Source organism: Spermophilus citellus, assembly GCF_964194105.1.
Source record: "Spermophilus citellus genome assembly, chromosome: 17".
Taxonomy (NCBI): Eukaryota; Metazoa; Chordata; class Mammalia; order Rodentia; family Sciuridae; genus Spermophilus; species Spermophilus citellus.
In genome coordinates, this window is record NC_138199.1 from 57,334,937 (window position 1) to 57,404,780 (window position 69,844).

At 38.8% G+C, this 69,844-nt stretch overlaps 2 protein-coding genes across 2 annotated transcripts; one reads left to right on the forward strand and one right to left on the reverse strand.

The window, feature by feature from the left end:
- Positions 1-20,243: 20,243 nt before the first annotated feature.
- MEIOC (meiosis specific with coiled-coil domain) lies at positions 20,244-39,007 on the forward strand (the record flags this gene model as incomplete). Its single annotated transcript, XM_081271344.1, has 8 exons — positions 20,244-20,309; positions 20,900-21,034; positions 26,032-26,189; positions 29,231-29,335; positions 32,179-34,054; positions 35,078-35,212; positions 37,701-37,881; positions 38,778-39,007. 8 exons carry the CDS (start codon positions 20,244-20,246, stop codon positions 39,005-39,007), a joined length of 2,886 nt encoding a protein of 961 aa, XP_081127470.1.
- A 2,959-nt stretch (positions 39,008-41,966) lies between these two features.
- CCDC43 (coiled-coil domain containing 43) lies at positions 41,967-58,045 on the reverse strand. The gene is made up of 5 exons (XM_081271426.1): positions 57,810-58,045; positions 49,953-50,040; positions 48,571-48,726; positions 46,660-46,710; positions 41,967-43,765 (listed from the first exon to the last, which is right to left on the reverse strand). Exons 1-5 carry the CDS (start codon positions 58,011-58,013, stop codon positions 43,578-43,580), a joined length of 687 nt encoding a protein of 228 aa, XP_081127552.1. The 5' UTR covers positions 58,014-58,045; the 3' UTR covers positions 41,967-43,577.
- Positions 58,046-69,844: the final 11,799 nt, after the last annotated feature.

Here is a 69,844-nt window from a genome sequence, read left to right on the forward strand (position 1 = left end):
AAACAACAATTAGCGGAAGGACATATACAACCTTCTGTATCTCCCCATAATACTCCCATTTTTGTCATCAAAAAGAAATCTGGTAAATGGAGATTATTGCAAGACTTAAGAGCCATTAATAATGAAATGGTCATTATGGGACCTGCTCAATTGGGGATTCCTCAATTGTCTGCTTTGCCAAAAACTTGGTATGTTTTAGTTATAGATATTAAAGATTGTTTTTTTCAATTCCAATTCATCCTGAGGATAGTCCACGTTTTGCATTTACTATCCCTGCACTAAATCATGAAGGTCCTGATCAAAGATATGAATGGAAAGTACTCCCTCAGGGGATGGCTAACAGCCCAACTATGTGTCAAATTTATGTTAACAAAGTAATCCAGCCACTTAGAAATCAAAATCCTGAACTAAAAATATTTCACTATATGGATGATGTGTTATTGGCACACAAAGATAAAAACACATTGCTAGAATGTTATGCCACACTTACAAACTTATTAAAAAATTATAATCTAGAGATAGCAATAAAGTACAATTAAATTTTCCAATTAATTATTTAGGAGTTCTATTATCCTCAACCATGGTCCGTCCACCGAAAATTCAAATACAAGTAGATCAACTCAAATCACTTAATGACTTTCAGAAGTTATTAGGAGACATAAACTGGATAAGGCCTTATCTAGGTATTCCAACAGGAGAATTGGGACCTTTATTTGATATCTTAAAAGGTCCATCAGATCCAAATTCACCCCGAATGTTAACGCCTGAAGCAAGAAAGGCATTAAAAATCATTGAAACATATATGGAAAATATGCATTTGGATAGAATTGATATAAGTTTGCCTGTATTATTTATTGTACTACCAACAAAAAATATTCCTACAGGAGTATTTTGGAAAGAAGGTCCATTATTATGGATACATTTATCTTATTCTCCTAACACTATTCTTACTAGGTATCCTGAGGCTGTAGGACAATTAATACTCAAAGGAATAAAAACAGCAAAGGGAGTATTTGGAATTTCTCCCAATAAAATTATTACTCCATACTATGAATCAAATTGATGAATTAGCTAATGAGTTAAATACTTGGGCAATAATCATGTGCAAATCTAATGTTTCATTTGATAACCACTTACCATCTAATCCTTTATTGTCTTTTTGGTCATTGCATCCTGTAATTTTTCCAAAAATGACAAGAAAAACACCTATCATGAATGCTCCAAATATATTCACTGATGGGTCAAATAATGGTACAGCAGCAATAGTTACACCTGATCAAACTTTTACATTTTTAGTACCCAAACAATCAGCTCAAAAGGTAGAGCTTAATGCAGTATTACAAGCTTTTGTGATGTTTAAAGATTCTGTATTTAATTTATTTTCTGATAGTCAGTATATAGTTAACGCTATAATATCCCTTGAAGATGCTGGTAGGATTTCCCCTTCTTCTAATGTTTTCTCTTTGTTTTCCACTATACAAAGTTTAATCTGGGACAGAAAAGATCCATTCTTTATAGGACATATCAGGGCACATACAGGAATGCCTGGAGCCCTTAGTTTGGGCAATGATTTAGCAGATAAAACTACACATGACATACATATTTTCTCTACACTAGAAGAAGCTATAAATTTTCATAAAAGGTTCCATGTCAATGCTAATACTTTACAAAAGCGTTTTAAAATAACTAAGGAACAAGCTAGACAAATAATAAAACAATGTCAAAATTGTGTGACCTTTTTACCACAAGTTAATCTTGGAGTCAATCCTAGAGGATTGATACCTAACCATATTTGGCAGATGGACGTCACACACTTGCCAGAATTTGGAAAATTAAAATATTTGCATGTTACAGTTGATACTTCTTCCGGATTTTTGATGGGCTCCCTTCATGCCGGAGAAAAAACTAAAGATGTTATAGCTCATTGCTTACAAAATTTTGCCACTGTGGGCATTCCAATACAGTTAAAAACAGATAATGCCCCTGGTTATACTTCTACCTCTTTTAAACAATTTTGCTCATCATTTGGCATTACTCATATAACAGGAATCCCATACAATCCACAGGGACAAGGCATAGTTGAAAGAGCTCATCAAACTATTAAAATGTACTTATTAAAGCAAAAAGACGGAATTGGGAAGGGGTATATATTCCCCAAAGATAAACTTAAAATAACCCTTTTTACTCTAAACTTTTTAAATTTGGATTCATCAGGACTTAGTGCTGCAGAAAGGCATATGTGTCCAAAAAATGTACATAAGCCCAAGGTACTTTGGAAAGATATTCTAACAGGACAATGGAAAGGTCCTGACCCAGTAATTGTCTGGAGTCGGGGGTCTGTTTGTGTGTTTCCACAGGAAGAACAGCAGCCGATTTGGATTCCGGAGAGATTAACTAAGGTCCTGACCCAGTGATTGTCTGGAGTCGGGGGCCTATTTGTGTATTTCCACAGGGAAAACAACAGCCGATTTGGATTCCAAAGAGATTAACTAAAGCGATTTCTACAGACCAAAAAGAAGATGATTTGGCTCAAATCCATAACAGCTGATATCCAAAACTCCAATGTGACTATCCTTACATCTGCGACAGAACCAGGATGCTTTTTTCAATATCTATTTTATTATTGCCCTTTCCCATATCATGAAGTTCTATTTTGTTTTTTGAGCTCATACAGACCTAGGTTAATGTTTTGCTGATCAGTTCTATTTTTTTTTTTTTTTTGACTATAGAGTTTTTAAACATTGCAATGGAGATTTCACCTGTAAAAAGTTATAAGGCCTTTACTATTATGTTATGTGTTGTATGTATTATATTATGTGTGCACACTTGTGTTTTGTGTTATATGTTTGAATGTACGTATGTCCATATATCATATATGATGAGCGCTCATGGAAAAATGGATCCAAATATTTTTTTTTTATTCACGTGATTTAAATGGTTTAATTTAAATTGGGTAAATAACTATTAAGAATTGTTTTAATATGTAAACAAAAAAGAAGGTTAACAGATCTGTTTGTTTACTTTCACCTTTCCTTTTCATTATATTTAATAATTCTCTTCAAGATAATGTAAATTGTTAAGAAAATTGTTTTCTTTTCTCTTCAAGATAATGTAAATTGTTAAGAAAATTGTTTTCTTTTAGTGCCTTCTGGAATGTTACATAATTTTTTCTTTAGCCATTATCGCTAGAATTCCTATCTTCATCCCAGTGCTGGTGAAGACAAAGATAAAACTAATCTACAGTTTCGGCAATAGCCATCACTGAACTGCTTACAGAACTTGCCTAAACTATGTGTCACTTGTATGCATTGTGAACTCACTTGTATGCATTGTGAACTATCTGTTGGTGCAGCGACTTGTGGTAGTGTTGGAGTATTTATACTGATGATGTCATCGGTTGTACAATTTTTCCAACAAGAGCCGTCAATTGCCTTGGTGTATCTTCCTCCCTTCTGCTTGTCATGACAAAGACCTCTCCACAGGTGTGGCTGTATACTGGACCGGTAGTCAATGACGGGTAAGATCCAATTACAATGGTACCAACCTAAGACAGGAGGCTGACGCCCTGAGGTCAGCTCATCCGAAGACGGGTAAGGACCATATGTAGTATTGGACAACCTAAGGCAGGCACGGTCCCCAAGCCACATGCTTGTTGTTTAAACAGAGAGGGGGAGATGTTGAGAGCCACAGCCAAAGGGGCCCCAGCAAACTTCCAGCTGCCAGCAACTAGCTGCCAGCTGATGATTGGCTCACAGCGGCCCCAGCAACATCTAGCTGATTGGCTCCTCTGCGGTGATGTTCATTGGGCTGTTTCCCTGCCCTTCAGACTGCCAGCTGATGATTGGTTCACATCGGCCCCAGCAACATCTAGCTGATTGGCTCCTCCACGGAGCTGCTCATTGGGGGACTTCTTTGGCTCCGCCCACACGACCCAGCCAATCAGCCTCAAGAACAGGAGGATTGTGGGAGGTGGTGAGGGTTGTGTGGGGGTGAGAGGTTTTTGGGAAGCCGGTGGTGGCAGTTGGGCTCTGAGGGGTTTTCCCTGAGGAGCTGTTTTGTTTGGCGGTTGTAGTTCTAAAAATAAAGTTAGTTTCTTTTGACAAGTGGCTCCTGAATTGTGCCCAGCCAGAGTGCGGCATTTGGTGGCTCGCACGGGGAGCGACTGAGGGTAAGTAAACTGCTCGCCCCTGAGGGCAGGGCGAGAGGATGGATAGCCATTCTAAGTTTCCTCTTTTGTTTTGCTTCATTTTTGTTTTAACTTGCCTGTCCCTGGAGATGAGTGAGGCGGAAGAAAAACCGCTCACATCTGAGGAAAAACTATTTGCGTCTGAGGAAAAACTATTTGCGTCTGAGGAAAAACTATTTGCGTCTGAGGAACAGATAGGGAGAAAGGACGGATGCATATGTCAGGAGGATAGAAAGGCTGTCATAATGATTTTGTGTGGTTCCATTTTTATTTCATTCTGTCTCAGTTTTGTTTGGGGTTATCTTGTTGGGTTGTATTATAGTAGAAATACGGGATCAGCAATTAGTAAAAAACAAACCGAAAGACTGTTAAGTAAATTGTTAGAGGAAGGAGGCATCGCAGTAAAATCAAGAACAGTCAGGGCATACGTTGATACAATACAACAATGTAGCCCATGGCTTTTTAAGGAGGAGTTGTTAGATATATCACAATGGAACCATCATGGTGAAGATTTAAAAAGAATAGAAAAGAACAACCCAGGGACTCTGCCAGTTGGCACATTGCCATTGTGGACGTTCGTATCTGGTTTACTTAGTCCAAAGCCTTCAGTTCAGACAAAGGTAGAGGAAGGAGAAGACATAAAGATTCAAGTAAAAGAGAAGGTCTTTCGAGCTAGTGAGACAGAGGAAGGAAGTTTAGAGCAGAAAAAGCCATCAGGGGAAAAGTTACAACAGGAGACTGCTAATAACACCTTTCTATCAGAGAGCGTAAGTGTCCAACCATCAGCACCACCTCTACAGGAGACTGCTACTAACAGCATTCTATCACCAGAGGACATATCAACAGCACCACCTCCATATGCTAGGAGACTCCCAACCCCCGCAGTTGATAGTTGGGATCCTGAGACAGGATCTCAAGTATGCCCTGTATTTGAGGTAGGAGGGCAGCGAATTTACCAGGGTTTAAATTTCAAAACAGTGAAGGAGCTAAAAGAGGCTGTAACAACCTATGGTCCTCAAGCACCCTTCACTGTAAGCTTAGTCGAATCCATTACCAACTTAAGCATGACGCCAGCAGATTGGGCTAATATGTGTAAAGCTGTGCTAAATGGAGGACAATACCTGTTATGGAAGGTTGCCAATGAGGAATTTTGCAAGGAGATGGCTAGGCGAAATGCAGCAGCTGGTTATTCTCAGAGAAATCTAGATATGTTGTTAGGAAAGGGACCTTATGAGGATCGGCAGCAACAAATTGCATATGATCCTGGCGTATACTCACAAATTGCTGTAGATGCAGTTAAGGCATGGAAGACTTTACAAGGACATGGAGGTTTACAAGGTCAATTATCTAAGATAATACAAGGAGCCAATGAACCTTACGCTGAATTTGTAGATAGGCTTATTCAAACAGCTACCAGAGTTTTTGGGAATACAGAACAAGCAATGCCATTAATAAAACAATTGGCTTATGACCAAGCGAATCGTTGGTGCAGAGATATCATGAGACCATGGAAACAGGAAGATTTAAACACATATATTAAATTATGTAGAGACATTAATGAACAAGAGCAAGTCATGGCAGCTGCAGTAAAACAGGCTTTAGATGCCAGAGACATTAATGAACAAGGGCAAATTGTGGCAGCTGCAGTAAAACAGGCTTTATATACCAGGCCAAGAACATGCTACAATTGTCAACAAACAGGACATTTTAAAAGGAATTGCCCCATAGGAGGAGGGTTTAACAAAACTAGGTATCAAAGGAGTAGAATACCGGGTATTTGCCCACGATGCCGTAGGGGGAGACATTGGGCTAATGAATGCCGTTCTCAAACCACCATAGAGGGTACTCCATTACATTGGGCTAATGAATGCTGTTCTCAAACCACCATAGAGGGTACTCCATTAAAAAACGAACAAGGACAAGGTGTTTATCCACAATATCGTGGACAAAGGCATCGGGCTCCGTTGCCAAAAAATGGACAGGAGGCCCCAATGCTCCGGGGCCCCAAACCACAAATATACGGAGCACTGGAGGAACCCAGCAACCCCATCAGGGTAGTGCCCAGGACACATTGTCCATCAGATCCCTCATCAGACAAACCAGAGGGAGCGCAGGGTTGGACATCTGCGCCTCCACCAGATCAGTACTAATTCCAGAGATGGGAGTTCAAATTATTCCCACAGGGGTAAAAGGACCTCTTCCCAAAGGAACAGTAGGCTTATTATTGGGACGCAGCTCTTCTACTCTAAAAGGACTTTTGATAAGTCCTGGGGTAATTGATCCCGATTATGAAGGTGAAATAAAAATTATAGCCAGTTCTCCAAAGGGTATATCAGTAATTTCACCAGGAGATAGAATAGCACAGTAACTAATAATACCAAGCCTACATGATAAATTTTCCAGTCATGCTGTAGAAAGAGGTTCCAAGGGATTAGGCTCCACAGGTGTAGATTGGGCTATGCTTTCTTTAAATTTAGATTCTCGCCCCATGCTAAAACTAAATATTCAAGGACATGAATTTAATGGGCTACTGGATACAGGTGCAGACCTTAGCATCATCTCTCGCCAAGAATGGCCAAAACATTGGCCATTACAACAAGCCACTCAAACGCTTCGAGGCCTAGGAGTGGCGACTAATCCCGATAGAAGCGCAATGGTATTAGATTGGAAGGATCCTGAAGGATGTGAAGGAACTATACAGCCATATGTATTGGATCATCTTCCCGTAAATTTATGGGGACGAGATGTCTTAGATCAATTAGGTTTGACATTAACAAATAACATCAATCAAAATGCACCCACTATTATGGCTAGACAAGGTTTTAGGAAAGGAAAAAGATTAGAAAAACAAGAACAAGGTATAGCAGCACCAATACAAATAGATCAAGGAACAGACAGACATGGGTTGGATTTTCACAAAGGGCCACTGAGACAATAAAAATTACATGGAAATCAGAAAGACCAGTATGGGTTCCTCAGTGGCCCTTGACTAAAGAAAAGATACAAGTAGCCCATGATCTGGTCAAACAACAATTAGCGGAAGGACATATACAACCTTCTGTATCTCCCCATAATACTCCCATTTTTGTCATCAAAAAGAAATCTGGTAAATGGAGATTATTGCAAGACTTAAGAGCCATTAATAATGAAATGGTCATTATGGGACCTGCTCAATTGGGGATTCCTCAATTGTCTGCTTTGCCAAAAACTTGGTATGTTTTAGTTATAGATATTAAAGATTGTTTTTTTCAATTCCAATTCATCCTGAGGATAGTCCACGTTTTGCATTTACTATCCCTGCACTAAATCATGAAGGTCCTGATCAAAGATATGAATGGAAAGTACTCCCTCAGGGGATGGCTAACAGCCCAACTATGTGTCAAATTTATGTTAACAAAGTAATCCAGCCACTTAGAAATCAAAATCCTGAACTAAAAATATTTCACTATATGGATGATGTGTTATTGGCACACAAAGATAAAAACACATTGCTAGAATGTTATGCCACACTTACAAACTTATTAAAAAATTATAATCTAGAGATAGCAATAAAGTACAATTAAATTTTCCAATTAATTATTTAGGAGTTCTATTATCCTCAACCATGGTCCGTCCACCGAAAATTCAAATACAAGTAGATCAACTCAAATCACTTAATGACTTTCAGAAGTTATTAGGAGACATAAACTGGATAAGGCCTTATCTAGGTATTCCAACAGGAGAATTGGGACCTTTATTTGATATCTTAAAAGGTCCATCAGATCCAAATTCACCCCGAATGTTAACGCCTGAAGCAAGAAAGGCATTAAAAATCATTGAAACATATATGGAAAATATGCATTTGGATAGAATTGATATAAGTTTGCCTGTATTATTTATTGTACTACCAACAAAAAATATTCCTACAGGAGTATTTTGGAAAGAAGGTCCATTATTATGGATACATTTATCTTATTCTCCTAACACTATTCTTACTAGGTATCCTGAGGCTGTAGGACAATTAATACTCAAAGGAATAAAAACAGCAAAGGGAGTATTTGGAATTTCTCCCAATAAAATTATTACTCCATACTATGAATCAAATTGATGAATTAGCTAATGAGTTAAATACTTGGGCAATAATCATGTGCAAATCTAATGTTTCATTTGATAACCACTTACCATCTAATCCTTTATTGTCTTTTTGGTCATTGCATCCTGTAATTTTTCCAAAAATGACAAGAAAAACACCTATCATGAATGCTCCAAATATATTCACTGATGGGTCAAATAATGGTACAGCAGCAATAGTTACACCTGATCAAACTTTTACATTTTTAGTACCCAAACAATCAGCTCAAAAGGTAGAGCTTAATGCAGTATTACAAGCTTTTGTGATGTTTAAAGATTCTGTATTTAATTTATTTTCTGATAGTCAGTATATAGTTAACGCTATAATATCCCTTGAAGATGCTGGTAGGATTTCCCCTTCTTCTAATGTTTTCTCTTTGTTTTCCACTATACAAAGTTTAATCTGGGACAGAAAAGATCCATTCTTTATAGGACATATCAGGGCACATACAGGAATGCCTGGAGCCCTTAGTTTGGGCAATGATTTAGCAGATAAAACTACACATGACATACATATTTTCTCTACACTAGAAGAAGCTATAAATTTTCATAAAAGGTTCCATGTCAATGCTAATACTTTACAAAAGCGTTTTAAAATAACTAAGGAACAAGCTAGACAAATAATAAAACAATGTCAAAATTGTGTGACCTTTTTACCACAAGTTAATCTTGGAGTCAATCCTAGAGGATTGATACCTAACCATATTTGGCAGATGGACGTCACACACTTGCCAGAATTTGGAAAATTAAAATATTTGCATGTTACAGTTGATACTTCTTCCGGATTTTTGATGGGCTCCCTTCATGCCGGAGAAAAAACTAAAGATGTTATAGCTCATTGCTTACAAAATTTTGCCACTGTGGGCATTCCAATACAGTTAAAAACAGATAATGCCCCTGGTTATACTTCTACCTCTTTTAAACAATTTTGCTCATCATTTGGCATTACTCATATAACAGGAATCCCATACAATCCACAGGGACAAGGCATAGTTGAAAGAGCTCATCAAACTATTAAAATGTACTTATTAAAGCAAAAAGACGGAATTGGGAAGGGGTATATATTCCCCAAAGATAAACTTAAAATAACCCTTTTTACTCTAAACTTTTTAAATTTGGATTCATCAGGACTTAGTGCTGCAGAAAGGCATATGTGTCCAAAAAATGTACATAAGCCCAAGGTACTTTGGAAAGATATTCTAACAGGACAATGGAAAGGTCCTGACCCAGTAATTGTCTGGAGTCGGGGGTCTGTTTGTGTGTTTCCACAGGAAGAACAGCAGCCGATTTGGATTCCGGAGAGATTAACTAAGGTCCTGACCCAGTGATTGTCTGGAGTCGGGGGCCTATTTGTGTATTTCCACAGGGAAAACAACAGCCGATTTGGATTCCAAAGAGATTAACTAAAGCGATTTCTACAGACCAAAAAGAAGATGATTTGGCTCAAATCCATAACAGCTGATATCCAAAACTCCAATGTGACTATCCTTACATCTGCGACAGAACCAGGATGCTTTTTTCAATATCTATTTTATTATTGCCCTTTCCCATATCATGAAGTTCTATTTTGTTTTTTGAGCTCATACAGACCTAGGTTAATGTTTTGCTGATCAGTTCTATTTTTTTTTTTTTTTGACTATAGAGTTTTTAAACATTGCAATGGAGATTTCACCTGTAAAAAGTTATAAGGCCTTTACTATTATGTTATGTGTTGTATGTATTATATTATGTGTGCACACTTGTGTTTTGTGTTATATGTTTGAATGTACGTATGTCCATATATCATATATGATGAGCGCTCATGGAAAAATGGATCCAAATATTTTTTTTTTATTCACGTGATTTAAATGGTTTAATTTAAATTGGGTAAATAACTATTAAGAATTGTTTTAATATGTAAACAAAAAAGAAGGTTAACAGATCTGTTTGTTTACTTTCACCTTTCCTTTTCATTATATTTAATAATTCTCTTCAAGATAATGTAAATTGTTAAGAAAATTGTTTTCTTTTCTCTTCAAGATAATGTAAATTGTTAAGAAAATTGTTTTCTTTTAGTGCCTTCTGGAATGTTACATAATTTTTTCTTTAGCCATTATCGCTAGAATTCCTATCTTCATCCCAGTGCTGGTGAAGACAAAGATAAAACTAATCTACAGTTTCGGCAATAGCCATCACTGAACTGCTTACAGAACTTGCCTAAACTATGTGTCACTTGTATGCATTGTGAACTCACTTGTATGCATTGTGAACTATCTGTTGGTGCAGCGACTTGTGGTAGTGTTGGAGTATTTATACTGATGATGTCATCGGTTGTACAATTTTTCCAACAAGAGCCGTCAATTGCCTTGGTGTATCTTCCTCCCTTCTGCTTGTCATGACAAAGACCTCTCCACAGGTGTGGCTGTATACTGGACCGGTAGTCAATGACGGGTAAGATCCAATTACAATGGTACCAACCTAAGACAGGAGGCTGACGCCCTGAGGTCAGCTCATCCGAAGACGGGTAAGGACCATATGTAGTATTGGACAACCTAAGGCAGGCACGGTCCCCAAGCCACATGCTTGTTGTTTAAACAGAGAGGGGGAGATGTTGAGAGCCACAGCCAAAGGGGCCCCAGCAAACTTCCAGCTGCCAGCAACCAGCTGCCAGCTGATGATTGGCTCACAGCAGCCCCAGCAACATCTAGCTGATTGGCTCCTCTGCGGTGATGTTCATTGGGCTGTTTCCCTGCCCTTCAGACTGCCAGCTGATGATTGGCTCACAGCGGCCCCAGCAAACTTCCAGCTGCCAGCAAACTTCCAGCTGCCGGCTGATGATTGGCTCACAGCAGCCCCAGCAACATCTAGCTGATTGGCTCCTCTGCGGAGCTGCTCATTGGGGAACTTCTTTGGCTCCGCCCACACAACCCAGCCAATCAGCCTCAAGAGCAGGAGGATTGTGGGAGGTGGTGAGGCTTGTGTGGGGGGAGAGGCTTGTGGGAAGCCGGTGGTGGCAGTTGGGCTCTGAGGGTTTTTTCCTGAGGAGCTGTTTTGTTTGGCATTTGTAGTTCTAAAAATAAAGTAAGTTTCTTTTGACAAGTGGCTCCTGAATTGTGCTCGACCCCTTGGCCCTTTTTAAATTTTTTTGAGACAGGGTCTTTCTAAGTTGCTCAGGCTGCTCTCAACTTTGCAATCCTCTTATCTCAATCTCCTGAGTAGCTGGGATTTCAGGCGTGTGTGCAACCACACCCATATAGGTAAAATTAATTTTAACAATTTATTTAACTCAATATATCAAAAATATTATCATTTCAGTATGTAACCAATATCAAAGTTATTAATGAGGTGGTTTTCTTTCACACTAATTCTTTGGTATCTGGGGTATATTTCACACTTATAGCACATGTCAATTCATATATATATATATATATATATATATATATATATATATATATATGAACTCAATAGCCATGCATGGCTAGAGGTTATCATGCTAGACACTGCAGATCTAGAATAGTGTTACCAAACTTTAGCATACATCAGAATACCCAGAAAACTGTTTAAAGTACACATTGCTGGGCCCCATCCTCAGAGTTTCTCATTCATTAGCTGTTAGTGGAGATTAAAGTCCCTGTAGTTCTACCAAGTTCCCAAATGCTGCCAATGCTGTTGATCTAAGCATCACACTTTGAGAACCACTTGTGGAGAAATTGGAGCAGTAGGAAAAACAAGAGCAGCAATTAGGGAGTCAGCAGTATGTCAAAGCAAAAGGTGAAAAAAAAAAAAAAACCCAAAATGAACACTAAGCAACAAGATATGACTACACATCTAATGGAATAGCTAAAACACAAAATCCAGTGTCAAATGCTGGTGAGGATATAGAACATGAATTCTCATTCATTGCTGGAGAGAATGCAAAACAGTACAGCCACTTTGGAAGACAGTTTAATAATTTCTTACCAAAAACCCCATAAGTTGGGCTGAGGTTGTGGCTCAGTGGTAAAGCACTCTCCTAGCACATGCAAGGCCCTGAGTTCGATCCTCAGCACCACATAAAAATAAATAAATAAAGATATTGAGTCTAAATACAACTAAAAAAATATTTTTAAAAAACCCATAAGTTTCTCATCTTAATCCAGCATTTGAGTTTCTTGTATTTACCCAAATGAGTTGAATACTTAAGTTCACACAAAAACATGCACACAGATGTTTATGGTAGCTTTATTCATAGTTACAAAACTTAGAAGCAATCAACATGTCCTTTAATAGATGAATTGGTAAATAAGTAGTGGTACATCTAGAATTATTATTCAGTGCTAAAAGAAATGAGCTGGGATTGTGGCTCAGAGATAGAGCGCTTGCCTAGCACTGGGTTCAATCCTCAGCACCACATAAAAATAAAAGTATTGTGTCCATCCACAACTAAAAAATAATTTTAAAAAAATGAAGAAATGAGCTATAAAGCCATGAAAAGCCATGGAACAAATTTAAATGCATATTACTTAGGGAAAGAAGCCAGTATGAAAAGGTATATACTGTATGATTCCAACTATATGACATTCTAGAAAAAGCAGAACTATGGATATGGATATAGTGAAAAGATCAGTGATTACCAGGGCTGGGAGAGGGAAGGGATGAGTAGGTGGAGCACAAAGGACTTTTAATGAAAGGAAAGTGACCATGACACTCGAGCGACCAAGAGATCTTTATTACAGTGGTGTCTGATTGACAGGGAAGGAAAAGAAAAGAGAGAGAGAGAGAGAAAGTGGGGGAGTGTATTCATTAACAATACAACATGTCAGCATTTTAAGGTGTTCTGTTTTTGGACCATCTTGCTTGTACAAAAATGCTATGCTTGGTGCTGGGGATGTGGCTCAAGCCATAGCGCGCTTGCCTGGCATGCGTGGGGCACTGGGTTGGATCCTCAGCACCACATAAAAAAAATAAAATAAAATAAAGATGTTGTGTCCACCGAAAAATAAAAAATATTTAAAAATTCTCTCTCTCTCTTTCTCTCTCTCTCTCTCTCTAAAAAAAAAATGCTATGCTAATCAATGAAGGACATTTGTCAAAATTCCAGGTCATTACTATATGAATTTTTAGAAAATAAGTCAGAGTCTGCAGGAGAACTTTCCCATGGCCTTTACATCTATGACATCACATGCCATTTTAGAAGTTCAACACTGGAATCTAAAAAGGAGTTTATTTACTTCAAGCAACAAGGAGACATACCCTCAATATTAGAAATTATAGACAACAATAAAAGAAATGTATAGTATTAGGAGCCCTTTCAGTGTGCTTAGATCTCAAGTGGAGGTGCTTTTAAGTGTACCTTTAAATACAAATAGTAATGCTTGGAAAATAGAAAAGTTAGTGGTTCTAGGGAGAATATTAGAAAAATATATCTCAGAGGAGGGTGGGTTCCCCAGCTGCAGGAGACTCTCAAACAATCCTGCCGCCCTTAAGCAGTCAATCAATTATAACAATGAGAAATGGGGCTTCACGACAAAACTGATCTGCCACTGAGGCCAAGTGACCACAAGCAGGACGGCCACGTGGCACTCAAGAGATTGTCTTGCGCTGGTGTCTTTCACTTGGGTTTCCAAGGGAGGAGATCAGGCTTAGCGCAGGACCAACATCTCCCTGCTCAGCACCAACAATCAGGAAGGGGCTTTGACAAGAAAGCATCCAGGGGCTGGGGATGTGGCTCAAGCGGTAGCGCGCTCGCCTGGCATGCGTGCGGCCCGGGTTCGATCCTCAGCACCACATACAAACGAAGATGTTGTGTCGCCGAGAACTAAGAAAAAATAAATATTAAAATTCTCAAAAAAAAAAAAAAAAAAAAAAGCATCCAGCTGGTTCTGAGCAGCTCAACCACGCCTTCCAGGTGTAGGTCTCAAAGCGTGCACGGTGCGGCGCAAGCACTTGGCGCCCTCTCTTGCCAAGTGGCTCCAATCACTCTAGTTGCATGCAGATGCCTCTCCTGGTCAATTAGTCAGGTATGAAAACAAGCCATTCACTCCTGGGCCCAGAGTTAACAGCCGCCAAAGCCTCAATAAATTACTTTAGGAATGATGCCTGTTTTCAGTGGAGTCTACCTCATCTTTCTGGTTTTGTCAAAGATAACTATTCCAAGACAAACCTTCCTTTACCTATGGCCAACGGGAGGCTGAGAGGGCACAGGAGCGAGTCTGGGGCAGGGGTGAGATAATAAGATGAACACAGTAGATACAGATTTAGCAAGCAAAACAGGTTGGGTTTTTTTTTTTTTTTTTTTTTTTTTTGTGTGTGTGTGTGTGTGTGTGTGTTTTAAGAGAGAGAGAATTTCAATATTTATTTTTTAGTTTTTTGGCGAACACAACATTTGTTGGTATGTGGTGCTGAGGATCCAACCCGGCCCCCACGCATGCCAGGCCAGCGCGCTGCCGGTTGAGCCACATCCCCAGCCCCCCCCCCCCCCCCGGCCTTTTTTTATTCAGACGCGATTTCATGATTAATATTTACAAGGAGAGGATCTATCCACATTTGCTGCTGCTTATAATACTTTTTCCATTCAAATTCCTTGGTCTTGATGCACCTAGTTTAGCAGGTAACACCCCCTCCTTATAATGTAATGATAATATTTTCCACTGAAAAATAAGAGCCGAGATTATTGGAAATCCTAGAAGATGTTCCATGTCTTTGTCTATAGGAGGCTTCTGTCATTTCACCCCAACCCTCAAATTCCCTGTTGATGAGCGGTCCACTTGGGGTAGCCCAGGATGCACCAGGTCCAGAGATCTGAGAAACCTGAATGACAGACTTCTATGAAACTCCACAGCCAACAGGAGGGCTCTGCTTCTCTTTCTTCAAAGCCACCTTTCCAGCACATGTCCAGAGTTTCTCCAAGCTTATATCTTTCCTAAATGACGTTCTTCATCATGAATTTCCCTTCCGACTTCTCCACTGTGTTAGCCAGCATCTCCTGCAGGGCCTGCACTGAGAGGGACTGCTCCAGCACAAAGATGCTGATGGACAGGTCCGGGGGCACATTCTATTCTTGGAATTGGAAGTAGACTCTAAGAAACAAAGTCTGTTGCCAAATCCTTCTGCTGCCAAACATAGTTTCTGTTGTTCTTTGTGGATGGTTGCGGTACACTGCAGAACCACTTCATCCTCCCCATCCAACATTCTGAAGTTGTTTTCTGTCACGTCCTATTAGAAATAAGCTCAGTAAGCCAAGAATCTTCATCCCCTGAGCATGGTGGCTGCAGCCCCTCAGGTGACAGATCATTCTGATGCTGTGCTGTCAGGGGCCTCCTGCCACGTGGGACTTCGGAGCACCGGAGGTGTGGTGAGTGCCAGTGAGGGGCTGTTGTGGTTTAGATGTGGTGTCTCCCAAAAGCTCGTGTGAGAGACAGTGTAAGAGGTGAAACAATTGGGATGCAGGAGAGAGTTTTTATAGCCAAAATCTAATGGAGTCTCTGTGTCTGCAAGCTGCCTTGTTGGCATACAGTGATTGGATCATATAGTAGTTGCTAAAGGTGTCATTTTCTGCCTTCAGGCAGACCCAGTAGGGGCTAGATGTGGGTTTTCATCACACCAGTCTGATAGGGGTTGAGTGTTCATCCTTGAGTGGGGTTGTGTGTTCAGTCTTGAGTGGGGTTGAGTGTTCAGCCTTGAATGGGGTTGAGTGTTCAGCCTTGAATGGGGTTGAGTGTTCAGCCTTGAATGGGGTTGAGTGTTCAGTCTTGAGTGGGGTTGAGTGTTCAGCCTTGAGGCAAACAAACAATAAGGAACCAGATGGGTGAGGGTGAGGGTCAAGTGTTCAGCCTACCCTGCAGCTAACATTTGTTCAGTCTGCTCCCCAGCTAACATTTAGGGTGGTAAAGCTATTTTGTACACTTTAATGAAGAACACCTATCATTATACATTTATCCAAAACTGTAGAATGTACAACACCAAGAGTGAACCCTAATGTAAGCTGTGGACTTTGATGATATGTCAATGTAGCGTCACTAATTGTAACAAATGTACCACTTTGGCACAGGATGCTGATATTGGGGAAGCTGTATAAGTGTAGGATCAGGGGTTATTAGGGTTCTCTAGAAGAACAGATCCAACAGGATATATATGCAGATATGATTATAAAAAGAGGGTTTATTAGATTGATTTACAATACCAAAAACTAGATAGTCCCACAGAGGTCTTCAGGCTAGAGAGTTGGAAGAACTAGTAGCAGAACAAGAGGGATCAATGATGTAGCTCCAATCTGGGACAGAAGACCAGGAAACTCCCTTGAAAATAGCTGATCAGTCTGATTCATAAGAGTGAAGGGGCTGGAGTCTTATGTCCTCAGGCAATGGCAGCAGCAATCATAAGCACCTGTTCAAGAACTGAACTTGTCAGGCTGGGGATGTGGCTCAAGTGGTAGCGCGCTCACCTGGCATACGTGCAGCCCAGGTTCGATCCTCAGCACCACATACAAATGGAGATGTTGTGTCCGCTGAAAAATAAATATTAAAAAAAAAAAATTGAACTTGTGTCTGCTCCCGCTTCCTTGTTGTTCCAAGTTTTTGTTCTATCCAGGCTTCCAATCTATTGGACTGTGCTGTTAACTTTTAGGGTGGGTTTAATTAATTAATTTTTATGTGGTATTGAGGATTGAACCCAGGGCCTCACACATGCTAGGCAAGTGCTCTACCATTGAACTACAACCCCAGCCCCTGTACACCTTTAATTTTCAAAACTAAATATGTGAACTCAAAGTTTTCTTATTAATGAAAACCTTATTAATGAAATGTTATTTAAAACATTACTAGGAGGTAGAATGACTTCTTTAAAAAATGAAACCCCAGATTTGTTTTGTTACAAAAGGAAATGTTTAAGTATTAGTAAAAATATTAAATGGGTCTCATTAATGTATCTAAAGAATACCACATTGTACACTGTCTTCCAGAGGTAGGGGGGAAATCTACATTCTACACTAACTTTTTCAGATGGAATGGGTTTAAGTTGTTCTCAGTTCTATCAAAAAATGCTCTTAAATATCTTTTGAAAAATTCAATTGGGGGCCGAGTTTGTAGCTTGCATGAGGCACTGGTTTGATTCTCAGCACAGCATATAAATGGATAAATAAATAAATGTCCATAAATTTAAAAAATTTTTAAAAATTTCAATTGTACCAGGGCATAATGTAATCCCTGCAACTTGGGAGACTGAGGCAGTAGAACTGCAAATTTGAGATCAGGTTTGGAACTTGGCCAGTCCCTGTCTCAGAAAAAAGTAAAGAAGGCTGGGGATGTAGCTCATTGGTAGAGCACCAATCCCCAGTACCTGAAATTTTTTTTCAGTTGTAAATTCTGATTCTCTTAAGTATCCCCAAATAGTAAGTGGTAAACAATGAGTTTGTTACTTGGGGCACTATCTTTCTGAAGTGGATCAAAGTTACTAAAATGTAATTAATTTTATTACATAAAATGTCTTTCATTGTTGCTCCTTTGTAGATACATTTAATAGATGGAGAAAGGTCATCATCCCCCACCCCACCCCCCAAAAAAAGCCCAAAAAACTTAAAATTCAGATGAAGGCAGAAAAAAATACAAAACAAGTGTTTTGAGTATTTCTCTCATTTTAACCTGAACTTTGTGTATATCTCTGGGTTTGACTGTGGAATCAATACTACCTCACCCCTAAATACACATGTTCAAAATGAGACCTTCCAAAAAAAGAATATAAGAGCTGAAAGAAAAAACTACATATTAAATATTTGCTCTGCTACATAACCAAAATGTTTCCTTTTCTAATGTATTCACTTGAGTTCAAAGGAATGTTAAAATTTCCTATGATTTTTATTCCTAAAACACAACATACTAATACTGAGCAAGGTAGTATCATCACAAAGAAATGATCAAAGGACTTCAATTGACAGTCCTCAAAGATGCAATACAAATGACTAATAATGCTCAACATTATTAGTCTTAGAAAAACATAAATCAAAGTCACAATGAGATCACTTCATACTCTCTAGGATATGGCTACTTTAAAAAAAAAGGAATATAAATGTTGGTGAGAATATAGATATTGGAACCCTTGAGCATTGCTTGTGGGAATGTAAAATGGTGCAGTTTCTGCAGAAAATAGAGTGGCTCAGAACATTAAACAGAATTACCAAATGACCCAGCTATTCCACTCCTGCCTAAATACTCCCCACAAAATTGGAAAAAATTAATCAGATACTTGTACACTAATGTTCATCAAAAAGTAAAAAGTTGGAAAACAACCCAAGTGTACAGTAACATATGAATGGATAAATACAATGTGGTATAGCCATATAATGGAATATTATTCATCCATAAAAAGGAATGAAGTTCCCATACTGCTGCACAACATAGACGAACTTTGCCAGCATTCTGCTTAGTAAAGTAAGCCAGTCACTAAAGGACAAATATTGTATGATTCCACTTATATGAGGTAGCTAGAGTAGTCAAATTCAAAGTCAGAAAATAAAATGGTGGTTGCCAAGGACTGGAGGTGTGAGGAATGGAGTGATTGTTTATTGAGTAGTTTCTGTTGGAGATTAATTAGAAAGTTCTAGAAACAGTAGCGATGGTTGCACAACTTTATGAATTTACAGAAGGCCTTTGAATCATATACTTCAAAATGGCTAAAAGGACCAATCTGATGTGTATTTTTGCCAAGAAAAATACATACGGGGAGTCACAATTTTTAGAAATTCTGGGGTGCATGGAAGAGGACAAAAAACACACTGTCAATGCAATGCACCGGTGATGTAAGGGTGCGGCAGAGACGGGTAGTTTGTTCAACCTGGTCAGCCGGCAGCTTTCTGACTTCAAAGCTGCGTCGACTTGAAATATCAAGAGCTAATAAGTTGCCGCCCTACCCGATTTCCGTTTGTGACCAAGAATATCTTTCCCTTGAGAGTTTCTCAAGTTTTGCTTTTAAATATATTCTAAAGGTGCTCATTGTATTTACTTCTATCATCTTTCATATTTCAACTCGAACATCTTTCTGTCCCCAGCACTGTCGGGGGACAAAAACAAAAACAAAAACAAAAAAAAACACCACCCCTCGCATTTCTGAGACATCACACCCCCAGTCGCACTGCGGGTGTGAACCGGCTCGTAGGTGCCAGGAATGGCTTCTTGTTTCTCGGGTGAAGTAAAGGTCAGGGTGAATTTTGTTCACGAGTCACATTAACGCCCAAACATCGTCACCGCCACTAAAACCTGGGCCTAGGACAGAGGGCGGCTCTCAGAAGCAGGTCTCCCAACACCCAACTCCACAAGTAGGGTTCCTCACCCCCTGAAACGGATACAAGGTCTGTTAAGTCTCTGGGCCGCTCCAAAGGATTCTGGGAACTAGGGGAGGGACCAAGGAGCACAAACGCAAATGTTGGCATAGGGCGTGCAGCGGATAGCTGTAGGATTATCAGCCAGTTGCTGCGCACCTTCTCAAATCTTCCGAGCACCATCACCACTTCTCCAACAGTAGGCCCGCTCCCGGCTCTGCCTTGTCAGCCAATCATCGGGCTGGTGCTTGTCCATACCGGCCAATCCGGAACACGTTTACTTTGAGCGGGAAAAGCTCAGAAGCTGCAGGAAAGCGAGGTCGGCTAACCGCCCCTTCTTAACCCTGTCTCCGGCGGGTAACAGCCCCTGGAGGCGGGTGCCCATTGGCTGGGCAGCGGGCCAATGAGGGGTGCAGGGCGAGAAGTGAGCCTCACAGGAGGGGGCGGGGCGCGGCCGGCCGGTGCGGGGTCGCGTGCCGGGTCGCGAGCCGGGGCAGGCAATGTAACGGCCTCTTCCCCGCCCCACCCTCCCGGCTCCGGCCCCCCCCACAGACCGGCTCCAGGCAGCGCCCCGGGCGGCAGCGGTGGGGTGCAGGCTGAGGGAGCCGGGCCTCGACGCCCTCCCTCACCCCGTACCCCAGGAGCCGTACCTAGTCCAGGAGGGGCTGGGGGGTCCCCATGGAGGTGAGAGACGGAGACACCTGCCCTCCCCCTCACCCCCAAGGCCTGAGGGAGGGATTTGAGGTGGTGACGGGCCGGGCTCCCAGGGATGTGGGGGCGGCCAGGCTTGGAGGATGGCGACGGCAGGAGAAGCTGACGGGCTGGCGCGTCCCCAAGTGTGGTTCTTTAAGGAGGCAGGGACCACCGGGAGAGGGTGGGTCGCTTGTGAGGAGCACCTACGGGGCGCCGGGTCTGTGCCGGCGAGCGGGCGGGGGGGGGGGGGGGGGGTCCCGGCGACAGGGTTGGCCGCGGCGAGGAGTCCCTGCGCGGGCTGAGTGGACTGGCAGACTGGGTCCGGGGTCGCTACGATGCCCTGGCGGGGCCCTGGTGGTGACCTAGCGCTGACGCCTTGAACCCGTCGGGTGGCACAGACGCTGGGGCAGGCTGGCGTCGTGGGCCTGTGAGGGTTGTCGGTGCGGCGCAGCGGGACTGGCACACGCGGGGCGGGAGGGTGAGGGGGAATCCCGGGGACAGAGCTGGGGCACCGAATTGGTGTTCCTTGAGAGCGTTTGGAATTGAGTTAGTTGAAGAATCCAGATGGAACAGTCATCTGGCCGTTTAGGCCTGGCTTTGCGCTGCGTGATGACTTTCTCCCATGTCCTTGTTTTCTGCAGCCTAAAGTAGCGTTCCGTGGAGGTGCGAATCGCTGCTGGAACCTCACTGTCGACACCAGCAGCAGATTATCTGATGTATTCAACAGCGTGATGTTGACTGGCTCCACTTCCTTCTATGATTGCTACAAATCGCAGGTCCATTAATAACCCCAACCCTTGGTTAGACAATTCATTCTAAATCAAATTCATGCACCCAGGATGATTCATGGGTGTTTAAATGGCTCCACAGTTAGGACCAGAAAGCCGGTTACAACATTTTAAATATGCAAGAATACATACTTAGGTGTCTATTTTTTATTTTTATTTTTTAAGCAGGGATTGAACCCAAGGGCATTTTGCCACAGAGACACATCCTAGCCAGTTTTATTTTTTCTTGCTAAATTGCTTAGGGCCTCTGAGCTGGCTTTGATTTTGCGATCTCCTGCCTCAGCCTCCTAAGCTGTTGGGGTTTCAGGCAGGCACCACCGTGCCCAGTTCCTACTTAACTTTGAAAATAAGGTCAGGAATAAGATTTTTTATTGACTCTTGTTTCCATCTTGTCTTCAGTATAACATGACATCAGAAATGAGTTCATACTTACTAAGACCAAAGTATACATTTTTAATTTCAAAGAATTTATTGCAGGGCTAGGGTTGTGGCTCAGTGATAGAATGCTCGCCTAGCACACGTCAAGCATTGGGTTCGAGCCTCAGCCCCATATAAAAATGAAATAAAGATATTGTGTGTCCACCAACAATAAAAATAATGTATTGCAAATATATTTCTCATTTCAAACATAGTTTTAATCATTTAAAGGTGAATTTTTCTTTATTCTTTGGTTTTGACAGTGTCCTTAGTTAAATGCTATGACATTTATTTTTGTTAATGTATTAAATAAGGCTTAATATAAGTCATGTTCATTTGAAATTATTTAACTGGGACATCAATGTTGGTATTGTTATACTTTGAATTATAACAATATATCAAAATTATTTAACCCACATTACAACCTTATATAGTATTATGCCCACTGTACAGATTGAGAAACTGAGGCACAGAGACTTTTGTCCTAAATGACAAACCCCAAGTGGAACCTAGCTCCAACTTCTGCTGCTCTCTGTAAAGTTTACAATTCTATTAAATTTTACTAGGATTTAATTTCAATGAACTATTTGAAGTATATCAGTGATATAAAGTGATACATTTTACAGTTATCCTAATATGTCCACCCCAAATATTTACATATTTTCAGTAAATATTTTAACTGAAAAGGATTCAGATATTTCAAATAGAATTATGTTTAAATCCACATTATCTTATTTGCTTGTTTTATCCAAGAATACAAAAATTAAATATTCTTTTAAAAGGATTTAACTTTTCTTTTTTTTTTTTAAATATTTTTTAGTTTTCGGCAGACACACAATATCTTTGTATGTGGTGCTGAGGATTGAACCCGGGCCGCACACATGCCAGGCGAGCGCTCTACTGCTTGAGCCACATCCCCAGCCCCAAGGATTTAACTTTTCTAACTTTCAGAACTTATATACTCCTCTCCCCTCCCCCATTTTTTGGAGGTGTTGGGCTCCAACCCAGAGCCTTGTGTGTGTTAAGCACACGCTTTACCACTGAACCAAATCCCCAGCCCCAGAATGTTTAACAATATAAAATGTACTTGAAGGAATACTTACAAAATATATTTAATTCCATACAGCTAAAATATGTTAAGGAATTAACTCAAGGCCAATCAGAAGATAAGTACACATAAGTGTAGCTATCATTATTATTGTTATCATTGCCATATTTATAAGCCCACTTTAACAAAACTTCATTTCTGCTAATATATATATATATATATACATATATATATATATATATATATAAATAAAATAAAGAGTGTTTGGAAATATATATATATATATATATATATATATATATATATATATATATATATATATTTTGGAAATACATATATTTCCAAACACTTTTTATCTTATTTGCTATTACACAAACTGAAGATGCTCCATTTGTTTAAACAACTATTCATATTTACTTGTTTGTCTTTTTTTTGTTCATTCATTCATTCATTTGCAGAACTGCAGATTGAACCCAGGGGAGCACTCTACCACTTCTTGGCCCTCCCCGCTTTTTTTTGATGCAGGTTCTTGCTCACTTGGTGAGACTCGCCTCTTACTTTTGGTACTCCTGCCTCAGCATCACTAGGGATTACAAGTGTGCACCTGTACCTGACCCATTTTTAAGTTAAAAAACATTTTTTTAAAAGATGTATGTAAGAAGAACCCAAGGCCTTGCTCATGCTAGGCTAAGCAAGCACTCTACCAGGGAGCTACTTCCCTAACACTTAAGTAACTGTTTCAAAATGATAAGCAAGTATTTATGTCACTTTTGACAAATAACCACTAAAAAAGATTCCAAGTAGGCCTATGATAAAGAGATAAAGGAGTTTAGTTGTAGATGGACACAATATCTTTAGTTTTATTTATTTATTTATTTTTAATATTTATTTCTTAGTTGTAGTTGGACATGGTACCTTTTTTAAAAAATATTTTTTAGTTGTAGTTGGACACAATACCTTTATTTCACTTATTTATTTTTAATGTGGTGCTGAGGATCGAACCCAGGGTCTCGAATGTGCAAGGCAATTGCTTTACCACTGAGCCACAACCCCAGCCCCACAATACCTTTTTTTTTTTTTTAAAGAGAGAGAATTTTAATATATATATATATATATATTTTTTTTTTAGTTTTCGGCAGACACAACATCTTTGTATGTGGTGCTGAGGATCGAACCCAGGCTGCACACGTGCCAGGCGAGCGTGCTATGCTTGAGCCACATCCCCAGCCCCCGACAATACCTTTTGTATTTTATTTATTTATTTTTTATGTGGTGCTGACAACCAAACCCAGGTCCTTGCACAGGCTATAGGTGAGCACTCTACTACTGTGCCACAACCCCAGCCCCGCAAAATTTAAAATACCTTGATTAATAAATGTGTCTTTTCTCCTTGTATAAATTTTGATTAGACTAAAAACAACTTAAAATATTTTTAACCACATGCAGTGGTATGTTCTTGTAATCCCAGCTATTCAAGAGGTAGAGAAGGAGGCTCACATGAGCCCTGGAGTTCAAGGCCGACCTGGACAACACCTCTTAGAAAAAATAAAGTAACATATAGTGGCTGGGAACTCAGTGGCAAAGTGTGTACAAAGGCCTCACCTTCAGTCCCTAGTACCCAAAACACCCCTGCATCACATCAACACATTTTTAGCCAGAATTATATTACTTCTGAATAAGAAAATACTGTTTCCATCTTGTTTATGTCAGGATGTAGATATTACATCTCAAGTTTTACTATTCCCTTGTTTAAGGAGTTAAAAATTATAAATCTGGGGCCAGGTTGTGGCTCAGTAGTAAAGTACTTGCCTAGAATGCGTGAGGCACTGGGTTAGATCCCTGGCACCACATAAAAATAAACAAGTATTGTGTCAATCTACAACTAAAAAAAAATATTTAAAAAAATTGTGAATCTGTTCTTTCAGACTTTTTTTTTTTCCTCCTTTCCTTTTTTTGCAGCACTGGGGATTAAACCCAATACCTTGCCCATGCTAGGTAGGTAGGCAAGTGCTGTACACTGGGCTGCATCCCCAGTCTACTTTCAGTTTTTTCCTCCCCTGTACTAGGGATTGAACCACTGAGCCATATCCCCAGACCTTTTTAATTTTTTTATTATTTTTTTTTTTCTTTTTGGGATAGGGTCTAAGTTTTAGGGCCTCAGTAAGTTGCTGAGGCTGGCCTCAAACTTAAGATCCTTTCGCCTCAGCCTCTTAAATCATTGAGTTTATAGGCATGTGCCACTGTGCCTGCCCAGCCAAACTTTTGTAATGAAGCAGGTTTTTTTTGCTTGTTGCCTGTTAAATTCATTGAATTTTAAATTATTTTCACAGCACTTAATACCTTTTGGAAGGAGGCAGAATTTTAAATAATTTATTAGACTTTTAAAATCCAAACTTTTTATCTTCTTACTCAGTTGACTGGAAAAAGAAAAATGAGTTTGTAGAGAATTTTTCTTCTAATTGAGCATTAAAATTTCTGTAGAAATCATGACATTTTATTTACGACTTCATTTTTACAATATCTCTTGGATATAAAAAGTAAGCCAAAAAGTAAAGATAGCTATATAAAAGATCCTTGACTGAAAGTAAGAAGAATTAGAGTTTTGGTTTATTTTTATCCTATATTGGTTGAATAACTTGTTGCCATAGTTTCCTTGTTTTTGAAATAGAAATAATACTAATGTCACAAGGTTGACTAAATATAATAGTGTATGTATAATTTCTTTGAAACTCAAAAAATTCTCTATAAATGTACATCTTTCACAGATTGGAAGCATTGAGATAAAATTTGTATGGTTTATTTAAAATAATATGGTATCATCTACAGATCTGACCAGTACACATTTCTATAAAGTTTTATTGCAACTATATATTTGCTAATATATAGTCTGTGCTAGAATAACGAAGTTAATGAATTTCAACTGAAATCTTACCAGCAAATCCAGAATTATTACTCTTTTGGCCTTTTACAGAAAAAGTTCACCAATGTCTGGTATAAAGTAAGGTTAAGGGCTGGGATTGTGGCTCAGCGCAGGTGGGACCCAGGTTCGATCCTCAGCACCACATAAAAAAATAAATAAATAAAGGCATTGTATTGTGTCCATCTACACCTAAAAAATATTTTAAAAAATACTTTTAAAGTAAGGTTAAGTAGCTAGGTCTAGATTTGAAAGTAATTCTCCAGACTCTTAACCTGTGTTATTCTAAATTCTTCTATAATAAACAATGTTGGGGCTTTTTCTTTCTTTCTTTCCTTTTTTTTTTTTTGGTTATTGTTGTAGTACTTGGGATTAGGGATTAAACCCATAGTCTCATATATGCTAGGCAAATGCTGTACTACTGAGCACATTCCCAGTCCTTTTAGTGTTTTTTTTGAAACGGGGTCTTGCTAAATTGCCCAGGCCAATCTCCAACTTGCAATCATCCTGCCTCATCCCAGGTAGCTGAGAATGCACCATCATACAAGGCTATAAACAAAGTTTTGATGTGTCTAATATACAAACTTTTCTTTAAAATTTCAGAATGAAGACAATATAGACCTAAGGCAGACCTACACTCCACTTTCTTCATCCACAGAATATGCAAGTTCTATAGATTCTTCACTTTTCTATGCACCATGGTCTACTTATGGAGATGATATTAAACAATCTTCTAATTCCCAGATCAATGTAAAGAACAGGTAAATTAATAAGTTAGATTTCTCAAGCTAAATGTGTTGTTTCTTTTTATTACACAGGAACAAAGGTGTAATTAGCTTTCTGTTCCATACATAATAAGCATTTTAATGTTGAGACATTATACTTTTATGTTTATCAAACTTTTAGGAAAGTCTAAAATTAGCCTTGTATTTATTTATGTTTTAGTTTATCACTTGTAAAGTTTATTAGAGAGAATCTTTAGTAAATAAATTTTAAACTCCTTTTTCTAAAGATGAGTTAAGCCAAATTCAGCAATGGCAAGATGCTAAGCAACTCGTGAGACCCTGACTCTAAATAAAATACAAAATAGGGCTGGGGATATGGCTCAGTGGTTGAGTGCCCCTGAGTTCAATCCCCAGTACCAAAAAAAAAATAAAGAGTTAAAAGTTTTAGATTTTTGTTATTCACTTCTACATTTTCAGTAATTTTTTTCCTTCACTAATGTACAACAAACAGGGTTTTACCAAACAAAATTTTAAGATTGTTTTTTGATTATATTCTATAAATAATAAGGAACTAAGAGCTCTATGTGACAGAGTCTTCTACTGGGGATACTAGAATTAACATGGCAAGTATTTTACCTGAGTTTATAATATTACAATCATAATGATAATGACGTGACATACTAGTCACTGCTAGTATAGTGAGGGTTAAAAAAAGAGGGTGGATGGGAGCCTGTTGAAAAGAGAAATTTAAGGGAATGACATTCAACTTTATTTAATTATAAGGCAGCTGTTATAATTTAACAAATAAGAGTTACTTTTGAATCTTATTAATTAAAAAATGTTAAAATTTAAAATTTATGATAAATTCTCTGATGATTTTATTAGAAAGCATATATAATAATTAATTCTCCATATGTATACAGATATATAATATATACTTTTTTTTTTTTTTTTTTTTTTTTGGTACTGAGGCTTTAACCCAGGGATACTTTACCGCTGAACCACATCCCCTGTCCTTTTTATTTTTATCTATTTAAATTTTTTTGTTCTTGCCAATGAATTTTTTAAAATATTTTAATATTTATTTTTTAGTTTTCGGCAGACACAACATCTTTGTTTGTATGTGGTGCTGAGGATAGAACCCGGGCCGCATGCATGCCAGGCGAGCATGCTACCGCTTGAGCCACATCCCCAGCCCAGCCAATGAATTTTTTACTTTGGGGCTGGGGATGTGGCTCAAGCGGTAGCGCGCTCGCCTGGCATGCGTGCGGCCTGGGTTGGATCCTCAGCACCACATACCAACAAAGATGTTGTGTCTGCCGAGAACAAAAAATAAATATTAAAAATTCCCTCTCTCTCTCTCTCTCTCTCTCTCTCTCTCTCCTCTCTCACTCTCTCTTAAAAAAAATGAATTTTTTACTTTGTTTATTTTTATGTGGTGTTGAGGATCTAACCCAGGGCCTCACACATGCCAGGCAAGAGTTCTACCATTGAGCCACAACCCCAGTGCCCCTTTTTATTTTTTATTTTGAGACAGGGTCTCACTAAATTGCTTAGGGTCTCTTATAATCGTTCTGCCTCATTCTCCCAAGTTGCTGAGATTACAAGTGTGCATCAACAATGCCCAGCTCCAAAAATATTTTTGCTTAGGGCTTTGCTAAATTGCTGAGGCTGGCCTCGAACTTGTAATACTTCTGCCTCATCTCCCAAGTTGCTGGGATTACAGGTATGCATCACAATACCCAGCTCCAAAAATATTTTTAGGTTGATACATGCTATTGAGGAATTCAAACTTTACAGAAATATATATCAGGAAAAGTGAAAGTTCACCTTAATCCTATCCTCACCCCAATAACACTTTTTTAACAGTTTGATACGTATAGCATTGAATATTTTCCTAGATATGTCCTAATACATTATTATTCAAAAAAGCTTTTATGTTGAATTTTTGTGAAATAACAGTTTATTAGGAAAAAAAGTATTAGACTTGATGGCAGACAGTTTGTTTAGCAAGTGTATAGTTTGGCAAGTAATAGAGCCTTGCAAAAATCAGGTTTCTTAATATCTTCTAATGATCATCCATTCAAACAGTAATAATTGAATGATTACTAATGCCTACATTTTTTATTTTTAAAAATTTTTTTGTAGTTGTAGATGGACAGAATGCCTTTATTATTATTTTTTTAAATGTGGTGCTGAGGATCAAACCCAGTGCCTCACACGTTAGACAAGCACTCTGCCACTGACCTACAGCCCCAGCCCTATTACCTACCCTTCTGATGTTATGAAGATCAATTAAATATTTGAGTGTTAGGCAAAAATAAGGTGTTTTTATTTCTAAAATATCCCAATACTTTGAAATGTTGGAAATAAATCACAAAAAGCAAGAAGTAACATTTTAAAACAAAGTATTATTTCAAGGAAAGAATTATCCAAAAACCATAAGAAGTTAAATATACCAGTTTTCTATGACCTTATGGTTTTTATATTTTGAATTAGAATATTGATTACTGGTGGGATTTCAAGGGACATAGGACTCCAACTACTTTGGCAAAGATTTAAGGATAATCCTAAAATCTGTTATACATAAGGGTCAGCTGCAAAATCACCCTGGAATCTAGGATGATCATATCACATCTCACTTTTTTGTCCAATATAAAGAATCACAAAAATAGAGCAGCAGGTTAATATGATTTTTCAAATCACAAACTAAGAAACTAAGCAAATGTTGACGGAATGATGTATAAGAGGACTAGACATGCTTTCAGGAGCAGCTGTGGTACTATGTCTACAATACTATAAGTCAGAGAATTGTATGTTTATGGAGAAATAAGAGGTAAGCATACATTGTGAACTAGATGTAGAATTTGAAATGAAGGAGAAATATTTATGTAGGATAGACACCATGCCAAAGTAGAATATATTCTTGAGCTCTGTTCCCCCCTTATTTGAAATAATGATATAGAGTCAGACCAAATATCTTATAAAAATTATGATAGAATATGTCTGGAAGGAGAAATCAACATGCTGTATTTTAACATGAATAAAATAGTTTACATATGATTATTTATTTTTAGGATTCAAACTGAAAGAAATGACTATGGCAGTGAAACAGACTTATATGGACTTGTGTCTAACATTTTGGAAGAACAAGATAAGTCACAGCCATATTTTGCTGAAGGGTTAGTATGTTATATACCTTTGTATTGTACAATAATTTTTAAATTCACATATACTAGGTTACTCTATTATTAACTTTAATATTTATTTAATAATCCTCTGACTGTAGACTTCTTTTTTAAAAATATTTTTTAATTTGTATATGGACACAGTGCCTTTATTTATTCATTTTTATGTGGTGCTGAGATTGAACCCAGTGCCTCACACATGCTAGACAAGCCCTCTACCACTGAGCTATAACTCCAGCCCCTGACTGTAGACTTCTTAATTCAAATATTTGTTTCTAGAAGGCTTGATTTTGCTAAAATACTTGCCATACAATTGAAAATTCAGTCTTAGGTTCAATTTGCTTAAGAACTTTCACTTGAAAAAATTATTCTTATATAATTCAGAGCTATTTCCCTTGAATTCATGAGCAAAAGTTTGGCTTAAAGAATATAAATTCCATGGGGCTGGGGATGTGGCTCAAGTGGTAGCGCGCTCGCCTGGCATGCGTGCGGCCCGGGTTCGATCCTCAGCACCACATACAAACAAAGATGTTGTGTCCGCTGAGAACTAAAAAATAAAAATTAAAATTCTCTCTCTCTCTCTCTCTCTCTCTCTCTCTCTCTCTCTCTCTCTCTCTCTCTAAAAAAAAAAGAATATAAATTCCAGCTGGGTATAGTGGTACACACCTGTAATCCCAGTGGGCTTGGGAGGCTGAGGCAGAAGAATCACAAGTTCAAGTCCAGTCTCAGCAATTTAGCAAGGCCCTAAGCAACTTAGTGAGACCTTGTCTCAAAATAACAAATTAAGGGCTGGAGTTGTAGCTAGGACGTAGAGTGCTTGCATAGCATGTGTGAGGCCCTGGGTTCGATTCTCAGCACCACATATAAATAAATTAAATAAAGGTCTATTGACAATTAAAAAAATATTAAAAGAAAAAAATTTTAAAAACAAAATAACAAAAAGGCTAGGGATGTGGCTCAGTGGTTAAACAAGTGCCCCTCAATCTCAACCCTAGTACCAAAAAAAGACGTGTGTGTGTATGTGTACTGTAAAGACATACTAAGATTAAAATGTATACAGTCACATGTTGCTTATGTGTGTGTGTGTATAATATATGTATATATCACAAAGAATAAAACTCATTACTCATTGAAGAAATACATGAGTTTTATTCATGTGGTAGAAGCCTTTTAAGTATGTTATAATTGTTTTATTTGAGTGTGGAAGCCATATTGTCCAATTTATTCATAAATAGGGAAATATCCTTCACATATGTAATCAACTAAAAAAATTTTTTTTCTGTGGTGCTGGGGATTGAACCCAGGACCTTGTGCATGCAAGGTCAACTAAATTTTTTTTTAGTTGGACACAATATCTTTATTTATTTTTATGTGGTGCTGAGGGTCGAACCCAGTGCATCATGCGTGCTAGGCAAGCACTCTTACCACTGAGCTACAATCCCAGCCCAACTAAATTGTTTTAATTTCAAAAATAATTACAGCAAAACACATCTGTTTTCATTACAAAATACTAGATTACCATAGATAAATAGTTCATCTAAGACATTGAAGTTGCCAGCAGTAGGCCTCTTGGGAAATTACAGTGAAGACATACTAAGATTAAAATGAGGGGCTGGGGATATAGCTCAGTTGGTAGAGTGCTTACCTCGCATGCACAAGGCCCTGGGTTCAATCCCCAGCACCAAAAAAAAAAAAAAAAGGTTAAAATGTGCTGAGCATGGTGGCGCACAACTGTAATCCCAGTGACTTGGGAGGCTGAGATAGGAGAATCGAGAGTTCAAAGCCAACCTCAGGAAAAGTGAGGTGCTATGCAACTCAGTGAGACCCTATCTCTAAATAAAATACAAAATAGGGGTGGAGCGGTGGCTTAGGAGTTGAGTGCCCCCCTGAGTTCAATCCCTGGTACCAAAAAAAAAAAAAAAAAAAAAAAAGATTAAAATGCATCCGAGCAGCTCAGGAGGCTGAAGCAGGAGGATTGCAAGTTTGAAGCCTGCCTCAGCAACTTAGTGAAGCATTTAGTAACTCAGCAAAACCCTGTCTCTAAATAAAATATAAAAAAAGGGCTGGGGATGTGGCTCAGTGGTTGAGCATCCCTGGGTTCAATCCTCAGTACCAAAACAACAACAACAACAACAAAAGATTAAAATGCATACAGTCACGTGTTGCTTAAGGATGAGGACAGGTTCTGAGAAATATGTTGCTATATCACCTTCGTGTAAATAATCATAGAGTGTGCCTACACACCCTCTAGATGGTATAGGTTACTCACTCAACATGGCCTATGCAATCAATAGACATTGTAACCACAAGATATAGAGGCTGCTTGTGGTATAACACTCTAAATAACAATAAAAGACAATAAAAGGCATAGAAGAATGAACACACAAACCAGTCAAAGACACCATCACTGTCTAGTTTTATAATGTGCATGATAAATGCACTGTGCTTTTATGTGACTGGTGGTGGTACAGTTGGTTTGTTTATAGCAATGCCACAAATATGTGAGTAATGTCTTGTGCTATGGGGATGTTATAATGGTTCTGACATGTCACTAAGCAGTAGGAACTTTTTAGCTCTATTATAATCTTAATCTCTGACATATGTGGTCTGTCGTTGATATAACTTTATTTGGAGCATGAATATTTATAGAGCATATAGCGTATTTCACATGTTAATTATTTGGAGTTAATGGCAGCTTTTAAGGCAGGGTTGGAAAATATTTGAAAATGGTGAGGGTAGGGGGAAGATAAATGTTTATGAGAGTTTTTCCTGCCTTTTTCCCTGAGAAAATAGTCTTTAAAACTTAAGTTGTAATTAAATATATTTACTTGTTCTAGGACCTGCTCGACCAACTTAAAGTCAGTTTGGCCAATGAACACAAGCAGATTTGTAGATCACCATGATCTCTTGACAGAAACCAAAAGGCCAATAGATACAGCTATCTCTCAGCAAGCCTTTTATAGTGGTGAATCTGTGTCAGCAGTGGAAAAGCAATACTTGCATAATAGTAATCTCACACCACAACAAAAAATAGATGAACTTTATCATGGATTTACTGGATTAGACCTTGAAGAACAATGGATATACCCCTCAAGAAGTGATCATTCTAACTGTTACAATATTCAGACAAATGATACAGCTAAGGCAACATTCCAAGAATATCCATTTATCAAAAACTGTTTTACACCACAAACTGGTCTGTCTGATATCATGAAAGAATCAGGAATTGATACTTACCCTTATGGAAGAGAGAAAATATGTGCTAAAGGTCTTGAAGCACCATTACAACAAAAAAGAGCAGAGATATTTCTTTCCCAATTTAATAGATACAATGAAAATGCAGATTATTGTAGATACCCAGAATATGCTCATCCTAACAAGGCTAAGCTTAGTAAATGTTCAAATTTTAGTGTCCAGGATGGTAAAAAATTAGCCAATGGCACACCGGAAACACCAACTGTAGAAGCAGATGCCTATACAAAGTTATTTCAGGTTAAACCAGCAAATCAGAAAAAAATGGAGGAGACAATGCCTGACCAGCAGAATTTCACATTTCCAAAAACCACACCACATTTAACTGAAAAACAGTTTGCAAAGGAAGCAGCAGCATTCACAGCTGATTTTGGCTTAAAATCAGAGTATGGACTAAAACCTCACACAGCTTGTCCAGCTAATAATGATTTTGCTAATGTCACAGAAAAGCAACAATTTGCTAAGCCTGATCCCCCAAATTCTGAGTATTTTAAATCAGTGAATTTATTATCAAACTCAGCAACATCTTCAGGAGGTATCAATTTAAACAGACCAACTTGGATGAATATTCAAACAAAAAATAACACTCCTGTTCCTTATAGAAATCAAGGTAACTTGATGAAATTAAATAGTCATTTAAGTGCAGCTTCAAAAGGTTCTAACCATTCTTCAGATTTCCCCCAGCTATCATCCACAAATTTAACCCCAAATAGCAATTTATTTCAGAAGTATTGCCAAGAAAACCCTTCAGCATTTTCTAGTTTTGATTTCAGTTACAATGGTGCAGAAAGAATTCAATCTGTCAATCACATGGAAGGACTGACAAAGACTGGAGAAGAAAATCTCTTTGAATCGGTTACAGATAAAAAAATAAAGCAGCCAAATGGATTTTGTGATAATTATTCAGCTCAGCAGTATGGGATCATTGAAAATGTAAACAAACATAATTTTCAAGCCAAGCCCCAGAGTGGACATTATGATCCTGAGGAAGGTCCAAAGCATTTAGATGGCTTATCTCAAAACACATATCAAGATCTATTGGAGTCACAGGGTCATTTTAATAGCCACCGACAAGGAAGTGGAGACAGCAATATTAATAGCCGTGTGAATCGCACACAGGCATCATGCTTTTCTAATAATTATATGATGGGAGATTTAAGGCATAATCAGGGTTTTCAACAACTTGGTTCAAATGGGTTTCCCCTAAGATCCACCCACCCATTTGGCCATTCAGTTGTTCCACTGTTGGATTCCTATGATTTGTTTTCTTATGATGACTTAAGCCATTTATACCCTTATTTTAATGATATGATGTATGGTGATAATTCCTTTTCTGGTTTCGTGCCAACTTTTGGATTTCAAAGACCAATTAAAACTCGAAGTGGACCAGCCAGTGAACTTCATATTCGTCTAGAAGAGTGCTATGAACAATGGAGAGCATTAGAAAAGGAGAGAAAAAAGGTAACAGAGTTATCCATTTAGGAGTAATTTAGTATATTTCCTCTGCCAATTTTTACTTTACCTTGGTGTAGTTCAAAAATATTTGCCTTGCCAGGTGTGATGGCACATGTTTATAATCGCAGTGACTCTGAAGGTTGAGACAGGAGGATCTCAATGAGGCCAGTCTCAGCAACTTGGTGAGAACCAGTTTCAAAATAAAAAAGGGCTGGGGATATGGCTCAGTAGTTAAAGTACCTGGGTTCATTTTCCAGTAACAAGAAAAAAGTACTTACCTTTTTTTTTTTAAGCTGAATTCTTCTATAATGTACAGTATTTAGGTTCACAACTATAAAGAATTATCTAGGTTATTTAAAGACTAAAGGTTGAGTTTTAAAAATAACTGTTATCCATATTCTAATTTTAAAAATTTGTCTCTGGGGGCTGGGGTTGTGGCTCAGTGGTAGAGTGCTTGCCTGGAATGTGTGAAGCACGGGTTCATCCTCAGCACCACATAAAAATAAATAAAATAAAGGTATTGTGTCCATCGAAAACTAAAAAGTACATTTGTAAAAAAAATTGTCTCTGAAGTATATTTGTTTCTCTTATTGGGTTAAGTTTCTTTGAATTCTATTTCTTTTTTTTTTTTGTACCGGGGTTGAATCCATGGGTGCTTTACTATTGAGCCATATCCCCAGCCCTTTTTGTTTTTTTATTTAGGGCCTCACTAAGTTGCTGAGGCTGGTTTTGAACTTGTGACCCTTGTGCTTCAGCCTTCCAAATTGCTGGGATTATGGACGTGTACTACCACGCCTGTATGAATTCTATCAATATTAAATTGTTGGAGTATTCAATTATTTTATATGTATTGGAACAGAAAGATACTGTCGTACTGTGGTTTATATTTACTGCCTTTTAATACCAAATCAGATTTTTATTTAAAGGAGTAATTTTCCATTTATTTCTTAGGACTATGAAAAATATTATTCACAGTTGAATTATATTTAGGAAATTCAGCATCTAATGATTATATACATTTTTTTACAGACTGAATTAGCTCTTGCCAAGAATTATCCAGGGAAAAAAGTATCCAGTACTAACAATACTCCAATTCCAAGGCTGACCTCCAACCCATCTAGAGTTGATCGCTTAATTGTGGATGAACTTCGAGAACAAGCCAGAGTAAGCTATAAAAACTTACAATAGTGGAGTTTTAAATTGCTTGTTAAAATTTTAAAACTTTTCAGCACGTAAAGTTCTGAAGGATTTTTTTTTTTTAGAATTTAATTTTTGTTGTTTATTTATTTATTTATTTTAGTGTGGTACTGAGGATCAAACCCAGGGCCTCACCCATCCTAGGCAAGCACTCTACCACTGAACTACAACCCCAGCCCCTGAAGCATTTTAAATTAATAATAGTATGTTAACTCTGAAATATTCTTTTCTGTTTGGTTCTAGAAAGAACTCTGATTAATATTCAGGAAAAGGAAAATTTTAAAGTAATTTGTGTAATTTAATTGGTTCCTCTTCAAACTCACTTTTTTCCTTATTTTGGCAATGAAACTAACTCTCACAGAATTTTTATTTTTTATTTTTCCAAGGTACCAGGGACTGAACTCAGAGACACTCGACCACTGAGCTACATCCCCAGCCCTTCTTATTTTCCATTTTGAGGCAGGGTCTCACTAAATTTTCCAAGCTGGCCTTGAATTTATGATCATCCTGCCTCAGCTTCCAGAGATGCTGGGATTATAGGCTTGTGCCCCCATAACTAGCAGAAAGTATGTTTTTAAAAGTAAAATCCAGCTTGGTATGGTGGCACATGCCTGTAATCCCAGCATCTTGGAAAACTGAGGCAGGAGGATTAAAGGTTTGTAGGATAGCCTTATTAGCAACTTATGGAGGCCCTAAGCAACTTAGCAAGACTCTATCTCAAAATGAAAAATAAAAAGGGCTGGGGATATAGCATAGTAGTTCAATTCCTGGTATCACAAAAATAAAAAAATTAAATATATATGTACATATATATTTGTTTTCTAATTTAGTGATGATAATAAGAGGGAATTGCCATATTTGATTTTCATTTTCAATTTTTAATTTTTATTCCATTTTCTTTTTTTTTTTTTTTTAAAGAGAGAGTGGGAGAGAAAGAGAGAGAGAGAGAGAGAGAGAGAGAGAGAGAATTTTTAATATTTATTTATTTTTTCTTAGTTCTCGGCGGACACAACATCTTTGTTGGTATGTGGTGCTGAGGATCGAACCCGGGCCGCACGCACGCCAGGCGAGCGCGCTACCACTTGAGCCACATCCCCAGCCCTATTCCATTTTCTTAATCCTGCATTCTTGAGTTATTCAACACACATTAACTGTATCCATTAAGGGGCAGGGGTTGTGGCTCAGTGGTGGAGTGCTTGCTTAGTATGTGTGGGGCACTGGGTTCAACCCTTGGCATCACTAACAAATAAAATACAGGTATTGTGTCCATCTATAACTTAAAAATTTTTTTAAAGTATATCCATCAATGTATTAAATACTGATAAGCTAGATAAGTAGGTATAGATAATTTTACAAAATACCTTTGTTTTGGAAGAGTACTGTCACTTCAAACAAATATAAAGAATCCTGGGCTGGGGTTGTGCAGAGTGCTTGCTTAGCACACATGAGGCACTAGGTTTGATCCTCAGTACCACAAAAAAAATAAATAAAATATATTGTGTCCATCTACAAATAAAAAAATACTAAATATTAAAAAAAGAATCCTGATGTTAAGTCACATTGTAATTTAATGAGCAATGTTCCTATTATTTTTAATTTCAGAATTTTCTAAGCAACTTAGAGTAGCTATCCTTTTTTCCTTTTTCCACCTTGCTCTTTTTAAAAATAAAATTTGACAAAAGGTACGAGAAGGGAAAAACATGCCATAACTATAACTGAATAAATACCTTTTTAGGGATTAGGAAAATAAATGTAATAAAGTCTGTTATTATTGAGTATCCATTTCTTTCTTTTACCATGAATTCTTATTTAGAAATACATAATTAGTAATTCCCTGGAGTTTGCTTTGTTTTTTGGTACTCCCTTTGTATTTTTTGCTACCCACTTTTAATTCAAATTCTTTTCCTTTACATAATACCCTCTAACAATGCTATTAGTGTTCTTATTTGCAGGCTGTTATCTTATATGCCAAAAACAGTATCAGATTTTATATTTGCATTCTTAATGATGTGGACATTTTTTAATATTTGACTCTTAGTAATCAACTTCGAAAGTTTTTAGAATTAACATATACAACTAAGTATAACTTTTCCATTTTTTGTTTCTCCCATCATGGTCCTAGGATACAGTAAACATTCATTTATTTATTGAATGACTTTTTTTGCTCTTACCTCTATTATGCTTCACTGAAGTTTTTTTTTTTTTTTTTTGGGGGGGGGGGTAACCAGGGATTGAACTCAGGGGTCACTCAACCACTGAGCCACATCCCCAGCTCTATTTTATATTTTATTTAGAGACAGGGTCTCACTGAGTTGCTTAGTGCCTTGCTGTTGCTGAGGCTGGCTTTGAACTCGTGATTCTCGTGTCTCAGCCTCCCGATGAAGATTTGTTTTTATTTAAGTTGGTCAGGTCAAGTGGTTACATGCCTTATCAAAATTTAAAATGTTTCCCTCAGGTTGTGACTTTACTAGGCAAAATGGAACGTCTTCGAAGCTCTCCCCTTCATGCCAATATCTCTACTGCTCTTGATAGACACTTGGAATCCATTCACATTGTACAGTCACGTAGAAAGGATGAAATTGTTAATGCTTCAAATCGGCAAAGGCAAGGAGTGCCTAGATGCCAAGATGAAAGAGGTACAAATATTAATGCAGATTCTTTTTACAAGGCTATGTGATAATTTCAATGTTAATAAAACCAGATTCTGGGATTAAAAGGTTGGATTTCTAAAATTAACACTTATCTAAAGAACAAATTAGGGCTGGGCTCAATGGCACACATTTGTTATTCCAGCTACTTGGAAGGCTAAGACAGGAGGATTGCAAGTTCAAGACCAGACTCAGCAATTTTGTGAAACCTTATCTCAAAAAAAGGAATGAAAAGGGCCAAGGATGTAATTCAGCCCCTGGGTTCCATTACTGAAAGAAAAGGGGAATGATAAATGACCTCCACACTTATTTATTCCAAAAGTAGTTTCTTCTAGTATAATTTTACCCATTGAATTGTAATACCTGTCTTCAGATAATCTGTTTTACCCAGAGCATAGTCATTGTAGCACAAGCCAGAAAGAAATTTAATAATACTTTTTAATATTTTAAAAACGGAGTGCTTTAGTTAGCACAATTAATAGCCATCCTTCTTTTTATAAAAGTAATGCTTGAAGCCTGGCATAGTGGCACATACCTGTAATCCCAGGGACCTGGGAGGCTAAGGCAGGAGAATGGTAGGCTCAAGACCAGTCTCAGCAATTTAGTAAGGCCCTGAGCAACTTAGTGAGACCCTGTCCTCCAAAAATAACTCCGGCAAGGAGCCTGGGGCCCCGCCATAGCAGAGAGGTGACGTCACCGGAGTTCAGCCAAGGGAATTCCTTCCCAGCGGAATCCAAAAATAAAAAGGGCTGGGGATGTAGCTCAGTGGTAGAGTGCCCCTGGATTCAATTTCCAGTACCGTTAAAAAAAAAAAAAAAAAAAAAAAAAAGAGTTAAGGGATATTTAAATGCTATCTAATATGAAATGACTCTTTTCTTTTACAGATGTTTTTGCCCTTGCTTCAGCAATTAAAGAGATGTGTGTGGCTACTCGGAAAGCACGCACTACTCTATGGTGCGCACTGCAGATGACCTTGCCAAAAACAGCAAGTACGGCTGGTCAAGCAGATGTGGAAAAGGCTTTCCAAGATATAGTAAACTGTGAAGAAAAAGTTCATGAAAGCATAAATAGTAGCAATCCAATGAACCAGAGAGGTGAAACAAACAAACATTAAGGAAATGCCAGCAGAAGGAAGAATTAAAAAGCTGATAAGTAAATGTATCAAGACATGCTAAAATTTTTAATGAACTTGTCAAACTTTCAGTACGTTAATTTTCTTTCAGATTTAAAGTTAATACCTTAATGAAGTCTAACTTCTATTTAAAAAACTACTTGGAATGAATGAGAATACAGTTTAAGGAAAATTCAAAGGTAAAGTTGACTACTCTAGGAGTTCTGAGCAGTCAAAGATAACAAGTTTATTTAAGTAAATTATTTCCTAACAGCTAAAGTATTGCTTAATCCCATTCTGCAGTGCAGTAAATGCAAATATGAAATTCTTCTAGGAGATAAGTTTCATTTAGTTCTGCCTTAGTTAGTATAATTCCAAATAATGAATCTTTAAATGACTGTAACCCAATTAAGGATACAGTCTAGTAACCAAGACAAGTTTTGATTGTGATATAAAAGTGTTTTCCTTACAAAACTGGATAATACCTAGGAAACAAAGGAAAACAGGGACAAACCCAATATTCATGTAAATTTAAAATAACTACCATATTTATAAATTTGAAATCTTAGTGTCTATATGGAGGGAAATGCATCTGAGATTCTCCTAAATTAGTGATAAAAGTGCCAGTGTAAAAACCATGCAAGTTACTGAATATAAAACCTGTTCAAATCATTTGTGTATATTCTTTAAAATTTAATTTTACTATCAATTATTAAATATTTCCAATTTTAAAGTATTTAAATTGAATCAAAACAAAACATTTCCTTTATCTGGATCTTTTAGACTTGATGCACAGTAACTAAAATAATGACTATTGTTTTAATACCCTTAGTTTGCTGTCTTTTATGAGGGTATCACGAAGTTCTAAAATGTATTTTTTTAAGGTTAATCTTTAACTAGTTTAGTTTGCAATTGGTTAGTGTATATTTTGTGTAGTTGTGTTCTTTAGTTTGCTTCTGTATTTTTTTAAAAAAGAGCACTTGAAAGGTTGGCTTTTTCTGTTTCTCATCACTTAATATCTTTATATGGAACCCAAGTAATTTATTCATTAATATGAATTGTTGGTATTATGTGACTCAGGAGATCTTGGGTTTTAACATTTCTACATGAGTTAAACTATAATATAATGTACTAATGAAATTTAATTGAAATATCCTTGACTAGAAACACTGATGTTTTAAATGTTGGTGTTTTCCTTAGTTTTAGAAATCCTGATATTTTAAAAAAAAAAGAGTGTAATCACACCACATAAATTTTCTTTAGATGATGTGCGGAAGAAACTGATTGAGAATGCAGGAGTAACTATAGGGAGAAACATTTTGATCACTGATATGCCTTAGAACTACCCAAATCAATTACATTGAAGGCAGTAAAATAAAACAGATCACCCCACCACAGTCACTGCACAGAAAGTGGTTAAGTTTGGACATTAAGACATGTTGGATGTTCTGAAAACAAATATTGTACTGAATTTAGTCTCTCAGGAAGAAATAAATTACTTTGTTGAAAATATTTGGTTTCTTTTTTTTTACATTTGTATTAGTTATTAACCTTAAGAGTTGCTTATGTTGCTAGGCCCAGTGGCTCACTCCAGTATTCCCAGCAGCTCAGGAGACTGAGACAGGAGGATTGCAAGTTTGATACTAACCTCAGTGATTTATGGAGGCCCTACAGATGTAGTGAGACCCTGTCTTGAAATTAAAAAAAGGGCTTGGAATGTGGCTTAGTGGTTAAGTGACCCTGAGTTCGATTACCAGTACTAAAAAAAAGTTACTCATGCCAAATTGAGCACAGTGGCACACACCTATAATCCCAACTGTCCAGGAGGCCAAAGCAGGAAAATAACAAGGTTAACAATTTAAACTCTTGTCTCAAAATAAAATTTGAAGGGCTGTGGATGTAACTCAGTAGTAAAGGGCCCCAGGTTCAATTAACATACCACACATACACAGTTATTCATGTCAGAAAACAACTGAATTTCATTTAACTGATAAGAACTTAAGTTCTTATTTAACAAGTATGTAATAATGTTGGTAGATTACTCCCACTCATGTAGTTGGATCTCACCTGACCCTTCAAATATAAACTTTTACTCTGCCCATTAATCCAGGCAAACCAGAATAAAAATGACAGTGGTCAGAGAAATGTACCCCGGTCCATTACAAAACACTTGAAAAGTATTTCTTTGAAATTTTGCTAAATCATAAGTCACCTAGTAGGTAATTCTTATATTGTCCCTTTCAATTGTATACCCTCTAATGGATGGTTCTTATTCATTGCATTTCTAAATATCAATTACAAAATTTGAAGTGATCTGTAAAGATGATATTCCCACCATTTATAAGCCAAAGGAATTTGGTATACTTATTTTTTAATGGAAGAAGTTTATATAAAGGAATTAGGGGCTGGGATTGGGCTCAGTGGTAGAGCGCTCGCCTAGCATGTGTGAGGCACTGGGTTCAATTCTTAGCACTGCATATAAATGAATGAATAAAATAAAGGTCCATCAACAAAAAAAAAAAAAGAATTTTTTTAAAAAAGGAATATGAAATTACCTTCAATTATTGTATCAGTATTCTTCCTGCTTGAATAATTTGCTACTATAAAATTTTGGAGGGTTAGGAATGTTATGACTAAAATCCCAAATGTGACCTAAAATTCAATTTTACCCTAAAAGATATGGTTGTTTAAAATTTCCCTTTGTGATATCAATCATTTTAGATTTAGATGTAAAGAATTTATTAGCACCCAAGTTAAGTGGATAACATTTCTCAAAACCTACTGAACTAATTTTTTTTTTCCGGTTTTAAGCATTAGAATGTACACTTAACTGTGACATACATAAGAGTCCCAGAAGAAAGAACTATTAAATTAAAACAAGTACCCTTCACGAATCCATGGATAAAATGACAGACTTCATTTCCATGGGTAGCTGGAAAGAATCAGAATAAGACAGAAGATGGTGACTTAAATAAAGTTTATTTTTTTTTAAAATGTCGTTATTTTTGCAATGCCATGGTTAGAGGACTTTATGAAGAGGTAACATAATTTCCTTTTCCTTAACCATGCTTTTTATTTTCAACCTTCTGCACAAAGATAAAAGTTTTTTTTAATCTCATAGTTAATGATATAAAAACAAAGGTCAGCAAACTTTCTTGAAAGGGCTAGACAGTAAATAATTCAGGTTTTATCATGTGTTCTTTATCTTATAGCCTCTTGAAAATGTAAAAACCATTTTTAGTTTGTACCATACAAAAAAAAGATGGCCAAATTTGCCCTGTAGTTGGTAGTTTGCTAACTCGTGGTATAAAATATCTACTTTGTCTTATGAGAGAAAAATGCTCTTTAGGCTTCTGGACGGTCTACTACTGCCTGAAGTCAAATAGAGAAGAGCCTTATTTATAATTGAATGTGGCTTGTGAAAAAGGTAGAAATGGAGAGTTCTTGCTCACTTTTGACTCTCCCAGGCAATTTTCCCATTCATTCATTCAATAAATTTGTTAAGCACCTACTATGTACACTCTTTAAGTATTTTTTATATTAGCAAGATTTCCAGTGTTTCTTTAAAAGGGCAATTCCTCCAGTTTCTCTAATCAGGAGTTACCAGGTCTTAATAGTCATGTTTTAGGGAAAATTGGGGTTAAAATTTCTACTGGCATTCAAGAGAATTCATGATTATAAAAAAAATGAATCTAGCTTAACAATGATAATGTTGCACTCAATATTGACACATCCTTCTTAATGTCACAGCCTATATGAAGAAAAATATTTAACTATCTTAAAGATACTTTTTTATCCCATCAGTTGAAATTTTCTTTAAAAAAGATCTCAGATTTTAAACACACTCCAAATAATTTCTTCCGACTTTCTTAGTTTTCTGTCATGTAACATAAAATCCAATCCAAGTAGGGTTTTTCATTAGTTTTTCTTTTTGGCAGCACTGGGGATTGAAGCCAGCAGTGAGTCTCTAGGCCTTTTTTTTTTTTTGAGACTGGTCTCACTAATTTGCCCAAACTGGCCTCAAACTTGTAATCCTCCTGCCTCAGCCTCCCCAGGAGCTGGAATTACAGGTGTGTACCACACCACCAAGCTTCCTGATTAGCTTTATATATCAGCCATAAAACTATACTACACTTAGGAGTAAATATTACCTCTGAAGTAATTTATACTTGCACTGTTCATCGCAGAGGAACGGTCATGTTTCTTCTCCCAGAAGAAAAACCCTGTTAGCTTTCTGAATCCTATTTATTCAAGGAAAATTAGGTGAGGGAAGACATTTTATAAAAAAGGAGCCAAAAGGAGCACAGAACTTCAGTATTAAAATATAAAGATTGCCCCAATTGCAGCTCTTTGGTACAGACATTAATTATCTGATAATCCACATCAGCAAAACTTGGCACATTTTTGTAATTAAAAGTGATTGTGATTTTCCTTTTGACCATGTAAACAAAAGGGAAATGCCTTGGGAAAGAACTATGCAATGTTTTCTCATTTCTCTTAAATACACATTTGCAAAGCCAGTTTTCCTTTTCATCAAGTTCTTGAAGCAGGGAAAGAATTGAACAGGCCAGGGTTATCGCTTTCGCTCCCCTCTCTGTGTCCTTTTCTTTTCCTTTTCCTTGCGCTCCTGCTTGGCTAGTTTGTCTCTCTCCCTCTGCAGCTTGTCCTGTTCCTTCTTTCTTTGGGACTCATCCCGAAGTGAGTCTCTCTCCAATTTCCGAGCATTGAGGACATCTTCTACATTGGTGTTTCGAAACAGAGCTACAGGTGAGTTAAGGGATAAAGGTACAGGTCACAACTACAACTTTCCTCATTCTTGCTGAGTCCTGAATGCCTTTATCTATTCCTAGTCTTAAAAAACCACCCTTGTGTGTCGCATGGTGATGCACTCCTGGAGTCCCATCGATTAGGGAGGCTGAGATGGCAGGATTGTGAGTTCAAAGCCAGCCTCAGCGATGGTGAGGGACTAAATAAATTACAAATTAGGGCTGGGGATGTGTTTCAGTGGTTGAGTGCCCCTGAGTTCAATCCCCAGTACCAAAACAAAACCATCCTTGTGTTTATCCTTGGTCTAGTGGAAATCCTAAAGCTATCATTAATTATAGAAGATCTAAAATGTCCTCAGGAAAAAAATCTCATTCAGACTTAAATCTGAATTTTTAAATATTTATCAGAGCTCAAGAGCTGGGGATATGGTTAGTTACAGTGCTTGCCTATACACAAGGCCATGGGTTCAATCCCCAGCACCACACACACACACAAGTGAATGCTCATTCAGGAATAGGTAGTTGTAGATGGACACAACACCTTTATTTTTATGTGCTGAGGCTCAAACCCAGTGCCTCACACGTGCTAGGCAAGTGCTTTACCACTCAGCCACAACCCCAGCCTAGGAATAGGTACTTAATAGCAGAACACTTCGGAGTATCTAGGGTTAGTGAGGAGAACATTAATTTAACTGGAAAATGTTTATGTACTTTAAAATGCTTGAAGAGTTAAAAGGTTAACCTTACTAAATTTTATCAATTTGATTTTTTTCCCTAGGCCACTAAAGCTTAAGTGAAATCCATATTCTAATAACCATCAACTCTGAATTACAAGAAATATAAAATGTTTAACAGAAAATAACTGGCCAAAAACTGTACTGCTTATTTCTTTTAACTTTGAAAACAAAACCTGTTAATATTAGACAAGCTTCTCTCTACTCTTAAAATATGACTTTTTTTCTTTAGTGCTTTAAAATAAATGAGTCTCAAGCTGAGAGTACGGCTCAGTAATAGATCCCTGGGTTTAATCCCCAGCACCAAAAATAAATGGGTCTCTCTGAATTAACTTCCCCTTCTCTGACAATCTATACCAAACCCTTCATTTTATTTTTTTTTTGGGGGGGGGGGGGTACTGGGGATTGAACTAAGCGGCACTCAAGCAATGAACCACATCCCCAGCCCTATTTTTGTATTTTATTTAGAGACAGGGTCTTACTGAGTTGCTTAGTGCCTCACTTTTACCGAGGCTGGCTCAGAATTTGCGATCCTCCCATCTCAGCCTCCCCTGTGACTGGGATTACAGGCATGCACCAAGGTACCTGGCATCATAGCTTCATCATGAATTTTCAGCCAGGCCCTCTAGTGCATGCCTGTAATCCTAGCAGTTTGGGAGGCTGAGGAAGGAGGATCACGAGTTCAAAGCCAGTCTTGGCAATTTAGCGTGGACCTAAGCAACTCAGTGAGACCCTATCTCAAAGTAAAATATAAAAAAGGGCTGTGGATGGGGCTCAGTGGTTAAGTGCTCCTGGGTTCAATCCCCACTACGAAATAAGTAAAGTGAATTTTCTGTGTGTGTGTGTGTTATTGGAAAATTGAATGCAGTAGTATTCTACCACCAAATTATATCCCCAATTACATGCCCTTGCCCTTTTTTTTTTTTTTGGGGGGGGGGAGGTCACGTTCTTTTTTATGGCATTAGAGACTGAATGCAGGGCTTCTGAGTGCTACCTACCACTCTGCACTCTACCACTAAGCTACATCCCCAGCCTCTCCATCCCTTTTTCAAAATTTTATTTTGAGGCAGGGTTTCACTAAAAATTGTCCATTCTGGCCTCAAGTTTGTGATCCTCCTGTCTCAATCTCCAGAGTAGCTGCAATTACAGGCAAGTACCACCACACCCAGCTTAAAGTAGATTTTTTTTTTTTTTTTTTTTTGGAGGACGGGTATTGGGGATTGAACCCAAGGGCACTCTATCTCTCAGCTACATCTCCAGTCCTTTTTTATCTTTTTTTTTTTTTTGGGGGGGGGGGTTGGAAGGCGGGGGTGGGGGGTGGGGGGTGGTGTGCAGGGGATTGAAAGCAGGCACCATTCCCACATCCCCAGCTGGTTTTATAATTTGGGATAAGCTCTCATTAAGTTGCTTAGGGCCCTGCTAAGTTACTAAGGCTGGTTTTGAACTTGTGATCCTCCTGCCTTAGCCTCCCAAGCCACTGATTATAAGCACACCCAGCCTATTTGAGTTGCTGGCTAGCCTCAAACTTTCGGTTCTCCTGACTCAGCCTCCTGAGTTGCTAAGATTACAAGTGTGCATCACCCACCTGGCTTAAGGTATATTTCTAAACCCATCTTCTCTAGGAAATGATTCTGTTGGTCAGAACCTTTCTCAACACATGTTTCAATATGTTTATATTATTAGTATTCATTCTGTTCTCTTTCTAAGAAATTATAAAGTTTTTGAGAATAAACACAAAACTTCAATATTATTTTAATTATTTCCATAATGGTAGGCAACCCAGAGCTGCACACAGGGAGTACAGATGTTCATTTTTCCTTAGAAATTCTTCTTTCTGGGGCTGTGGCTCAGTGGTAGAGCACTTGCTTAGCACATGTGAGGCACTGGATTCGATCCTCAGCACCACATAAAAATAAAAGGTTTTGTGTCCATCTACAACTAAAAATAAAATTTTTAAAAAAGAAGAAAAGAAAGAAAACAGTACTTGTTAACTTTTTTTCTTTGCGGAATATGCTTGATAAATTAACCATCTGTACTCCCACTGCTGGCATGAGTTCCTGCAGGTAACAGGAAGTACTAGCAATGACAAAATAAAAATTGATGCCCAAGAGAATTCCATGGAGAAACACATGGGGCTGGTCACAAAGAAGGATACATTTATCTGAACCAATGTTCATCGTGGTGGCACCTGAATCATCCTTCTCATCTGTTTCAGTAAGTGATGTTAAGGAAAACTGGATGGAAAACAAAGGTTCACACATCCTAACTCAGTATTTAAAAATACTCTGTAGATTGGTGGAGAGGAAAAGCTGTCTGAATGGAAAAAGGACTTTTGTCCGGAATGTGATAGTAAACCCCAGAGATTCATCTTTGGAAATCTCAATTTAGGAAAAGGAAGATTGTTCTAAGCTTCTCTTACAATTCTTTTTTTTTTTTTTTGGACTGGGGATTTAACCCAGGGACACTTAATCACTGAACTACATCTCCATCCCTTTCTATTTTATTTTGAAATAGGATCTTACCAAATTGCTGAGGCTGACCTTGGACTTAAGATCCTCCTGTCTCAGCCTCCTGAGTTAATGGGATTACGGGCAGATGGCACCTTCCACAGCAAAAGTCTTTTCTTGGAGGCTAAAAAGAAACTTAAGTTGATCTGGGTGGACTGTCACATTATCTGAAAGCCAGGAGACAATGAAATGACCTCTAAAACAATGGTTCTCAAAGGGCTATTTACAGAGGCCTCCTGGGAACTTATTAGAAATTCTTGGGCTCCAATCTGAACCAACTTAATCAGAAACTCTGGGGAGGGAGTATAAAGCCCAGAAATTCATGTGATAACACATTCTCCAGGGGAATCAATGCTTTAAAAGTTCTTTTTTATTTTTTTGGTGGAGGGAACCAGGGATTTAACCCAGAAGTGCTTTACTCATGTGCTATATCCCCAGCCCTATTTGGCGGGGTAGGGATGGGGGGGGACTACTGGGGATTTAACCGAGGGGCACTTCCCACTGAACTACCTCTCCAGCCCTTTTTATTTTTTGAGACTTGACATCCTCCTGCTTCAGCCTCCTAAGTCACTGGGATCACAGGCATGAACCATTGTACCCAACTTAAAAGTTGTTTTTTCCAATGGTGGAAAAAATTAAAGTTCTATTCTAACCCAAGAACTGAGATTTTATTTATCATTGGAACCATACTCTGCTAACCCTAGTAAGAAAAGTTGTGAGGAAAAAGCATAAGAGAATCTGTCTCCAAAGCACCCAAGTATTCTTTCCTAAATAGTGATCAGCCAGCTGATATTTCTGGGATGATGTCTACTGTATAATGAGCCACATACTTCATTCAAGTAGGCTCTGTAAGCTAAGCATTTCCTAAATAAATTTCAAATTTACAGGGAACTAAATCTGCCCCTACTTACACTACTATCTTTTTGTACAGTTCCCACACTCAGATTCTAATTTATTTTGGTAGTGTTTAGGGATTCGGCTTTACTTTTAACTATGGTCACATTAAAAAGATTTGAATTAAATGGCTCCTAAGTTAGGGTATCCTTCACCCAAAGGCATCCAAGTTCTAGTCCTGATTTTGCCACTGATTTTCTGAATGCCTGTGATCACTCATCATCTTAGTGTTATCAGTGTCTTTACTGACTGGAAAAGAAAAGAAAGATGGGTTATACATGTGACAGTACACATGTACATGCAAATATAAGGAATCACAGCTATATCTTCTTTTCTGAAAGGACAACATACTGGTTCACTAAGGCATTATTTACACTGAATTTTCAGAAATGTACTTCTGAAAATAAAAGTCTAGGCAGAGAGTGTAGCTCAGTGATAGAGTACATGCTTAACATGCATGAGGTCCTGGGTTCATTCCTTAGCACCAAAGTACATATTTATCTCCAGTATCAACTATTCCAACTCATTTCTCGTATCCATCAAGGGCCATAGATCTTTGCCATTTTAGAGAAGAAAATTAAACTATGGCGGGTGATTGACAATTTCCTAAAGAGCACTGTAAACCGTCAGTCAACACTTCTGGTGTCACCCTCAGGGAATGGTGCCGAGATTCCAGAAAGGATATTCCTCTTCATCTGTTACATCGGCATACTGGGCCAGCAGGGCAGCTTTTCTCTGTTTTTCCTCTTCCGACACCATCCTGGGCTTCACCACAATCTGTGCCTGCTTCTCAATGAGGGTGGCAATGGCCTGTACCTCATCTGGGAGGCAGAAGAGAGGGAAAACGCGTTTGTATGACAGAAAACAAGCTTACCCAACCACCAGCTCACCAAAACAGTGCTTGTAAAAGACACTGGCAGCTGCTGACTCAAAGGTCCTAGGGTTCAAAAAACATGCCTCAGGGGCATGTGAGACAGGAAAGGAAAGGCCATGCAGGCCAGGCATGGTCTTACATCCATCTTCAATCACAGCAGCCCTGATTTTATTTTGATTTATACGTTGATTCGGCTGCTTAAAAAAAAAAAAAGGTGGAAAAGCACTGCATTAGAATCATAGACAAGCTTCTCCTAAACAGGCAATTTTCTCTTCTCTTATTCCAGAAACCTAAGAAAGACTCCAGAATCAACTAAGGCTGATCCCTTTCATGTTTATAATTGTGCCAAGTACAATGCTTGAACTAAAAATATTTTGCCTTATTTTAAAATAAGATCAACTACTAAGTTCTCCATCCTGAAGGAAAGGAAGCAATGATGCAAAGTAGGGGCTCTCACACCTGGCTGTAGATTAGAACCTTCTAGAGAAGTTTTTTTAAAAACACCAATACCTGGAGTCCAACCCTAGTATATCAAGTGATTCTAATGTATAAGAAAGACTGAAAACCAAGGGTGAAGTTTATTTTTATTTATTTATTTATTTATTTAACACCTTTTTTAGACGTTGATGGACCTTTATTTTGTTCATTTATTTATATGTGGTGCTGAGAATCGAACCCAGTGCGTCATACATGCTAGGCAAGCGCTCTACTAATGAGCCACGAACCCAGCCCCTAAGGTGTAGTTTAGATTCTTCTCAAGTTTGATTTTTATAAATTGAGTTTTCTGCAACTAATTAAAATATTAGCCCATTTATTTTGCATTTTAAAGGGTAAATTATTTAGCTGAATAAACCAAAATCCCAACCATAATTTGTGTTTTGAAAAGAAAACATAAAAAAGATGGGAGGTGAGAAAAATATATACCCATATGTGCTGTGGAGAGAGGATGAAAGGAAAGCAATGAAGGTAACTGTGGTCAGGCTAAAATGGACAAATGCAAAAGGAAAAGGAAATCCTGCTTCTCAAGTGTTCGCCAGTGTAAATCATCTCAGGAAGAATGAGAATTCAAAGGAGAAAATGAAACACCCTCTCCCAAAGAGCTGTACAGTAAGGCTTTTAGAAAGGACCCTTGAGGTCACACACCAAAATGCCACACAGAAACGCCAACTCTACCTTCTTTTTTCACTTTGGTGACAACATTCTGAGTTTCAGACCATCGTTCCACAATCTCCTTGCAGATATTAAGGAGCGAATCTTCTTCCTAGTTGCAAAAGTAGATTGATTAATTTTCTGAGAGAGTTCTCAAAAACAACAGCAACCTTAAAAAGGCCTATGCAGAGGGCACAGCTCTCCCTGCCAGAGTTGAGAAGAGATCCTGGAAAGATTTGGGGAGCCACAGAATATGTCTCTATGGGCACAGAAGGAATTCGGTGTGTTTGTCCCAAAATCCACACCTGCTAGATCAAGAGCACCTACTCCATCCTGCCAAGCTCCAGGGTAAAAGATTCCCACCAGCTCAGGGCAGTCCTCATCCTCAAAAAAATAAATTCATTAATTAATTTTTAAAAATTTTATACAATTTGATGTTTTGATATATGTTTACATTGGGCACGATACTATGAAACTAACAGGTTCATAATCTTACATATTTGTCAGTTTCTTATAGTGAAAACATTTAAAATTTACTCTCAGCAATTCTGAAATACATTATTATTTTAGTCACCATTCTGTGCCACAGCTCATTAAAGCTTATTTCTTGTCTCAGTGAAATTTTCTACTTGTCATCAGCATCTCCCCTTTTCCCTTCCCCACTCTCTCCTTACTTTTTTTTTTGGCAGGGTACCAGGGTTTGAACCCAAGGGCACTTAATTACTGAGCCACATCCCCAGCCCTATTTTGTATTTTATTTAGAGACAGGGTCTCACTGAGTTGCTTAGCACCTCATTTTTGTTGAGGCTGGCTTTGAACTCAAGATCCTCCTGCTTCAGCCTCCAGAGCTGCTGGGATTACAGATGTGTACCTCTGTGCCCGGCTCTCCTTATCTTTTTTTTTTTTTAAGAGAGAGAGTGAGAGAGAGAGAGAGAGAGAGAGAGAGAGAGAGAGAATTTTTTAATCTTTATTTTTTAGTTTTTCGGCGGGCACAACATCTTTGTTGGTATGTGGTGCTGAGGATCGAACCCAGGCCGTACGCATGCCAGGCGAGCGCGCTACCGCTGAGCCACATCCCCAGCCCTCCTTATCTTTTTTTATTAATTTTTTTTGATACCAGGGATTGAATCCCAGATCTATGAGCAAGTTTCTTTATGTCTGGTTCAGAAAAAAACTGAACTAAGGAATGCTGCTTTACCACTGAGGAACATCCCTAAACCTTTTTTTTGGAGATAGGAATTTGCTAAATCACAAGCCTAAAACCTGTGATTCACTTGTCTGCAACCTTCCAAGTAAGAAGCTGGGATTACAGGCCTGCACCACCCTGCCTGGCTTATGAACAAAACTTTCTGAACTTCACATCTTCCCAGGATTTTAGTGAGGATAAATAAAAATGTGTATACAGTGCCTACTCTACTTAGCAAAGCATAGGCATTCAAAAATATGGGCATTCTTGGGACTGTGGTTGTAGCTCAGTGGTAGAGCACTTGCCTAGCATGTGTGAGGCACTGGGTTTAATCCTTAGCACCCCATAAAAGTAAATAAAGTAAAGGTATTGTGTCCATCTAAAACTAAAAATAAATAAATTTTATATACACACACACACACACACCCACACACACACACACACACAAACATTCTCTCCATGTTCATTGTGACTACCTTCACCAGCTTCCTGTTCTACTTCACAGGGCAAGGTATCAGAGTTCATATTTACTAGGTGCTTACCCCATCTGCTAGGCACTGTACTAAAACTTTACATAAAAATTCTCAATTCACCAGGTGTTGTGGGGGCGCACAACTGTAATCCAAGAGATTTGGGAGACTTGAAACAGGAGGATCACAGGCTCAAGATCAGCCTCAATAACCTAGGCCCTAAGCAACTAAGCAAGACAGTCTCAAAATAGAAAAAAAATTGTGGTTGGGGATGTGGCTCAGTGGTTGTGGGCCCCTGGGTTCAATCTCTAGTATCCTCCCCCCCAAAAAACAAACAAACAAACAAAAAAAAAAAACTCAATTTGCAACTGGGTACAGTGGCACATGCCTGAATCCCAGCAGCCTAGGAGGCAGAGACAGGAGGATCAAAAGTTCAAGGACAGCCTCAGTAACTTAGCAAGGACCTAAGCAACTTAGTGAGATTCTGTCTCAAAATAAAAAATAAAAAGGTTGGGAATGTAGCTCAGTGGTAAACTGCCCCTGGGTTAGATTCCAAGTTAAAAAAAAAAAAAAAAAAAAAGAATTCTCAAGTTTTAAAACAATTACGTAGGAGCTGGGGTTGTGGCTCAGAGGAAGAATGCTCGCCTAGCATGTGTGAGGCACTGGGTTCGATCCTCAGCACCACATAAAGATAAAATAAAGGTATTGTGTCCACCTACCACTAAAAAAATAAATGTTAAGGAAAAAAAACAATTACATAAAGTATTACTATTGTTATTCAATTTATATATGAGGAAACCAAAGTACAGAGGTTAAGTAACTTGCTCAAGGTCATACAAGTAATAATGGATTAAAGAGGACTTAAAGTGGATGCACATGACTATAATCCCAGTGACTTGGGAGGATGAGGGAAGAGGATCACAAGTTCAAAACCAGCCTCAAAAACTTAGTGAGGCCCTAAGAAACTTGGCAAAAAATCTGTCTCTAAATAAAACATAAAAAAGGGCTAGAGATGTGGCTCAGTGGTTGAGCGCCCCTGGTTTAATCCCTAGTACCAAAAAAATAATAATAATAATAAACTGGGCATGGTGGCGCACGGCTGTAATCCCAGCAGCTCAGGAGGCTGAGGAGGAGGATCTTGAGTTCGAAGCCAGCCTCAACAAAAAGCGGGGTACTGAACAACTCAGTGAGACTGTCTCTAAATAAAATACAAAATAAGGCTGGGGATGTGGCTCAGTGGTAGAGGGCCCCCGAGTTCAATCCCTGGCACCCCAAAAAAGTATAAATAATAAAGAGGACTTGAACCCAAGGAATCTGGCTAAGAGCCCATACTCTTCACCACTGTATTATGCTATCCTAAAGAAAAAAGTTAGAACAAGACTTATTGTGATACCCTTGTTTTGTATCAACAAAGGATTCTTTCCTATACCATTCATCCTTTTACTGCATGACCTAGACACACAGAAACTTCTTTGGGTCAGAGCTTCCATAATTCATAGACTTTCCAGCAGGGAAAGCAAAGGAACAGGGAAAGAAAAAAGGATTAGAAAAGAAGTGGAGAGCCAAATAAAAAGGATATTCTTGGAGGACAAACTGGTTTATTCCCTGTTTCCTCACCTAAACCAAAGCAGTTCAATTATCATTCTTTCATTTATTCATTCAGAAAGTGCCTGCTTTGTTCAATATACTAAGATGTGAACCAGGAAATTAATGAAAAATAGTGCCTGGCTTCATACACAATTTAGGAGGTTGGTATATAAACAGTTGCCATAAAATATAACCCCCTAACTATCCTACATAAAATTGTAACCTACCCTCTATTGCCACTTCTGATCTTCTTAAAATGCCCTTTTCCCTAGCACTTATTAGTTTCCTAACATAGCACTATAATTTACTGGGAAAACTTTTCCCTTCTAGATTATAACCCCAGAAGGGCAGAAATTTCTATTTTGCAGTAACGGTAGTACCTGGCATACAGTAATCCATCAATAAAAATGTGATGAACCAATCAATCAATCAGTGCAAGTACTACTGGGCAGAATAAAAGAAAAGATGATAGAAAGCTTTTATTTATTGTTATTGGCTCCGTCATTATTCTTGGATTTATTTATTTACTTATTTATTTATAATTTATTTATTTATTGGTACTGGGGATCAAACCCAGGGCTTTGTGCATTCAAGGTAAGCACTCTACCAACTGAGCTATCCCCAGCCCACTATTCTTGAATCTTATCTCAAATTATTGCTAACAAATTTCATTATTTCTAATATTGAATCCTAGCCCAATCTGGCAACTTGGTTTGGCCCTGGTTTTTGTTTTTCCTAGAAAGAAATGTGATACAAAAGTCAGGGACCTTTGGCATTACATGCTGCCAGACTGACTGACTGACAGCAGCACTTTGAATTATATGCTTAATACAAACCATATTTCTTGGCTCTTTTTGTTCTGTAAAGATGCTCCTCATATTTTATGGACAAGAACCTTGTCTCACTTTATGATTCCTGGTCTATTTTTCCCAGAGTCAGTTTCTATATAGAAGAAAATTAAACTAGTATGTGAATTGGACAGTGCAATGAAGTCAACCTTAAAAATGATTTTGTTGGGCTGGATATGTAGCTTAGTGGTAGAGTGTTTGCCTAATGTGTGCAATGCTGGTTCAATAACAAGAAATGGGGGAAAATTTTTTTTTTTGCAGCTTATGCAACAACATGGAAACCCAAAGAACTAACTGTTTCTAAATTACTTTGCCTTTTCTATCAAGTGTCTGCTAAAAAAATAAAAAAGTATGAGGCAAACACGTTTCCCTTTACCAATAGAGCCATAGCTTCAAATATTGACACCATGAAAAGGGCTGGTTAAGGAGCTAGTGCAAAGAAGTACCAAAGTTTTCTGTTTTGGAAAGGGGGCTGTACTGGGGATTGAACCCAGGGGCGCTCAACCACTGAGCCACATCTCCAGCCCTTTTTATTTTGAGACAGGGTCTCACTAAGTTGCTTAGGGTCTTGTTAAATTGCTGAGGCTGGTTTTGAACTTGAGATCCTCCTGCCTCTGCCTCCTGAGCTACTGGGATTACAGGCATATGCCACCATGCCCAGCTCAAGTTATTTTAACAACATTTTCATGGAGTCATTAGAAATTTCTCAGCTGGAAATAAAAATGAGAATTCTGGGCTGTGGATATAGCTCAGTTGGTAGAGTGCTTTCTTTGCATGCATAAGGCCGTGGGTTCAATCTCCAGCACACACAAAAACAAAAATTCCTTGTCTTTGTTCTTTTTCTCCTATAATCTGCAATATCAGGGTATAAGAAAAGAATGTATTCAGCCAGGCATGGTGGAGCACACCAATAATCCCAGTGACTCAGGAGGCTGAGACAGGAGGAGTGCAAGTTCAAAGCCAGCATTAACAGATTAGTGAGGCCCTCAGCATAAAGAAAGAACTAAATGAAGGAAATAGGAAAGGCGGCTCAACAGTAAAACAGGTTTATTTGGGACAAACCTGTGGAAGGGGGCCCAGTGGAGACTGAGACTCATCTTCCATTTATAGCCTTGGATAGATGTAGGGGCATGAGGGAGTGAGGGAATTTTGGGAGTCAGGCTGTTGCTAGGGGGTTGTCAGGGAAGGGTCCTTGTGGTCCTCAACTCTTATCTTTGAGGTGGTCACTGTTCCTGTCAAACCTGATATTTTTCAGGATTTTAATCCCAGATAACAATTTCCTTTCTTTGTATGATGATGAAATATTGTTTGGGGTTTCTTTCTATGATGATGGAATATTGTCTGGGGTGACTCTTATTCTGAAAGGGAGGATGTATTTCAAAATAGCGTTCTCTATGTCAAGTTCTTACTAACAATCAACAACTTAGTGAGACCCTGTATCAAAAAATAAAAAGGGCTGAGGTAGCTCAGTGGTAAATCAATCCCAGGTTCAATCCCCAGAACCCCCTCCACTCAAAACAAAACAAAACAAAAAAACACTACATTGAATTTCCACTGAACTACCAAGCTGCCTTACAAACTGTGCTATAGCTTTCCCCTTTATGGGCCAATCTCGCCAGAGCAGGTTCTGGGACTCAAAGAGGTTCTTGCCAGAGGGATCTGGGATACCTACATTACTATTATATTTCAACCATGTGCCAAAGAATGAACTGCACTTCCATCAAGCGTAATTAATTTTTTCCTTGCATGTGCCACCTCCAAAAATACTCTTGTATTTGAAAAAAATGTTTTCTGCCTTCTATACTTCTCTATAAAATACATATATACATATTTCTATCTATATTTTCATAGTATCTTTTGATTCTGTTTTTTTTTTTGTTGTTGTTGTTGTTTTGTTTTGTTTTGTTTTGTCTGTGTATGTAGTGCTGGGGATTGAACCCAGGGATTTACTACTGAACTACACTCCTAGCCTTTTTTTTTTTTAGGTGTAGATGGACACAACACAATGTCTTTACTTTTTATGTGGTGCTGAGAATCGAACCCAGGTCCCACTTATGCGAGGCGAGCGCTCTACCGCACTGAGCCGCCCAGCCCCCTTTTTGTTTTTGAGACAGTGACTTACTAAATTGCAGAGCCCGGCCTCTTTCTATTTTACAATCTTCTCACCCTAGTCCTCTCAGTAGCTGGAATTACAAGCATGTGCCACCATGCTTATCCTTATTCACTTTTTAACAGTCCTTGTTTAAAATTGGCTTGAAGAATTGCAAATGAGGGGGGCCAGGGTTATGGCTCAGTGCACAGTGCTTGCTTAGCATGGGTGAGGGTTCAATCCCCAGCACCACAAAAAATAAACAAATAAAATAAAGGTATTGTGTCCATTTACAACTAAAAAATATTTTAAAAATTAAAAAAAAAAAAAAGGAATAGCAAATAATGGGTTGGGGTTGTGGCTCAGTGGTCGAGTGCTTGCCTAGCATGTGTGAGACACTGGCTTCAATTCTCAGCATAAATATAAATAAATTAATAAAATAAAGGTCCATCAACATCTTAAAAAAAAAAAAAAGAATAACAAATGAATTCATTCTACAAACCTGTACAAACCTGAGCACTTACCAAGAAAAAAATAATGCTTTTGATGAACTGGCAGCTTTCACAGTAGCAGTCCAATTTCCACATCTCTTCTAAACCATGAATGCAGAGACAACTCTAGTGTCTACGTATAGTATTTAGTGATGACACAAATAAATTTTATCTTTGAGATTGTTGTATCTTATTTTTTTAAAAGAGGTAAATATTGAGCATCCCAGTTTTATTTTTTAAATAATGTTATTGTACTTTTTATACACTTATTTTATTTATTTTTATGTGGTGTTGAGGATCAAACACACATTAGGCAAGCCCTCTTCCACTGAGCTACAACCGCAGTCTTGAGATTGTTGTATTTTAAAAGAATCTGATGGACAGCCAGACAGCACTTGTAGCCAATCTACTCTAGAGTGGCCATCTAAGAATTGTGCGCTGGAGGTGAGAGAAATGGGGATAAGGCAGAATGATCAGATTGGAAAAGTGGACATTTTAATCATTTACTACAGGTAAAAAGTTTAAAGTAAGCATTTTTGAATCAATTTGCTTCTAAGAGTCTAAATACAAACTTTATCTTTTTAAATTTTTTCTAATCACTCCCCCTTAAACACACACATACACACACACACCCCGATTACTTAATTTCTAAATATTGTAAAGATTCAAGCACAACATTTGCTTCAGTTCCACCCGCCATGAAAAGATCCTTAGCACGAGGTTACCTTTTTTGGCCTCCTACTCCGAAAGAAGAACCTGAGAGGAGATTTCCTACAGGCTTTTGTCATGGGACAGCCCTAGGTAATGCTCCCAGGGTAAATAAACATCCCAAGAACATTTTATTCTCCACTCTCAACACTAAATGGATGGGAATGGAATTGGTTTGTAGACGTTTTAGCTAAAACTCTCATTTTAGACATCCCAGCGCCTTCATAAGAACATTCTGCAACTTACCCACAGGCATCCGAGAGGGCCTCGTTCCCAGGAATAAGGGAAAGACGTTCTTCTCGAAGCACCTGCAACCTTCAAGCTTCCCAAAACCTGGTTTGGGAGCAACCTCTTTCATCCGTAGCCTAGAGCTAGAAATGTACTTCTCCCAGGTGACACCACTAAGCCTTCGTGACGCGGGGTAAGGGTAGCGGGATGCGAAGTACTGACTGGGATCCTCCGATGCCGGCCTAAGGCTGAAGGATGGGTCCGGGCTACTCACCAGAAAAGCAGACAGGATACCCTGCAGAGCGTCCAACTTCTCTTCTTCCTCCTCCTCCTGCAGGACACCAAGGATGTAGGAACCGTAAACGGCTTGGTCCACTCCCAGCGCCTCCAACCGTCCGTCCAGCCAGGATCCAAAACCCCCGCCCCCGCCATCACTTTCGCCGGAGGTTGCCGCGGCCACTTCGCAGGGCGCCGCCATCTTGGGGTCAGGGTCCTGCCAGCCCCCAGGGTGCCTACCGCAGTGCCTGACGGGCCGCGCCGCGGGCCCAGAGCGCATGCCCGGAGAGGAAGCCCACGCCCCCGCGCGCCGGGCTTGTGACCTGCTTCGGTATTTCTTACCTTCCTAGCAAAGCGCGTGTTCGGTTTCGCACTGTCAGTCAATCGCACAGGAACTCCGGCAGGTGAGTATCTTTAACAGACTCTTTTTCAACTGTGAATGTTCACAGAGGTTCAGTAACTTGGCCAAAGTCACGAGGCTAATAACAGGACTGGACCTGAACGTCGATTCCAGCGCTTCCTCCCATCTCACCGAGCTGCCCTTCCACGAGCCCTCGTAGGGTGCTAAGCCACCCACTCTCCCATGGCTTTTGAGCAGGGACCTGCTGCTTCTACCGGGAATATCCACCATCTCTACCGACTCCTGCCACCTTCTCCACGCCAAACCCCACTCCCTGAAAACACAAGCTCCGGAACCCTTTCTTAATTCCTTTCTGTCTGCGTTAAGAACTCTGCAGTGTGGGGCTGGGGATGTGGCTCAAGCGGTAGCGCGCTTGCCTGGCATGCGTGCGGCCCGGGTTCGATCCTCAGCACCACATACAAACAAAGATGTTGTGTCCGCAGAAAAACTAAAAAATAAATATTAAAATTCTCTCTCTCTCACACTCTCTTTAAAAAAAAAAAAAAAAACTCTGCAGTGTGCTGCATTTATTTCAATGCAGTCGTCGTGCTGTACTTATTGCAGTACCAACAAATAGTAGGTGCTCAATAAATGTACAGGCACCTTAATTTTATTTCTTTTATTCGTTGGTTCCACGTTTACACAGGAATACCTTTAGAGCTACTTTATCCTCCGCCAGGCATTGTACTAAGATCTTTTCATGCATTATCTCTTGTAATCCTCTCTACAACTCTGTGAGAAAATGCTTTTATTATCTGCACTTTGGGTTTTGGTTTGTTTCCCTCCTCCCCCATTTCTTTCGGAGGCAGGGGGTAACGGATTAAAACCCAGAGGTGCTTAACCACTAAGCCACATCCCCAGACCTTTTATTTTTTGACACAGGGTCTCACTAAATTGCGTAGAGCCTCGCTAAGTCGCTGAAGCTGGCAGACAAGTTTGCAGTATCATATATGAATCCCTTAAGGTCAGGGCTTGATTTAGCGTTTGACCTGTGAAAAAAGAAGTCTTCGTTAACAAAAGGGAGGATTATTTTATTTATGACTTTTTCTTGGAGAGGGGGTGGGCACTTTATGGAAATGGGGATTCACCTTCTTTTTTTTTTTTTTTTTCCTTATATGGACTGGTTATGGTCTGGGTAGAAAGCAGTTCTGACCAAAATGGTGTTGACAGACCTTTTGTAGTGCATTACAGAAGAATGGGAATGAGTTGGGGGGTGAGAGGGCAGAAACTTGTCTTGCCTGGTTCCAATTTGTTCTTTTTTGGAGCCAGGTAGGTGGTTACCCAACTTGCTTATCTCTAAGACACAAAAAGCATGGCATATATATTGTGTGAACCCATGAGAAAAAATACAATTGTCATTCTGAGGACAAGCAACTTGATCCTTGTTTTGAGATGAGTAGGTTCTTGGAGAAAGAGAAAAAGAGACTGTTAGTAGGTGGGGAGCCAGATTTAGGAGGATGACTTGTCCTTTTAGTTAGATGAACAAAACCTTCAACTTGTAACAGATCAACTAGAACAAAAATACATTATTTATTTAAATGTCACCAGGTTCAAAGATTTACACAGTGGGTCCACGAATCATTTATGGGTAGACTGTTGACCAAAGAGTACTATTCTGAACCCAAGTACAGAATGATTGTCATGGAATTTTATTTTCAAGAAGCTTGTCTGAGAACCTGCATTTTTGTTCCCTGAAAAGTCCTATGTATATAATCAGAGAGCTTAACCCTGGGCATGTCACCTGTCTTGTCTTTAAGAAGAATAGAGTGCCCACACTCTTTGTGTATTCTTTTGTTGTGGCCTTCAATAAATCTTTGCTTGTGGGGCAACTGGTGTAGCTGTGAGGTCCTGGTTGGATCCCCAACACCACCAAAAAGAAAAAAAAAAAAATCTTTGCTTGTGGGGCTGGGACTGTGGCTCAGCAGTAGAGCGCTCACCTAACACGTGCGAGGCACTGGGTTCGATCCTCAGCACCACATAAAAATAAATAAATAAAGATAAAAATACAAAGAAGAAAATATTAAAAACAAAATCTTTGCTTGTGCTTTACTTTCTCATATGTCCTGAAATTCTTCTCCAGAAGCCATCAAGAACCTGCCCAGGCCCAATTGAGATCCCCTTTCCTTTGGAGGGACTTCCTTGGACCCCTGTCAGGTGACAGTTTTACTGTAGTTACTTATGGATTGATATTTATGAATGTTACATATGCAAGTGTTGAAATACAGGATAGTCACATTCTATAAACTGAACACACAGTAAAATGTACTGGAGCCATGCGCACACCTTTAATTCCAGCAGCCCCAGTGGCTGAGGCAGGAGCATCATGAGTTCAAAGTCAGCCTCAGCAAAAGCAAGTTGCTAAGCAATTCAGTGAGACCCTGACTCCAAATAAAATACAAAATGGGGTGGGGATGTGGCTCAGTGGTCAAATGCCTTGAGTTCAATTCCTGGTTACCCCTCCAAAAAAGTAAAGTGTACTGGAGAAATCACAAAACAACTTGTGTTTGGTGATGATACTAGCTTCATAGAATTAGTTGTATTGGAATGAGAGAATTCAATTTTTAAAATTATGATAGAGCTTGACATGAAGTTGTACAGCTGGCAGTAAAGGATGTTGCAAATGTTAGTCCCATGGCTTCTCTGTTTCTCTGAATAAGAATAGAACACTAATGAAGTCAGAGGATAGAAGCAACCCCCAAAGACTTGCCTCTTTGTCATGTTCACAGATGTGCCTATTTATTTGTTTATTTGGGGGCTGGTCATGGAACCCAGGACCTTGTGCATGTGAAGTACATTCTTTACCACTGAGTTACAGTCTTAGCTCCAGATAGTCCAGTGGTGTTGCTTATCAGTTTACAGACTTGGGACCCCCCCCCCGCCCCCGCCCCATGGCTCTAGGATGGGTTTGAGCTATGCCTGTAATCCCAGCTACTCAAAAGGCTGAGGCAGGAGGATCATAAGCTGGAAGCCAGCATGGGCAATTTAGCAAGACTGCCACAAAATAAAAATTTAAAAGGGATGGTGGTATAGCTTAGTGGTAAAGCCCCTGGGTTCAATCCCCAGAACCAAAAAAAAAAAAAAGAGAGATGCTCAGGCTTAGGCTATCTCCCTCTGAAGACGGCCCTGCGTTATTTCTTTAACATGTTTTTCCTTCCTTTATCCCTATACTTTTCACCCTCAAGATGGTCAGCATTATCCCTTGAATGTGCATTTCTTTCTTCATCCAAAAGATTCCCTCCCCCACATTTATATCTACTCATTCTCCCTTGAATATGTATCTGCTTTCCAAATAAATCTGTCTCTGAAAAATTAAATATGCTCAATAACATTCATTTTTAAGAAGGTGAAAATTAGGGCTGGGGTAGAGTGCTTGCCTTGCACATGTGAGGCATTGGGTTCGATCCTCAGCATCACATGAAAATAAATAAACAAAACCAAGGTTAAAAAAAAAAGAAGATGAAAATTAAAATTGCAACAAAATACCTTTTCTGCTCAGATCAAAAAGTCTGATAATAGGGCTAGGGATGTAGCTCAGTGGTAGAGCACTTTCCTCCTATACACAAAGCCATGACTTTGGTCCCCTGTACCACACACACACACATACACACACAAAAGCCTGATTGTAACTGTGTTGACCTGTGATAGGGTAACAGACACTGGTAAGTGTTGGAGCAGGAAATAAATTGGTACTCTTTTTGAGGAGTTATTTTAAAGACCCAGCATTTCTATTTTGAGGAATGTATTATAAGACATACATATGTGCAGAGTGACATAAGGGTATTCATTGCAGTGAAGCTCCTTGTGGTAAAAGGACCAAAATAGTCTATATTCTATATATAGGAGATTGGTTCATAAAAGCCTGGTACAGCCATGCAAAATATTATGCAGCTATAAAATGTATGGGGGAGGGCTGGGGTTGTGGCCCAGTGGCAGAACACTTGCCTAGCACGTTTGAGGCACTGGATTTGATCCTCAGCACCACAAACAAAAAAATAAGCAAGTAAAATAAAGGCATGCTGACCATCTACAACTACAAAAATAAAATTTAAAAACATGAATGAGGGAGGAATGGAGATGTAGCTGGGTAATAGAGGGTTGCTGAGTATGTGTGAGGTCATGGATTCAATCCCCAGCACCACAGAAAAGAAAAATAACAAACTACTTAATGTAGCCATGTGTAGTGGAGGTTAATGTCAGAGGATCATCATTCAATCCAGGGGTTAAAGATCATCCTAGGCAGCACAGCAACACCTTGTCTCAAAAAACAAACAGCTTTTTATGTACTGACATATAACAAAATTCAAGATATAGTGTTAGAAAAGTGAAGCTCAAAACAGGGTATAATGGTGTTGCTACCATTTGTGTTTAAAAGAAAGGTGGAATAGGAGGATGCATATCTTTATCTGTCCTTGCATGTGCATAGAGTGTGTGAGAAGATACACAGAGATATAAGGATGTCAGTGAGGAGAGCTAGTTTTGAACTAGTTACATTTAGTTATACCTTTTTTTTTCTTTAAGGGAAACATTTGAAGGGTTGGGGATATAGCTCAGTAGAGAGCGTGTACTTAGCATACCCAAGGCCCTGGGTTCAATCCCCAGCAACAAAAACACCTGTTTGAGCTGGGCTCAGTGGCACACACCTGTAAATCCCAGTGACTTGAGAGACTGAGGCAGGAGGAACATAAGTTCAAGGCCAGCCTCAGCAACTTGGTAAGATGTGTCTCAAAAAGTAAAAGGGCTGGAGATGTGGTTCAGTGGTTAAGATCCCCTGGTTTCAATCCACAGTACTAAAATAAAATAAAACACCTATTTGAAACCCTCCAATATTCCTGAATTTGGTATTTATCTTCCTCTTGAAAGTTTTTAAACATAGTACACTATTAATACATATGTGTGTGTCCAAAAACAATATATCACATTGTCTTATATGTTGTACTTTTGATTCAGCATTGGCTGTCTTCACTTAAAATTGTTTTAAAATATTTACCCGTATTGATACATGTAGCTCTTATCCACTCAAACCACTGTATTCTATTGTTTGAACATAACCTAGTTTATCCATTCTTTTTATGAACATTTTGGTTATTTCCCAGCTTTCCAAATAGTAGTTAAGTTCACATTCTTATATATGTCTCTGCCCATCTATGGAAAGTTTCTCTAGATGAATGAGCATCAAACCTATTTTTGCCATATACTCTCAGCAGTAAAAATATTTTCTGCATATGCCCCTAATGAATGAATATGTAATTACTTAGAAATTATTTATGTGAACTGCTGTACCAAATTAATATGTTCATCATAAAATATACCCCCCAAAACAAAAAGAACGTAAGAGAGTGACTCTCTAGGCATGGTGGTGCACAGCTGTAATCTAGCTACTTGAGTAGGGTTGAGGCAGGAGGATTACAAAATCAAGGCCAACGTGGACAATTTTGGGAGGCCCTCTCTCAAAATAAATTTTTTAAATGGGTGTTAGCCAGGTGTGGTGGCATATACCTGTAATCCCAGAAGCTCCAGAGGCTGAGGCAGGAGGATCACAAGTTCAAAGCCAGTCTCAGCAACTTAGCTAGGCCCTGTCTCTAAATAAAAAATTAAAAGGTCAGGGGATGTAGCTCAGTGGTAGAGCACACCTATGTTCAATCCCTAGTACCACACACACACACACACACACACAGAAGATGACAACAACATGCTTGTGTTCATTGTGTCAAGGCCAACAAGCATCAGATCAAACAGACTGTGAGGAAGCTGTGATATGGATGTGGTCAAGGTCAACACCCTAATCAGGCCTGATGGAGACAGAAAGAGAGGCATGCTCAACTGTTTTCTGATTATGATGCATTGAATGTTGCCAACAAAATTGGGATCATCGAAAGAGCCCAGCTGGCCAATTCTAAATATACATCTTTTTCACCATAAAAAAAAATGTGGTTCATTACTTACTTCCTGTTTATTTATATTTTTAATTTTGGTAGCAATAAAACCATTGCTAACCATTTTTTGTGCAGTGTAGTAGTGCTAAGTATTCATTACTTTTTTCATTTTTGGTTTAACATTTTGTATAACATTCAGTCCTTGGTTTCAAGTTATATTTATTTCAGTCATTGGGTTTCTGAGTCATGACCACAAATGGTTCAATGGATGAAGATATGAATAGGGTTGGATGATAGACATACACGGGTTTACTATAAATATTTTTTATTCTCCATTTTCAAAATCTGCATCATTGCACTTAATAAAAGTAGATAGTAATTTTTCAGTCCTATCTACCAAGGCTTTTATTGAAATTGGGAGACAATCTGTCTTCCCTGATGTTTATCAATGGTTGTTACAAACTAATCAGTAGGTATTGCATTTTTAATATTTTTTAGATGTAAATGTACACAATATCTTTTTATGTATTTATGTGGTGCTGAGGATCGAACCTAGTGCCTCACACATGTGAAGCAAGTGGTCTGCCACTGAGCTACAGCCCTAGCCCATGCATTTATTTATTTATTTTTAAAGAGAGAGTGAGAGAGGAGAGAGTGAGAGAGGAGAGAGTGAGAGAGAGAAAATTTTTAATATTTATTTTTTAGTTCTCGGCGGACACAACATCCTTGTTTGTATGTGGTGCTGAGGATCGAACCCGGGCCTCACGCATGCCAGGCGAGCGCGCTACCGCTTGAGCCACATCCCCAGCCCTAGCCCATGCATTTATGCATTTTCATTTTCTTTTTTTTTTTTTTTCAGTGCTGGGGGTTGAGCCTAGGGACACTTTACCACTGAGCTCTAGCCACAGTTTTTATTTTTTATTTTGACGTAGGCTCTCACTAAGTTGCTGAGGGTCTTGATAAATTGCCAAGGCTGCCCTGGAATGTGCAATCCTCCTATTCCAGCCTCCCAAATCACTGGGATTACAGGCATGCATGCCTGGCGCATTTTATGCAAATTTTTCAACATTTTTTATTGGTGCATTGTAGTTGTACATATTGATAGGATTTGTTGTTATGTATTCGTGCATGCACACAATATAATTTGGCCAACATCATTCCCCAGCACTTCCCCTCTCTGTCCCCGCCTCCCACCCCTTGGTCCCTTTGCTCTACTGATCTCCCTTTGAGTTTTAGGAGATCCACCCCTACCTTTGTTTTTCTTTCTCCTCTGTGGTTTCCACATATGAGAGAAAACATATGATCCTTAACCTTCTGAGTTTGACTTACTTTGCTTATTATGATGGTCTCGAGTTCCATCCATCTTCCTACAAATGCCACAATTTCATTTTTCTTCATGGCTGAATAAAACTCCATTGTGTACTGATACCACATTTTCTTTATCCATTCATTACATTTTATATTTTTGACAAAAACACACTGAAACACTTGTTTGCAATATTTTAAAATGGAGTGCTCACCTGTATGTGATTCACTAGGATTATTTGTTATTGTAATCTTGGTGCTTCTTAAATCCCTTGTCCACTTTGGGAGATTAGGAAAATTAAATAGATAGCACAACATGTAAATCCATTTACCTATACATAATGTAAATTCTGTAGAACACTGAGAAGCAGACATACCACAGGACACTGAACAAAAACACCCACAATGGCTGGGCATGGTGGTGCATGCTTGTAATCCCAGCAGTTTGGGAGACTGAGGCAGGAGGATCACAAGTTGGAGGCCAGCCTCAGCAATTTAGCAAGATCCTAAGCAACTTGGAATGACCCTCTCTCAAAATAAAAAGTAGGGATGTGACTAAGTGGTTAAGCACTCCTGGGTTTTATCTCTGATACAAAAAAAAAAAAAAAAAAAAAAGCACAGTCCCTCCAGGTAGCAAACTCTCCCTTACTCCTTACCCAGACACCTCACCTGCCCTACATAACCCAGAATGTCTGAACCAGAAGACCAGAGAGGACACCAATGTCCATCTCTTTATTAGTAAAATTTACTTGTTTCTCTCTCTTATTTTAAGGGGGTGGGTGGGTATTGGGGATTTAATCCAGAGGCACTTAACCACTGAGCCACATCCTCAGCCCTTTTTAATTTGAGACAGATTCTCACTAAATTGCTTAGGGCCTCCCTCAATTGCTGAAGCTACTTTGAATTTGTGATCCTCTTGCCTCAACCCCCAAAGCTACTGGGATTACAGGTGTGAACCGCCCCGCCTAACTTATTCAAGCTTTTTAGGTTTTACATTTGACCCCTAATGGGTTAATGCAAGTGACATGTTTGTGGAAAATGACTTCTTTACCAGGCTGTGCCTGATGACATTGGAGGGCTCTGTGGGCTTGTGCCTGGGGAAGCTGCAGATTTTTAAAATAGAGTTGTGTAAGCTAAGACCTAAGGCTAGCCTTACAGTAGTAGAGTGTCCCTGTGCTCAATCACCAGTACCACACACACACACAAAAAAAAACTGACTTATCTCAAAATTTTTTACCAAGTAAAAAGCACCATGTTTGGTCACTCACTATGTATTAAACAGATCTTTACTCTTTAAAATCTCACTGCCTGGTAGATGATAATATTCTCATTTTACAAAAAAAAAAAAAAAAACCTAAAAATCAAATTCATTCATCCAACAAATGAATTCATTAGGCACCTACTCTCTTCCAAGCAGGATTTTTACTTTTGGGATATTACAGTGACTAAAACAGACTGGATCCTTTTTATGGGCTTACATTCTAGGGTATGTAGATATAGATAGTTAAGTTGGTAAAATAAGATACTTCCTGATTGCAGGGTTTCTGTTCTCACGACTAAAAGGCTCAGGGGTCACTCTAGTTAAACTGGGCTAACTGGGCTGCACGAAATAACCACACAAGAGGCACACATACCTTTTTCTTTTGGGTCACTGTGACAGCTCCTCTGACCTTAAGGGTCAGCAGAAAGAGAGCAAGAGCACCGCTGACCCCTTTTATTGAGGAGAAGCGATTCAAATGAGGCAAGGGGTCAAGTCTCAGGGGGCTGAGTCTATCTTCATGTCCACTGTCAGCAGGTTGACTGACACCTGGGTAGGCCACACCCAAGGGCACAGTAAGAGAAGGGGACACACACAAGGCACTTCCATGGAAGATTCTATCCTAAATAGGGCAAGGGGTTCTATTACAAAGGAACAGGTGAGCGTAGCTTCACCCATGGGGCTGCAGCAAGACAGAAGGGTGGGGAAAGCTTTGCCACATTTCTGCGACTGAGTGCTTCAGTACCCAGCCGGGGAGTGTGACTCAGTCACGTGTAAGGTTGGTCTCCCACATCTGATAATGGTAAAAACTATAAAGAAAACAAAGGTAGTGTGCCTGGCATGGAATGGGTGGGCTACTATTGGGCTGGGTGGTCTGGAAAGGTCCATCTGAAAGAGTGAAATTTGATCTGATACTTGGTTTGTCCAAGGCAGAAAAGAGAGGTGTGACTGGAGGGCAAGCACAGGAAGCCATTAGGAGTCTTTTTTTTTTTTTCCTTTCTTTCTTTTTTGGATGGGGGAAGTACAGGGATTGAACTCAGGGGCACTCAACCACTGAGCCACATCCCAGCCCTATTTTGTATTTTATTTAGAGACAGGGTCTCACTGAGTTGCTTAGCGCCTTACTGTTGCTGAGACTGGCTTTGAACTTGCAATCCTCCTGTCTCAGCCTCCCAAACTATTAGGATTACAGGTGAGCTGCTGGGATTACAGGCTTGCATTGGGAGTCTTTGAACAGGAGGGTGATTTGATTTGATTTGATTTGTATCAGAACATGCTAGATTAGCCAATCTTAAAGAATTTTTGTTTCAGGCCCTTTTACATATTAATTAATTGAGGATTCTAAGCAGCCTTTTGTTTATTTTTCTATTGTTATAAGAAAGCCACTCCCAAAGTTTAATGGTCAGGGCTGGGGCTGGAGGTATAGCTTAGTTGGTACAGTGCTTGCCTTTCATGCACAAGGCCCTGAATTCAGTCCCCAGCATCATTACACATACACACACACACAAAAAAAAAAAAAAAAAAAAGCTGAAGGGCACCAAAGTTTAGTGATTGTTAGCCATTTTATCACCATAACAAAGACCTGAGATAGCCAGGAAAAGTTTTATTTTGGCTCACAGTTTTTGGAGATCATAGTCCATAATAATTGACCCCAATGCTTTTAGGCTTGTGGTGAGCCAGTTGTGACAGGAATGGAAGGGGTAGCTGAGCAAAACTGCTCTCTTCAAGGCCTGGGGTTCCATAATCCCCTTCAGGGCATGCACTCAATCACCTAAAGACCTCCCGCTAAGCCCCACCTCTTGAAGGTTTCACTACCTCCCAATAAGTGCCAAACAGAGGTCCAAACCTTTGAGGCCTGGTTCTTTGGAGGGACATCCAAATCCAAACTATAGCAGTGAGTTAATACAGGACTCATCATTTCTTTTCTCTGGGCTTCTGTGGGTCTAGGATTTGTAATCAGGTTGGATGGAATTTTCTGGCTTAGGCTCTTTTGTGAGGTTGCAGTTATCTGAAGGATATACCAGGCCTGAAAGATCTGCCTGCAAGATGATTCAATCATGAGTGGCCAGTTGGCGCTTCCTGGCTGTCAGCAGGAAGCCTCAGTTCCTCTTCACAAGCATACTTGTGGAGCTCACCACAAGCATACTTGAGTTCTTGTGTCATGACTGCTGACTTCCCCAGGAGCAGAATCCAAGAAATAGCAATACCATATGTCAAAATGTCTTTTTTATGACCTACCCTCAGAAGTCACAAATTGTCATTCCCTCCATATTTTATTGTTTATATGGCTCTCTTTAACATGGATGTTAGCCTGCACGTGCCTATAATTCCAGTGACTTGAGACCTGCACGTGCCTATTATTCCAGTGACTTGAGACCTGCACGTGCCTATAATTCCAGTGACTTGAGAGGTTGAAGCAGGAGGATTGCAAGTTCAAGTCCAGCCTCAGCAACTCAGTGAGGCCCTGTATCAAAATTTTTAAAAATCTGGGGATGTAGCTCAGCGGTAAAGCACCCCTGGGTTCAACCTGCATTAAAAAAAAAAAAAAGAAAAATTGCTTTTAGATCTAGGGAACTTGAAAATCACCATCATGAATGGAAATTGTCAAGATTTTAACCAAGAAGTACAAACCCAAGTAAACCACCTTGTGTGATAGAATAATGAGTGGTAAGGTAGATTCTGAAGGGAAGCTTTCACTGGGATGTATTTGCATACAAATGGAGTGAGAATCTTCTAGATATGGTGAGTTCTACTACCTGTGTGCTTTTTTTTTTTTTAATTTTTAGCTGTATTTGGATACAATATCTTTATTTTTATGTGGTGCTGAGGATTGAACTCAGTGCCTCACGCAGGCGAGGCAAGCACTCTACCACTGAGCTACAATCCCAGCACCTGTGTGCTTTTATACAAGTCTATGTAGAAGGCTTCTGTGAATTCAGCAGTTCAACATGTTGGTGAAAAAGAGGGAGGATATTATACTAACAGTGAGTTGAAACCAGCTATTTGTAAACTGTCCCATGTTTCCATAAAATTACTGTCCCCTCTCAATTTCAGCAGGAAGAATGAAATGGTGAGGATCCTTACCCATGGTACTGACTGAACAATAACCTTCATCTCTCAGTACACTTGATTCTTTAAAACTATGGATAATTCATCAGTGAATGATCATATACAAAACAGTAGCTCAATTTTGCACA

Excerpts from the sequence above, each read along its gene's own strand:
- CCDC43 (XM_081271426.1), bottom strand. The coding sequence starts at position 58,013 with ATGGCGGCGCCCTGCGAAGTGGCCGCGGCAACCTCCGGCGAAAGTGAT. Across the intron at positions 50,041-57,809 it reads GTATCCTGTCTGCTTTTCTG|GAAGAAGATTCGCTCCTTAA; the intron begins GTGAGTAGCCCG and ends TTTTGCAACTAG. Across the intron at positions 46,711-48,570 it reads ATATCCTTTCTGGAATCTCG|ATGAGAAGGATGATTCAGGT; the intron begins GCACCATTCCCT and ends TTACTGAAACAG.